Source organism: Salvia miltiorrhiza, chromosome 6 (assembly GCF_028751815.1).
Source record: "Salvia miltiorrhiza cultivar Shanhuang (shh) chromosome 6, IMPLAD_Smil_shh, whole genome shotgun sequence".
NCBI lineage: Eukaryota > Viridiplantae > Streptophyta > Magnoliopsida > Lamiales > Lamiaceae > Salvia > Salvia miltiorrhiza.
This window is the reverse complement of record NC_080392.1, coordinates 12,330,150-12,392,928: the sequence shown is the minus strand read 5'-3', so window position 1 is coordinate 12,392,928 and position 62,779 is coordinate 12,330,150. Positions and strand designations below refer to the sequence as shown.

At 34.7% G+C, this 62,779-nt stretch overlaps 6 protein-coding genes across 10 annotated transcripts in view; 1 reads left to right on the top strand and 5 right to left on the bottom strand.

Moving 5' to 3' along the window:
* Positions 1 to 3,415: 3,415 nt before the first annotated feature.
* On the bottom strand, positions 3,416 to 6,138 carry LOC130990502 (protein ALP1-like). The gene is made up of 2 exons (XM_057914730.1): positions 5,120 to 6,138; positions 3,416 to 3,428 (listed from the first exon to the last, which is right to left on the bottom strand). Exons 1-2 carry the CDS (start codon positions 6,136 to 6,138, stop codon positions 3,416 to 3,418), a joined length of 1,032 nt encoding a protein of 343 aa, XP_057770713.1.
* A 728-nt stretch (positions 6,139 to 6,866) lies between these two features.
* Positions 6,867 to 12,420, top strand: LOC130988726 (ninja-family protein AFP3-like). Its single transcript, XM_057912659.1, has 2 exons — positions 6,867 to 7,657; positions 11,951 to 12,420. The coding sequence occupies exons 1-2, from the start codon at positions 7,177 to 7,179 to the stop codon at positions 12,262 to 12,264; spliced, it is 795 nt and encodes a 264-aa protein (XP_057768642.1). The 5' UTR covers positions 6,867 to 7,176; the 3' UTR covers positions 12,265 to 12,420.
* Positions 12,421 to 26,887: 14,467 nt separating this feature from the next.
* Positions 26,888 to 30,781, bottom strand: LOC130988725 (LRR receptor-like serine/threonine-protein kinase RPK2). The gene has a single exon (XM_057912658.1). The coding sequence runs from the start codon at positions 30,509 to 30,511 to the stop codon at positions 27,113 to 27,115; it is 3,399 nt and encodes a 1,132-aa protein (XP_057768641.1). The 5' UTR covers positions 30,512 to 30,781; the 3' UTR covers positions 26,888 to 27,112.
* A 14,707-nt stretch (positions 30,782 to 45,488) lies between these two features.
* LOC130988724 (uncharacterized) lies at positions 45,489 to 48,283 on the bottom strand. 2 transcript variants are annotated; one of them, XM_057912656.1, is made up of 3 exons: positions 48,060 to 48,283; positions 46,680 to 47,304; positions 45,489 to 45,770 (listed from the first exon to the last, which is right to left on the bottom strand). In XM_057912656.1, exons 2-3 carry the CDS (start codon positions 47,225 to 47,227, stop codon positions 45,605 to 45,607), a joined length of 714 nt encoding a protein of 237 aa, XP_057768639.1. In that variant the 5' UTR covers positions 47,228 to 47,304; positions 48,060 to 48,283; the 3' UTR covers positions 45,489 to 45,604. The 2 variants fall into 2 exon arrangements, with proteins under 2 accessions (XP_057768639.1, XP_057768640.1); XM_057912657.1 differs by having other exon boundaries at positions 45,593 to 45,770; positions 46,751 to 47,304.
* Positions 48,284 to 51,175: 2,892 nt separating this feature from the next.
* On the bottom strand, positions 51,176 to 55,516 carry LOC130988723 (ureide permease 1-like). Of its 4 annotated transcripts, none has more exons than XM_057912651.1 (7): positions 55,260 to 55,496; positions 54,462 to 54,600; positions 53,671 to 53,845; positions 53,515 to 53,558; positions 52,803 to 52,903; positions 51,882 to 52,256; positions 51,176 to 51,505 (listed from the first exon to the last, which is right to left on the bottom strand). In XM_057912651.1, the coding sequence occupies exons 1-7, from the start codon at positions 55,494 to 55,496 to the stop codon at positions 51,338 to 51,340; spliced, it is 1,239 nt and encodes a 412-aa protein (XP_057768634.1). In that variant the 3' UTR covers positions 51,176 to 51,337. The 4 variants fall into 4 exon arrangements, with proteins under 4 accessions (XP_057768634.1, XP_057768636.1, XP_057768637.1 ...); XM_057912653.1 differs by having other exon boundaries at positions 51,217 to 51,505; positions 53,515 to 53,555; positions 55,260 to 55,516; XM_057912654.1 differs by having other exon boundaries at positions 51,217 to 51,505; positions 53,671 to 53,746.
* Positions 55,517 to 60,383: 4,867 nt separating this feature from the next.
* The window catches only part of LOC130990501 (histone deacetylase HDT1-like), a 10,239-nt gene continuing 7,843 nt past the window's right edge, over positions 60,384 to 62,779 (bottom strand). Inside the window, exon 6 of the mRNA XM_057914729.1 lies at positions 60,384 to 60,541. Coding sequence (XP_057770712.1) covers positions 60,384 to 60,541 — 158 coding nt within the window. The remainder of the gene's footprint in view (positions 60,542 to 62,779) is intronic.

Genomic DNA, 62,779 nt, shown 5'->3' with positions numbered 1-62,779 from the left:
AAAAAAAATAAGTAAATTGATACTTTTGGCACAAATGACAATATTAGTGCCAAAAGTACAAACAAAAAGCAAAAAAAAAAAAAGAATCCAAGTAAATTGGTACTTTTGGCACAAATGATAATATTAGTGCCAAAAGTACCAATAGAAATTAAATAAAAAAAATAAAAAAATCAAGTAAATTGGTACTTTTGGCACAAATGGTAATATTAGTGTCAAAAGTATCATTCAATCATTAAACCCTAAATGAGGAATTTAAACCCTAAATGGATAATGTAAACCCTAAATGAGGAATTTAAGTCCTAAATGGAGAATCTAAACCTTACGGGAAAGTATTCAAAATGGTCATATAACTGCACTTATCTATATAAAACAAGACATTGTATCAGCACAAATATATGACAATATTGACACTAATATGGTCACTAATACTATTCGTGCATGACACTCTTGACACTAATAGTGTCAAGTGTACCAATTTACTTGATTTTTTTTTTCTATTTGGCACTAATAATGCCAAGTGTACCTAACCTGCGCGCAAACTCGAATCTAGTTTACCCTAATTAAGGGCAAAACAATCATAAAACATAAAAAATGACCAAATTTTATACTTAAATCAGTTGTCAAAATTTGTGTTTCCTTCTTCAAAATGGTCAGGCGCAGATGTATTGTTTATATATATATATATATATATATATATATATATATATATATATATATATGGAAGAGTTCAATGGAGACCACTCCCTTAGATAAAGAATAAAGACCAAATCATGTGCGTCGATTTTACGTACTTAATCTAATGGTGATCATTCACCTGATTAAGATTATTAATTTTTGGTTATTTTATTTAATAAAGGTATGCATGTAATTATTGCGCTAAATATATCTAATAAAATCTTTTATTTATGAAATATTTGTTTGTTACGTGAATAACGCATTCACAGAATAAATGAACATACTAATGTTCGTCGATATGTTCGTATAAAAACAAATGAACATACTAATGTTCGTCGATGTGTTCGTATAAAATAAATTAACATACTAATTTTTGTCGATATTTTTGTATAAAAACAAATGAACATACTAATGTTCGTCGATATGTTCGTTGATTTGTTTGTATAAAAACAAATGAACATACTAATGTTCATCGATACGTTCCTCGAAATAGATTAGGTCCCAGAATGAGAAGAGAGGAATTTTCGGGATTTGTTAAATAAATGCTAATAACTTATTTTTAATTACATGAAAAATTAAATCTGGATGCAATCTGGATCGTTGATTGAGATTCAATGAATGACCTTGATTTGATCTTTACTCTCTATTTAGGGGAGTGATTGTCATGGAATGCAACCCTATATATATATATATATATGAAAAAAATTATCACTAATAATGAAGTCCATAAATAATTAAATTTAAGAAAATATTTTAGCGGCGGAAATTTATAACATACGAAGTTAGGTTATTTATGTAAAACCAGTGGTTTCAAACCACGAAAACGATGGACTACACTATGTTTCCTAAAATAACTCGTTACATAATTTGTCAACAAACTGGAGAAAGCAATAAGCTTGTCCGTAGCGCTGCATGTCTAGGCCACGTGGCCATTTATAATTAACCACTTTTATGTGGTCATCTATAATTAAACATTTTTACTCTTCTATTTTATTTTTATATATCTTTGATTGTTGGATATATACATTTTAAAAGAACTGTGTGACGGTGTACTCGAACTTAAAATCTTTTAATCTAAGTATTAACTATTTTATCAGAGAATCATAATTCTATATTTTTCAACTTTTCCTCTAAAATAAAAATCAGATATTCTTTTTCTTGAAGAAAAAAATATAGATTTTTCCCAACAAAATGAAAATTTTAAAAGGTAAAAAAAGGATGAAGTTAGGGTATTTTTGCTCCATCTTGATAAAGTTGGGGGTAGAGCTGAAAATCAAACAAATCTTTATCACTTTCGATAGAACTTTAAAATTTTGAAGCTATGTTTCAAAATGCAGCTCGACACCCTCTTTATTTTGGCAACTAAATTAAAGATGTTATATTTAGTTCTAAAATACTCGTATTTGATTTGTTTTAAATGATTAATAACATCTTCATTTTCATACGTAGTACTCAAACCTTCAATAGATTTAATAATTGGAAAGAAAATATCTTACCAATTAAATTATACTTCGTCGTCAAATACTCAAATTTGATTTGTTTGGACAAGATCAAAGTTAGCCGTAACCACATTACTCAAGCTTTCAATCGATTTAATGATTGGAGAGAAAACGTCTTACCAATTAAATTATTCTTCGTCGTCAAATACTCAAATTTGATTTGTTTGGACAAGATTAAAGTTAGCCATAACCACATTCAAATAGAGTTGGGAAATATACCGAAAATTTAATTGCTCAATATAGTTATATGCGTGCATATTCTTCATCTATTAACTGTGTAAACATATTATTGTAATATATATAGTTACATAAATAAAGTATTATTGTAATATACAAAAATATTATTATGATAGAAACATGATTTCATTCATAAAAAAATTATTGTAAATTAAAAAGTACTTATTTAGTTTGAAAATCAATTTTAATCATTCATCAATTAAGATTTACAAACTAAATTGATTTCTATTTATCAGAACAAGAATAGTTTTCAAGTTATAACCTCTTTAAGTGAGCGTTTTCTCTAATACATTGATTAATAGATTAATTAAATTGTTGTGTCCTCAACTTTAAGTATTTTTCATGAAATGATGACCTCAATTTTATCTTTTTATTAAAATCCTAACTTTAATATTTTTCATAAAACGTCCCAAACTTTCAATGTTTTCCATTTTTTCTATTCAACTATCATTTTCTATTCAAAACCCCTAAACTTTTAGTCTTTTACGGTGTGTTTATTTTTTAGCCCTCTACATATAGGGATAATATAATGAGGTATAAATTAATCACTTAAAGTTAGTATGTTATTTGTTTTGAATGATAAATATATTTATTCTTAATTATAAGGTGGTATAAAAGTATAACACTCTCCCGTAAATATAAAATTATACCTCACTCAAGGTTTTGCCTGAAATTTTATACTATTTGCTCGAATTTTTTATTACGTCAAAACAAACAAAATATAAGATGATAAATAGAGTTTATCTCTTGCTTAAACCTCAAAGAAAACACACTCTTAACGTTTTCCATAAAATCTTATGCTATAAAAAATAAAATTGACAGTAAAATGATGAGTCATGTCTATAGATTCTCACGTGGAACAATGTTGTTTTATTTGGTGACATGGAAAAAAAATATTCCATTTAAAAACTTGGTGATGTAACTTATCATTCCGTCGCCAAATTTTATATAACGAAACATTTGGAAAAACATTGAAAGTTTGAGCTTTTTAACATAAAAAAAACTTAAGGATATTTCCTAAAAACAATTGTGTTAGAAACGTGGTAAGCAAAAATCTAAAAAAGAGAACTAATTGACAACTATTAGTCACAAATTCATCTAATTGCCTCAGACGACCAAATCAATTAATTTGATGGGGTAACTAGATAATCTATATATTGACTGATAGCTATCAAATCATTATCTTTTTTAGAACGTGCCAAAAATGCGTAAGATATTATCACTCAATTACAATAATGATTGAAACATTGGTAATTTAGTCTATTTTAACATAAGTACTCCCTTGGTCCTAATATTAATAGTCCATTTCTTTTGGACACATGTGTTTAGGAGACTAAAATATGCGTGACCCACATGTTTAATATAATTATCAATCGCTATTAAATCCTCATTAGTTAGTCAAATAATTCCAATTGGTCTGCTATCAAAACTAAATTACCCGCCAATTCATGAAAGCAGATGATGACAATAGTCAATTCCCCACAAAAATTAAATAATTAATTCAATTTGATCTGATATTTATCGAATCAAATTTGAGGAGGCGTTCTCCGTCTCCACTGCTACAAGTCCGACGAACCTAATTTTCTGGCGAGGGTCCATGCTGGAAAAACTAAGGTTTCGCATAGAAGGTGGACGTGCGAGGATATATGTGGCAGGCACGCGAGGGATTTGCAGTGAAGGCGGGCGAGGGTGGAAGTGGGTGAAACTAGGGTTTCACTTAGAAGGTGCAAGTGGCGAGTAATAGTGGGGGGAGGAAGGCGGATAGGGGGGAGGTGGCGAGAAATAGTAGATGAGAGTGGGCAGGCGGTGAAAAACAATGGAGAAGAGGGGAGCGCGGTGAGGACAATGGAGGAGGGAGAGGAGAGGCGGCGATAAACAAAGAGAGAGAGATGGAGAAAGTTGAAATGAGAGAGGGTAGGATTTAGGTTTAAATGCTTAATTTAATTAATTTTAATTATAACCCAAAGGATACATGTCATTATATTTGGAACAATCTAATAAAAAAATACTTCCTCTGTTTCAACGAAGTTGAGCCGTATTTCTTTTCGGACCGTTCTAACGAAGGCGAGTCATTTCTTTTTGGAATAAATTAAAGCTACTTTATTCATTCACTCACTTTCTTTCATTTTGCTTTTTCATTTACTTTTTCATTAAATACTAACTCAAATCTCATGTCCAAAAGAAAAGGCTCGTCTTTACTGGGACAGAGAGGGTATATATCATCAAGATTAGGACAGATAAAGTATATGTTTATAAAAGTGAGTTTTTTTGTATAGACTAAGGGATCGCTTGGTTTGAAGGATTGTAAATGATTAGATTAAATTAATTTTATAGTAATATCTTGTTTGATTGGATGAATAATCTGATATTCAATTGTATGTCATAAGTAATCTCGGATTAATTCATCTCGCGTGAATTCAATTTTGGCAATTGAAATGCCCCTAAGAGCATCCACAATGCTTGTTGCTTAGAGGGGTGTCTTAGGAGTGGGCCCCACCTAAGACACACCCCTCTCCAATGCATTGTGTCTTAGGTGGGTTAAATCCTCATTTCCACAAAATTCATATTTCTACACTTTTATTTTTAAAATTCAAATTTCATTAAAATTAAAATTCTACATTACAATATTTTAAAGACATAATTTAAATACAATAATAATAAAAAAAATTACAAGAATTTTCTAGGGCTCAATCAGACCAAAACGAGACCAAATGTGCTCCTTCAAGTCCAAAGTGAGGCGAGCATGCATCTCCGCGTCTCGCATGGATGCTTGTCGTGCAACAAATGCACGAAAATCCGGCGGAGCACCGACATGAGGTTGAGATGCGGCGCTACTCGAAGCTTCGTCGGCGTCTTCTTCCCACTGCGTTGCTTGCTCGCCTTCGTCTTCGATGATCATGTTGTGCAAAATGATGCACGTGAACATGATGTCGCTCATCGCCTCCTTGCTCCAAAGACGTGCTGGGCCTTTGACGATTGCCCAACGAGCTTGAAGGACGCCGAAGGCTCGTTCAATATCCTTGCGAGCCGCTTCCTGCATCACTTTGAACCTCTTCCCTTTCGGATCCGTCGGATGTGTAAGACTCTTCACGAATACAGGCCAATTGGGATAGATGCCGTCAGTCAAGTAGTACCAACTTGTGTAGTAGGTGTTGTTGACTTGATATGTGACCGGCACCCCCATTCCTTGCAGCCGATCGTTGAACAACGTCGAGTTGTTGAGCACGTTGATGTCGTTGTTCGAACCAGGAGTCCCAAAAAAAGCATGCCAGATCCATAGATCTTGCGAGGCGACGACTTCGAGGATGATGGTCGGTTCCCCCTGATCGCCGCGAGTGTATGCGCCTTGCCATGCCGTTGGACAATTCTTCCACGCCCAATGCATGCAATCAAGGCTCCCTAGCATTCCCGGGAAGCCGTGCTTCGCTTCGTGCATTGCTAGAAGCTGTTGGCAGTCAGCGGAAGTCGGCCTCCTCAAGTACTCCGCACCGAAGAGTTGAATAATAGCTTGACTGAATCTGCGCAAGCACTCCAACGCGGTGGACTCAACAATCCGGAGATACTCGTCGTATTGGTCCGCTGCCCCACCGTTAGCTAGCATACGAACAGCGACAGTGCATTTTTGCAATGGCGTGAAGCCAGGCCTCCCTAGTGCATCCGTGCGTTGTTGGAAGTATGGATCGGCTGCGACGGCATTAACGATGTGCAAAAACAACGCACGACGCATTCGAAAACGACGGTGGAAGATGGTGTCGGGGTAGGACCGGATTTTCATCAAAGTAATCCGCGTGCAAACGTACAGCGCCGGCTTCACGGTCCCGACGAATGAAAGCCTTCTTCCGCGCACCTCGTCGGCGACGACGAGGTTGCTCTTCTGGATCACCAATATCTTGAACAATTTGGTTAAATTGTTGTATAGGATTGGAAAATTCTTCAGCACGTCGCTTGTCCTCGTGGCTTGATGAGGAGGAAGACATTTTTTTTAGAAATTTTTTTGATGTGGAGATGATTTTTTGATGTGGAGATGTGAAATGAATGAAGAAGAGTGGTGATATATATAGATAAAAGGGAAAAAAAAATGAAAAAGAGGAATTCGGCCGTTTGATTCCAACGGTCATTTTATTAAAAAAAAATATTAGAAACGGTCAAAAAATTCAAAAACAATCGAATTAATTTCTTTTTTTTTTAATAGGCGCATCCGCCGGACGCGCCATACACTTCCGCCTCTCGCCCCGGGTCTTTGCCTCGCCACCCCTTCGAACCAGGACGGGTCTCCAGTGCGGCGGCGTCTTCTTCACCCCGGTTCGACCCGTGCTTCGCCCTCCGCGCTGTGGATGGCCTAAGCGAATGTAGACATTTTAAACTTTTAATTTTATAATATAATTAAAATTTTAAAATAATTGCGATGGAAAGAAACAAGTTAAGTAGAGTGAGGTGACAGCATAGAAGTTTCGAAGTTATATAAAGTACTTGTCCAGTGGCTTTTCCCCTTTAAACTCGTTTTCACTTTCTCTCCTCTTTTGCCGGCCGTTAATCTTCTGTCTGAAAACCCCTAAAATTCTCATAATCCGCGTTCTAGTTTTTTGCTACCAAACACGGCATTGATGTTTCTTCTGGGACGAGCAGCCTCCAAGATTTGTAGCAGCAGTCCAAAGTTTATGACCAATTTCTTCAAATTCTTCACTTCGGATTTCCCGGGAAAAGAATTGTGAAAAAAAGATACCATTTTTATCACTAAAAATTCCAACATTTTTCTTCTTTTGAGATGGAGGGAGACGAAGACAACACGCGTCGATTTCTAGGGGCGGACGGAACTTCAAAAGATCCGATGCACAAGTCGGCGAAGCGGACTGAGAGAGAAAGAGAGGAGAAGGAGGAATTGGAGCTGAGCTTGGGGCTTTCCACCAACGGCAGATTCGGTGTCGACCTCGCGAGCAAGAAGATGAGACGCTCCTCTTCCGTCTCCAACATAGTGTTGTTGAATATTGATTGTGCAGGAGATGACCAGGCGCGTGGGGCGGACGCGCCGCTGGCGAGGACGTGCTCCTTGCCGCCGGCGTTCGACTCCGGGGGGAGGACGAGGACGAGGATGGAGAAGTTGAAGAGCGTCGATGGTGGGGACGGAGTGCATGCAGATGCTGGTTTGAACGCCGACATGGCTCGTGATGGAATTCGAAACCTCCGTTTAAAAGAATGGCCAAAACCTCCGATTGAATCGAGGGGCGATCACAGCCATATTGTTAAGGGTATATACACTCTCCTTCCCCTCTCATATCAGTCTTGTTTCTCGCAGATCACCGCGTGTGTGTGTGCGTGTTTGCCGGTGAAACGTGTTTATATTTGTGTTGTGGGAAATGAATGTTTTATATGCCTTGCTGCTGCTGCAAAGAGGCGTTAGTGTGTGACTGTGTGTTGTGGTTGGAAATTATTTGCTGCACACACAAACCCAGGGAGGGAGGGAGGGAGGGAGGGAGAGATAATGTTTTGTACATTGCTGTGGGCTGCATATGATCTTGCATGTCCATCTTATGCAATAATGAAATTTATCATACCCATGGCCACATAAAAATGGAGTATTTACAATATTAGGATGTTTCATTTATATCTGTTAATATGATCATCTTCTCATTTCATGCATTATTCTGTCTGTCTTCTTGGTTCGTTTGATTTGTGTGAGCACCAGAAATAAATCCTCTAGCACCATTTCAGATTGAATTTTACAACTATAGATTGATTTCTTGTAGTTTGCAGGGTTGAAATAGACTGCATAATGTTTTCTCGAGTTATCATGAGAACTCTGAGAAAACTATGGACTGCACATACAAAGTAAATGCACTTTTAACATATAAAGTAACTGCACTACGATTGGGTGTGTTTGGTATCCATGCTTAGAAATGGTTTCATTAATAAAACCAAGATAAGTAATATAGAAAAGATGAGATTAGTTATCTATCTAGCCTAAGATAGATAATATGAGGGTGGAGGAGGTATTACTTATCAAGGTGATATAGTAGAATAAGGCCGGGCCCTTTAATTATCACGGGCCGACTTGTTAAATAATATGGGCTACCAAACGCCCATACAACCAATAGTATTCAACAATCTTGGCTTATATAGTGTACCAAACACATAAACATATAATGTTACCATAGTGCAGTTACTTTATATGTTAAATGGATTTACTTTGTACATTTAATGTCTCACAGTCCTCACTATAAGAAGGTTTTTATTTGAACCCTTTCCTATATGTATATATTTATAACGTGTGCATGCATTGTTTATGAAGTCTTAGTATACATGGTATGAAACCTGTATCTTAATTGGCTGTCTTGATTCGTTTTCTTAGTTTCTGTTTATAGTTGAATGAATGTTCCTGATGAGCTGAGATTGTGTTGCTTTTGTTATAGTAGTAATTAATTGATTCTCTTGTCAGCATTTGTTGTCGTCTTATGGTGCGTCACTTTTCTTTAGTAGCAATTAGTCAATTCTCCTGCCGGTATTGGTTGTCATCTTAAAGTGTGCGCCGTTTATCTGTTTTGCTTGTCGTATTAGATTGTGCAATGTGTCCTCCCATTAGAATGTGGACGTCATTGAGAACTTTCTTTTGATAAAATAATAGCATTGTCAAGGTGATGAATAGTCCAAATTGGAAGTATAATTATTTATTTTTCCATTTTCTTTGCGTATTAATTATAATCTAGATTCGAATTTCTCCCACTTTTTATGTGTCCTTTGTTCCAAAAGTGACTTGGGAAGTAAAGGGTAAGGAATTCAAATTTAAGAGAGTGTTTGCTTCTTTACTAACTTACGGTTCGATAACTGCCGGATAAATTATAGGATTGCGATAGTTCAATAAAATAATCTCTTGTTACTTTCTATGATGTGAAGATGATAAAAAACTCTTGATTATAATCAAAACATTAATTGTAATAAGTACAAAAATTCCCTAGTCAAAATCACCATCTTCTTGGCAACTCACCAACATTTGTTTCTTCTATCTCCACCCACCGGCGTCTTCCTCACAAACCTCAACTCTCCGTCTCATTGCCTCCGTCTATCAGCATCATGCATCCTAGCTTCCGCTTTGCTATGATTGATGTAGAATAGAGCCAAAACGAAATCCCAAAACTCCTAATTTACAAAACCTAAGTCACTTTTCCCTTTTCCCATTTCTAATGACCATTGCTGCGGTTCGACCTCTACCTCACACAACTTTACAATTGACCGCCGTGCCTCAGATCTGAACAATTTTTGACCAACTTTTTCATCATCATTTCGCTTGCATTTCGGCGCCGAACATTTGCAACAACTCTTTGCAGGACGCCTCCTCAACTTGTTGTAGTGCACAGTCCCAATACGACATTGTCGTCTTCCTCAGTGATCATGCCTTAGGTCTGGTGGAGCAGAGGTCGCGACGAGCTCTTTGGGTTTAGGTTTTTCCTTATTAGGGTAATCCCCACCGTAGTAAACAAAAGATGATAAGTATTTTGTATCATATTATCTATTGCATCAAATATTCAATCATTTATATTGCCAATCCTAATTAATAATTCCCCTGAGGAGATTTTGTAGATTTTGTTGAAAAGAGTAATCTTTACTCCTTGAGCTGGAATAATAGATTTAAATTTGCTCTTCCTTTCTAAATAACCTAACTATTACGAAGTATGGTTTCCGGCATGTGGTTAGAATTTAGAGAAAGGTGCATCTAGATGTCAAAACTCTTTCATGAAGTCGGAGTTTGCACTGAAAGTAGTACCTTCTGTCCCTTTTGTCTCTTCTAACCCCTTAAACTTTTGAAATTGTATTTCTTTTGGCCTCTTCTGTGAAAGCTGCCATATGAGCTTGTTAATGCATGGTACTTTCCCCCATATTTACATAAACTCCCCCCCGCTCTCTGAAACCAAAAATCCTCTTCAGTTTATTGAAAGAAAAAACACTCCAACCATGTTATCATTATAAACCAAAGAGACAAAAGGATAAGAGTATACTCATGATTCATCTATACTATACCTATCAAGGTCTTCACAAGGATCCCTATCTGTAATTTGTTTTGTACACAATTAATTGCACGAATAATTGTTTATCATTGTTTGAATGGAAAAACATAAATGCATATGGTAGGTGGCATGTAACATAATGTGACATAATTATATATATATATATATATATATATATATATATATATTTAAAGGCAAACATCGACATCACCAATACGTTATTGAATTGAAAAGTTCATGTTTTGAATTGGTTACTAGAAATATTAATTGAAAATATCTAAAGCTTGGTTGGAGAGGGATGAAAAAAGCTGGAGCTAGAATGTGAAGGGAGAGTTAGACTTGGTAAAGATGCAGCAGGCATGGGGATATTTGCAGCACGGACAAAATCCCATGAGCTGCGCAACAAGATGAAAAGTAAACAAGAAATTTCAATGTTCTTGGCTAGCTCAGCGGGAATAGACGGAGAACTTCATCCTGCTGAGGTATATTTAATTCCATGTCTGTTATATGAACGGAGTGTATCTCCTTCAAGAAACTTGAAGAAGATTTTAGGGTTTGATAGGAAGATTAGATTTCTAAAGTTGGGGATGGAACCAAATGTTCACAAACTCAAAAGTTATGCCATTAGCTCCAGCTTCACAGAAGAGGTCAGATGAGCCGAATTTCAAAAGCTTAGGAGGTTGATAGGACATAAGGCACCTTTTCTGTGCCTACTTTGACCCCACGAAATAGTTCATGAGTCTAGATATACCTTTTCCCTAGAATTTATGCACATAGGTTTAATAATTCGCTAGTTCATTATATCATTTGACTATATTTATGATTTTTTGAGCGATATCTGATTGGAGGAGTGAATACATTGAATAATGAAACCGTTCAGGGTCGTAGAATCCCATTTTCCTTATAATTTATGAAAATATGTCTGTTGACAATTCACAGGTTCATTAGATTGTGGAAATATCTTTATGCCTTTTTGTGAGTGACATGAGTTAGCTTGGGGGTATACATTTAGCAATAAAACACGATCGAAATGAATGATGAGCTGAATGCAGACCATTATAGTTGGTGCAGCATTGTCATGTTTCTCTCATAAGGTTTGTCAAGTCATGGTGTTACAAAATAGCTGTCTTTGATGAACTTATTTTGTGATGCATGACCAGCAGACCTGGGGTATGTATTAAATAGAAAAAAACATGAATCATGAGCTGAATAGCGTCTGTGCAGACTATCATAGTTGGTGCACCATTTGTCGTGTTTCTCTCATAAGCCGTGTAAAGTGATGGTGTTTCAAAATAGTTATGTCTTTAAGGCTCTGAATATGAACTTATCTTGTGATGCTTGACCAGCAGACCTAGAGAAATTGTTTAATATCTCATCCATTCTCATCCTCCTTTTGATAATACCCTTCACATTATGGATATGATTTAAACCTACACAAAATACTTTCCTAACTCGGGCATATCTAGGCAATACCGAAAACCTGGCTTGATAAAATATCTTATTGCAATGTTATCTTGGTTCTCACATTCTGGTCTTTGACAGGAGCAACTCAAACTACTATGACGGGGAGTAGTTGCTCTGGGGGAGGACCAACTGTTTTGGTTGCTAACACCGACGAAGCACAGCAGCAGAATGCTCTGGTCGACATGCCCTACGTCTCCACAAAAGGTTTCGGGCCTAACCATAACAAGATCGAGGGTTTCCTATACAGATACAAGAGGGGAGAGGAAGTCAAGATTGTGTGTGTTTGCCATGGTATGTTTCTCTCACCGGCAGAATTTGTGAAGCACGGCGGTGGGGGTGACGTCGCTTACCCTTTGAAACACATAGTTGTTAACCCCTTCCCTCTCTATTAATTACTATAGTTTGATAAGTCTCTACTCACCAACCTTAATAGAATGGTTTGCAAGCAAACCTTACCTGTAATACTATGACTACTTTTCTGTGTTTTCAATGTTACTTGATGTAAGATAACTTGCATGACATTATAAATGTAGTTAAAAGTTCATCTACTCTTTTTTACATATATTTTCATGGTCACCAATGGGAGTTTCGATGGCATGGTTTTTGAAGTCGATTATTGTGTTGAGTATGATTGTTTTGGTTGGGTAATGTTATCTTTTTCTTTCTAACTAGTTACTTCGTCTTCGAACCAAGTGTTTTATTTGGAGATAAATTTTGTTTTCGAATAAGTGTCATTTTAAAATTACATCGTAAAATGAGGAATATATACGAATTAAGCAACTTCAACGATTGTATCTATAAATACAAGTCTTAGGATTAGTTTGTTAGAGGTGATTAGGTGTATAATGTAATTATGACATTTTATATTATGTTTGAAAATAAAGGTCTTTGCTCATAGAGTTGTAGGTCTTGGGCGGGACTGGTCTTTAGCAAGAGATGGGTCTGATTCGACCCGACCTTGCACGTGGTAGGAGAGGAGTGGCTGAGGGCGCAGGTGCATAATTGAGGGCGAGCTGACGGGTGGTTGCCGGAGCAGCAGCACGAGCGCGCCAGCTAGAAAGAGAGGCGGCACAGGCGTGGGAAGGGGTGCGCCGGCTGGAAAGAGAGGCGGCATGAGCGGGTTTGGCCCGCGCCGACGAGAAGGTAAGGCGACACAATGACGGCGACAGCGGCGTGAATGGTGGAGGTAGGGAACTTGTACTTATTTTATCAAGTAATTATTGATATGAAGAAAAGTAATGTTTCAAAATATAAATAATTTTAAGTAATCATTGTTGTGATGAAAAATAATATTCATTTCGTCCACAAAAAATAGTTCATTTTTGACATTTTGGGATGTCCACAAAAATTAGTCAATTTTCATTTTTGGAAACTATTTATCACATGATGGACTCTATTATCCACTCACAATACAATTAATATCATTATAAACATTACTTTTCAAGTGGACCCTTTCTAAACTCACAATACAATAACTGTTTTTATTAAAATTTCTATCGTCCCCCTTATTATGACTATTTTTTGTGGACAGAAGGAGTAATGAAGAAATGTAATGTTTGTAAAATGTTACTTTTTTCACAACAATTATTATTTTTATTCCCGATAAATTGTATGTTTACTTACTCTGATCCGACCCGTGCTCTACTCCCTACCCGACTTGCACCATGCCCCTATCCGACCCGCGCCCTGCACTTACTCAAATCTGTCTCATACATGAGACCGAGTGTACAAGAGTTTTTGCGGTGCTCATAATAAGTTATACAAATCTTTTGAATACTGCACACCATCACTTATGCGATACAAAATGAATGATAAATTTTACTCTCTTCGTTCACTAAACGTACATCAATTTTTTTTATTTTTTTTTTCATTTTTAGTGTATATAAAAAGTTTAACATTTTCCTTTTTAGGATATGATTCCACCATTTACCCATATACGTCACTCTTACAGACTCTTTTATAAAAAAGTTATTTATGTATCAATTTAATTCAATCTCAGCCATGATGAAATTTTTATAGATTAAAAGTAGATTCATCATCAACAATCATATTAAAATCCATATCCAGCTAAAATGCTATATTTAGCAAATAAAGGTGTATGCATGTTGGAATCAATTTGTCAAGTTTGTGATTGAATATAGATTTGAGTTGTTCCCTTTACATATATCCAAATAGTAAACATCTTGTATATTAATATAAAAAAATAGAGTTGGATTCCCATGATTCAAAATTAATTTTATAAGTTTGGCCTCATCTAAAATCGAGTATAATTGACATATCGGTATGCGGGTTCGTAACGGCTTAAAGTATAAAGGAAAGGGTATTGGGTGAAAGAGTCAACAAAGACGACAGTCGTTTCCCGGGGAAACGGCATATGCATGAGCATGATTCATCGACATGAGCTTAGTTTTGGTCGTATCAGGTCATTATCATTAAATTTATGATTGCCTTACTTTTATATTGTCTCGTCCACAAAAAAATTCGTCATACCGTGAATAATATAAACTTTAATAAAATTATTAATGAAGTAAAGATACTATTTTAAATATGTGTGGAATTATATATATGAATCCTATTGTTATAAATAAAATTAATATTTTTATGAATGAATTTTAAAAAAAATGACAAATTATTCGTTGATGAATAATTATGAGTCGTTTCTTTTAATTGAATCAATATTCATGAGTATGAAATTTTCGTGGTATTGTTTATTTTTTATTATCATGAATACATTCTCTCATTTTTTTGACAAAATTAAATATCTTTATTTACCCCATTCATTCATAAAATATTTTTCTAACGTGAGATAGACATGAATTTTAAGAAAAACTAGTTGTATTTTTGATGAGGGGAGAATAGGTTCCACAAATTAGAAAAGTTAGTGATGGTTGATGGGGTTATTTTTAAAAATGGTGAGTCCATTATTGACAATATATGTAAGCATATGATAATTGTAAGGGTAATAGTTAGTGGCATTATTTTTACGAATATGTGAGAAAAATATTTTATAGAGAGACGACAATATAAAAATAAGATGTTTCATGGACGGAGGATGTAATTTTTGTTTTGCCAAATTAAATCTCGTAGGAAACCAACTTTACGCACAATTATTTTTAATTTGATTTCAATATTTGGTCTTACTCTCGATAAATAATGAGTTTTGGTGTTTGATTTATGAATTGTGTGACGAGACAGAAATTATTGATTATTTTGAGGGTCTTTTTGTTATTCAAGCACGTTTAAGTTAGATTATTTGCTAGATCTTATACTTTATAGAAGAGAAAAAAAATGCATATGCTTTTGAACAATACATCCACTCTAAATAAAATTCAATTAGCGTTCACAAATATGTAATTATAATTTACTAATTTTAATACAGATTTATTAATTCCAATAGAGTTTAATTAAATTGGTTGCTCTGTGAATATGGATACATGGATGCTTCTTGATAGAATGTTTGCATGATTAATAAGATGGATGATTGAGTATTTTTATCTTCTTCTTCTTATTCTTCTTCTTCTTTTTTCTTTTATTTTACCATAAGTGTTTTTATCCTTAAGAGTAGTATTTCTCCAATCTCACACTTTCAATTGAATAAGAATAAAAAAAAATAACTCAAATGATAGAAATAATCAATGACTTAGAATATCTCAAAGTTTCAATCCATCAAAGTAAACAAGTGATTAATGACTCTTATTATCTTTATCTATCAAGATTAATCCTTTAAAACAAGAGTCAACTTGTGAGATTAGCCATATTGAGCAATAAAACTCAATATTTGGTCTCCCATCTAAAAAACATAAATTTTGGCAAATTTTTTACGTTTTAAGACTGTTTTGCCCTTAATTAGGGCGAACCGAATTTGAGTTTGCGCGCTGGTTGAGCTTCGGCTTCAGGTTGGGGTGCGTAGGTTATGATAGTACAGTTGGTACAAATGACTAAATTTGTGTCAATTGTGCCATTCATTAAGTACACTTGGTACAAAATGACAATATTAGTGCCAAAAGTACCAATAAGGAAAAAAAAAACAAGTAAAATGGTACTTTTGGCACAAATGACAATATATGTGCCAAAAATACAAACAGAAAGCAAAAAAGAAGAAGAAAAAACTAAGTAAATTGGTACTTTTGACACGAATGACAATATTAGTGCCAAAAGTACTAACTGAAAAAAGAAAAAGAAAAAAAGACCCAAGTAAATTGATACTTTTGGCACAAATGGTAATATTAGTGCCAAAAGTATCTTTCGCTGATTAAACCCTAAATGGAGAATCTAAACCCTATGGGGAAGCATTCAAAATGACCATATGACTGCAGTATATCAGTACAAGTTTATGATACTATTTGCACTAATATGATCACGTGCAACACAAATATAAAAGGTAGTTTGGACAGAATACATAAAATATGATCAGATATTATGTTTTTTAAATCAATGACCGAAATTTATGTTTACTTATTTAAAATGGCCATATGACTGCATATTTTCTTAGAAGTAAACGTCCCATAGAAATTTAATATAAGACAAAGTTGGTGCTAGATTAGTTTTGAATAAATTGTTACCTAAAAAAAAAAGTTTTGAATAAATTGTGTAGTTTGCATTTCTAATTAGCATTGATAATGATTATCATGTAATCTGAACAGTATAGAATCATATTCAATAACAAACATCTTAAAGCTAAATTGATGTGAAGAAAAGGAAAAATAAATATTTCCTCTTTCTCAATTATATGGGTTTGTTTTTTCTTTTCTTTTTTCTGACGTGGCAAATATAAAAACTGATTTTCATGTAAAGCATATTTTTCTAACTCATTTATTAACATATTTATATTTATATTTATATTTCTTGGTATGGGGCCGACGGTCGACGGCGGGCCGATGGTCCGACCGGAGATCCGCTCGCCTTCATGCATGTCCTTCCCATGCCGTGGTCTTCTTGTTTGCTCTTTTTTCATAAACAGACACTCTTTTTTCTATCTGGCATTTTTTCCTTTGGGTTTTTCCCGGATAGGTTTTAATGAGACCTGACCCTCAATTTGCTGTTTGTGCTCTCGATAGGCTATGCTTTAGGTTTTCGTTCTTTTTTCTTTCTTTAATAAAATTTCATTTCAGTCAGTCACTGTCAAAGAATAAATATGGACATGTTAAGAAGTTGATTTGTTAACTTTTTTTTAATAATTTTTTAATCTTTATACAAATTCTAATTAACTTATATAATTGGAACAAATTAAGGGAATCTATATATAATAAAAGAAGAGTTTTTTTCGCTCCAATTTTTCTCTCTCTTCAATTCTTCCCACCAAATTTTTTCTCTCTATTTTTTTTTCTATTTTAATTCTTTTCAAAAAATCGTTATTTTGATTCATGAAAAAAATAATTAATATAAAGGTCAAATTAAAGAGTACGAAAAGATGTGTAACTCGATTTAGATATTATATAAAATGAATTTCAAATGAATAAGTTATGATCATTTAAAGTGTCGAAATTAATTTTTATTCTCTCTCATTTATTCAGTCTTTTTTTTTGTTGTCGTTTGTTGGTGAAAAAATTAGTAGATGTCATTTTTTCCTTTCAAAAAAAATTACTACATGATTTCTTAATTATAATTTTTTAAACTTAAATATTTTTAAATTATAATAATTTTAATGCAATTAAGAAGAAAGAAATTTGTATTAATTTTGATATGAATTTGTATACATAAATACATATATATATCCTAAAATTAGAATTTAAAATATTGTATAAATTTATATAATTATGTGTATTATTTATTTATTTATATAAACATATTTGTTTTTATATTTTCTTTTTTATATTATTCGTATTGTTTCTAATTTTTTAATTAATTTTGGACTGTTTAAACATGAACTTTTAATAATGATATAATTTGGACTTTTAAGAGCCCAAAATTGTTATACTCCCTCCGTCCCGTGAAGCTTGAACAATATTTTTTTGGGGTTGTCCCGTGAAGTTTGAGCACTTTCCTTATATAACAAAAGGTTTTCCCTTTATTCATATTTTCACTTTTTCACATACCACACTTAACACTCAAAATACTAACTCCTTAAAACTCGTACCGAAAAGAAATTGCTCAAGTTTCACGGGACGGAGCGAGTATTAAATGACCGCTAATAATTTTGTTTTATTGATAGTTTAGTGTTATTTGTTCAAGATAAAATTGACTTAAATTATTTATTTTTTATTCTATAGTGTATTTTATTGTTAGTATTATTATACAATACTCACTAAAATTTAATATTATACTCATTACGTTGATAATATTGTTATTATATACTATTTTAAATCAAATACTATAATTTAAATTAACATATTTTTTTGTTATCAATTCTAACTAATAAATAATACTCCCTCCGTCCGCCAAAAGTGGACCACTTTGGCTCGGCACGGGATTTAATAAAATTGGTGATAATTTTGATGTAGTGGAGAAAGGGTCCCACCACTTTATGAGATGTGTGGTTGAGATTGAATTTGAGGTGGTTTTTTTGTAAATAAAGAGTGTTTGTAAGGATGAATGATTAAAGTGGATGGTGGGACCATTTCTATAAAAGGAAAGTGGTATACTCTTTGCGGACGCCCAATATAGTAAAAATGGTCCACTTTTGGCGGACGGAGGGAGTAATATTTTTATATTTTTATATAATTAAAATTTCAAAAATAAATAAATATATTGTGGCACGTGCATCGCACGGGAGGATTTACTAATACTATCTTAAAGCTAAATTATTATTTTGAAGAAATAGAAATACGATTAGTTAGTGCATTTCATTACTCAATTAATTGTCATCCGTGAAATGATATGAATTAAAAAAAATATCATTTCATTCCTTGTGAATACCAATCATATGAATTCATTTCTCATCTTGGTTCTATTATTAAGTTCATTCATTATTGAAGGCCCAGATCCAAAACTACACCATAATAGATAAGAATGAGCAAGGGAGATAATCCCCAACAATTCACAAGTTGGGCTATTTTGGCTATTAAAGTGGTAGTAGGTGAGTTGGGCACAAAATATTATAAGATAGTTTGGTGCATAAGTCCAAGTAGGTAGTCAAGTACAGAGCAAATAAGTGCCGAAAGCATAAGAGAGAGATACCCAATAACTCACAAGTTGGGCTATTTTAGCCATTAAAATGGTAGTAGGTGAGTTGGGCTCAAACATCATGAGACAGTTTGGTACATAAGCCCAAGTAGGTAGTCAAGTACAAAGCAGATCAGTGTTGAAAGCAAAACGAGAGAGATTCTCCAATAACTCACAAGTTGGGCTATTTTAGCCATTAAAATGGTAGTGGGTGAGTTGGATTCAAAACATCATAAAACAAGTTTGGTGCATAAGCTCAAGTAGGTAGTCAAGTACAAAGTTGATAAGTGTTGAAAGCATGCGAGAGAGAGACTCCCCACCAACTCACAACTTGGGCTAGTTTGGCCATTAAAGTGGTAGTAGGTGAGTTGGGCTCAAAACATTATGAAACAGTTTGGTTCATAAACCCATTAAAGTGATAGTAAGTGAGTTCGGCTCAAAACATCATGAGACATTTTGGTGCATAAGCTCAGGTAGATAATCAAGTACAGACCTGATAAGTGCTGAAAGCACACAAGAGAAAGACCCCCAACAACTCACAAGTTGGTCTATTTTGGCCATTAAAGTGGTAGTAGGTGAGTTAAGCTCAAAATGTAATGAGACAATTTGGTGCATAAGCCCATTAAAGTAATAGTAGGTGAGTTAGACTCAAAACATCATGAGACAGTTTGATAGATAAGTCCATTAAAGCGATAGTAGGTTAGTTGGGCTCAAAACATCATGAGACAGTTTGTTTTATAAGCCCATTAAAGTGACAGTAGGTTAGTTGGGCTCAAAACATCATAAGATAGTTTGGTGCATAAGCCATTAAAGTAATAGTAGGTGATTTAGGCTAGGGTCGTTTTTGACGAAAAATGGGCCCAGGCGAAACAATATAAATGTGCCCTCTATCTACCATTTGCTAATATATTTCTCCACTAAGATGTTTTCACCTTGTTACAATAAGAATGGGCCTTTATCCACTTTATTACATGGTCGTTTCTCCACTAAGATTTTCTAAATTTTCTATATCCATCAATTGCTAAAGAATTTTTATTATTTTCTTTTAAATATTTACAGAAAAATAATACAATTTATCCACATGTTTACTATATACCAACCACTTTCAAATTGGCATTTATCCACATGTTTACTATACACTAACCACTTTGGGCCCGATTCAACATTGATAGGCCACATTTTTGGGTCAAAATATGGTCTGAAATAGCCCGATTGAGTTCAAACGTGATTCACGAATGCCTAAATTTAAAATAATTTGCCTATTTTTGTAAGTCACAAAAATATTGGTCTAATTTTGTAAACCGCCATAATATAGTTGCCTTAAATAATTTTATACTCTCTTTAATTGCTAAAATACATGATGATTTTATTAATTTTTTCTTCAGAGGCGATCCGAGACATCAAATTAATTAGTTCGTAGTTAATATGTTGTTTTGTCACAACAATTATTATGGATTTTTTTCAATCTATTGACACTATTTTTTATTTTTTATGGTGATAATTGATAATTCAATTGTTTTAGTTCATAATTTTGGCTCTTATATACACCCATCTTTTACAGAGAGGACGACATGAAATTATCAATATAAATAAAAGTTCATCCTTGGATACAAGAGATATCAAGAGTTTACAACAAAATGAATTTACATATTTGATCCTAGATATTAAGAGTTCACAGCAAAATAAAGATACAAGATACAAGATACATATCAAGGATAAATAATAGGTTGTCCCCGAACGACAACATGATCTTTCTTTCCTTATATAAGCTTTGAAAATGACCTTTTCGTGTTCACGAAAGTCAAATTCTTTTGCACCATGAATCGAGCGTCAATTATGGATAGTTGATAGCTTGATCTCGTGAATGTCTACTCAATGGAACTTTTGTTCCATAATAATTCTTATTTTTTCCTATCATCATTAGCTTATCGACCTCTAAACCCTACTCATTAAATTTGGCGACCTTCTTATAAAGTTCCATAACAGTGAAAAAGAAATATACTGACTTCATTTCGCTCCAAAAACGGTGCTTTCTCCATTCATGATTCCAAAATTTAATGCTCCCTTCATCCCATTATTTTTAGTCTCTTTTCCTTATTGGGTGTCCCATTAATATTGCACTGTTTCTATTTTTTTAATAATTTTACACTATAAACAATATGACCCCATACACATTTACACTACAATCTTTATCTCCTAAATACCTGTGCCCAAAAGAAATAGGCCAACAATAATGAAAAGAAATTGGTCAACAATAATGGGACAATTGAAGTATATTTTTTTAAAGATTTGGCCAATAGAGTTTCATTCTATTTTGAAGCTTGGCTTGAAATCTCTTAAATGCATGTGTTAAATTCAGTAGGCATTTCTTTCTTTTTTTCTTTACTCTGTGGCCACCAGCCATGAATAAAAAAACATAAAATATTGACACCTCTACTCGGCCCCCAATTAAGTGTGAGTTTCATATCATACATCAAAGGCCTAATCATAAGACATCTAAGAGAAAAGAAAAAAAAAAAAGGTGAGAGAAGTGACAATTATGTGAATTCATGTCGCTTAAGAAACAACAACTAACATGTTTTCCTTGAACACAGTTCTTCTAAAAAGTGTTCCAACATTCACCTTGTAGGGCCTTTAATTTACGCTTTTTGGTAGCAGTTTCGCAGCTCAACAGTTCTTCTAACAAGTGTTCCAACGTTCACCTTGAAGGGCCTTTTGCGCTTTTTGGTAGCAGTTTCCCAGCTCATTTCTTGAGAACAATGTATAATGTTTTTAGCATCGTCGATGTCTCTTCATTAATTATCATAGTTTTTTTTCCAAGTATATAGTCCAGGGTTGTTTTTGACGAAAAATGGGCCAAGGGCGAAACAATATAAATGGGCCCTCTATTTACCATTTGTTAATATATTTCTCCACTAAGATGTTTCCATCTAGTTACAATAAGAATGAGCGTTTTATCTAGCTTGTTACATGGTCGTTTCTCAACTATGATTTTCTAATATCTGTATCTATCATTTGCTAAAGAATTTTTATTATTTTCTTTTAAATATTTACAGAAAAACAATATAACTTATCCACATGTTTACTATATACTAACCACTTTCAAATTGGTATTTATCCACATGTTTGTTATATACTAACCACTTTGGGCCACTTTGGGCCCAATTCAATATTTATAGCCCATATTTTTGGGTCAAAATATGGTCTAAAATAGCGTTGATTAAGTTCAAACGTGATTCACAAATGCTGAAATTTAAAATAATTTGTCTATTTTTGTAAGTCAGAAAAATATTGGTATATTTTTGTAAACCGTTCTAAGATAGTGGCCTTAAATAATTTTATACTATCTTTGATTGGTAAAATACGTGATGGTTTTATTAATTTTTCTTCAGAGGTGATCCAGAGACATCAAATTAATTAGTTCTTAGTTCTTCATATGTTGTTTTGTCACACAATTTTTCTGGATTTCTTTTCAATCCATTGATACTAGTCCATCCGTTCCACTATAAGTGACTCAAAATTTTTCGGCACGGGAAGTAAAGAGAATGTGTAAATTGGTTAAAAGTGGTGGGACCTACACTTTTTAAAGAGTTAAATTTTTTTATTTATGGAACCGACCACTTTTACTGGGACGGCCCAAAATGGAATACAGGCCACTTTTAGTGGAACAGAGGGAGTATTTTTTATGTTTTATGGTGATAATTGATAATTCAATTATTTTAAATCATAATGTTGGCTCTTATATATACCCATATTTTACAGAGAGGACGATATAAAATTATCTATAAAAATAAATAGTTCATGCTTTGATACAAAAGATATCAACAGTCTACAACAAAATGAATATACATAGTTCATCCTAGATATCAAGAATTCATAGCAAAATAAAGATACAAGATACATATCAAGGATAAATAATAGGTTGTCTCTGAAGGACAACAAAGTCTTTCTTTCCTTTGATAGGCTTTGAAAATGACATTTTCGTGTTTACGAAAGTCAAATTCTTTTGCACCATGAATCGAGCGTCAACTAAGTATAGTTGATAGCTTGATCTCGTGATTGTCTACTTCATGGAACTTTTGTTCCATAGTCTGTTTAATTTTTCCTATCATCACTGGCTTATCGACCTCTAAACCAAATCCTTAAATTCGGAGACCTTTTTGTAAAGTTCCATAACAGTGAAGAAGAACTATACTGACTTCATTTCGGTCCAAAATCAATGCTTTCTCCATTCTCGATTCCAAAATTTAGGACTCCATCCGTCCCATTATTAGTGGCCTGTTTTCATTATTGGGTGTCCCATTAATATTGGACTGTTTCAAAAAAAAATTAATGATTTTACAGTACAAACAATATGGTACCACACATCTTTACACACTTTAAACTACAATCTTTGTCTCCTAAATACCCGTGCCCAAAAGAAATAGGCAACAATAATGAAAATAAATAGGTCAACAATAATGAGAAACAAGGTGGATAAAGGGCCCATTCTTATTGTAACGAGGTGGAAATATTTTAGTGGAGAAATATATTAGCAAATGGTAGATAGAGGGCTCATTTATATTGTTTCGCCATATGCCTATTTTTCGTCAAAAACGATTCTGACTATATACTTGGAAAAAAAAATATGACATTTGCATTTTCAGGATGAATCTGGTGAGAGCAATGAAGAGACACCGGCAAATATAAAAACATTATACATTGTTCTCATGAAATGAGCTGCGAAACTACTACCATAAAAAAGCAAAAGGCCCAACAAAGTGAAAGTTGGAACATTTTTTAGAAGAACTGTGTTCAAGGGAAGCAGGTTAGTTGTTGTTTCTTAGGCAACATGAATTCACATAATTGTCACTTCTCTCACTTTTTTTTTTATTTTTTCTCATAGGCGTCCTATGATTTAGCCTATGATGTATGATATGAAACTCACACTTGACTGGGGGCCGACTAGAGGTGTTAATATTTGAAATTTTCTTATCTATGGCTGGTGATCACATATGAACTAAGAACTAATTAATTTGATGTATCTGGATCGTCTCTGACGAAAAATTAATAAAATCATCACGTATTTTACAAATCAAAGAGAGTACAAAATTATTTAAGGCCATTATCTTAGAATGGTTTACAAAAATAGACCAATATTTTTCTGACTTACAAAAATAGGTAAATTATTTTAAATTTTAGCATTCGTGAATCACGTTTGAACTTAATCAAGCTATTTTAGACCATATTTTGACCCAAAAATATGGCCTATAAATGTTGAATCGAGCCCAAAGTGGTTAGTATATAGTAAACATGTGGATAAGTTATATTATGTTCTGTAAATATTTAAAAGAAAATAATAAAAAATCTTTATCAAATGATGGATATAGATATTAGAAAATCTTAGTTGAGAAACGACCATGTAACAAGGTCGATAAAGGGCCTATTCTTATTGTAATGAGGTGGAAACATATTAGTGGAGGAATATATTAATAAATGGTAGATAGATGGCCCATTTATATTGTTTTGCCCTGGGCCCATTTTTCGTCAAAAGAGACCATGACTATATAATCGGGAGAAAAAAAATATGATACTTGCATTTCCAGGATGAATCTGGTGAGAGCAATGAACATACACCGGCGATGCTAAAAACATTATACATTGTTCTCAATAAATGAGTTGCGAAACTGCTACAAAAGAGCGCAAAATGTCCTACAAGGTAAAAGTTGGAACACTTTTTAGAAGAACTATGTTCAAGGGAAGTAGGTTAGTTGTTGTTTCTTAGGCAACATGAATTCACATAATTGTCATTTCTCTCATTTTTTCTATTTTTTTTCTCCTAGGCGTGTTATGATTAGGCCTATGATGTATGATATGAAACTCACACTTGATTGGGGGCCGAGTAGAGGTGTCAATATTTTACGTTTTTTTATTCATGTCTGGTGACCAGAGAGGAAAAGAAAGAAGAAAGAAATGCCTATTGAATTGAAGACAAAGGCATTTAATAGATTTCAAGTCAAGTTTCAAAATAGAACGAAACACTATTGACCAAATCTTGAAAAAAAATACATTACATTCGTGCCATTAATATCGACCTATTTCTTTTCATTATTGTTGCCTATTTTTTTTGGGCACGGGTATTTAAGAGACAAAGATTGTAGTGTAAAAAGTGTGTAAAGGTGTGTGAGACTATATTGTTTGTAGTGTAAAATCATTAAAAAAAATAGGTTAAATATTCGATTTTGTCCCATCGTATTAGAGTTTTAACAAAAATGTCACAACCGAAGGATAAGTGCATACAAGTACCTATCGTTTCAAGGTTTAGTCATTTTTGTCCAAGAAAAAAATTCCGGCACCGGAATGCTGATGTGGAATGCCGAAATTCCACGTCACAATTCTTACGTGGCAAACTTTGTTGATGTGTCATTTATTTTTTTATTTTGTCCCATCGTATTACAATTTTAACAAAAATGTCCCAATGTATTATAGTTTTAACAAAAATGTCCTATCGTATTCAATTTCCTCATCTCAATTTAGAAAATCTGATATTTTTCTTGTTTATCATTTAGTGACAAACATACAACTTGAGATGCAATTGTTTCAAAATTTTCCAGCAAAACATTTCAAGTGTCTAAACATAATTACATCAAAATGGCTAAAATTAAGTCTGACAATACTCCCTTCTTCCTTTATATCGAAATACTCTAATTGATGCCAAAACACAAAACAAAATAAGAGTTTAAGGTGGTGTGGAGTTTTCAACTTGACTCTCTTGCATTACCCGTGTGCTCCTTTCTCTATCCTTCATTTAAATTTCTCTAATGAAGCCTTTATTATGTTGGTACTCACTTACATATACATGCTTTTTGGATCCTAGGTACACGTTGTGTACATTTTGTTAGTGGATATGATGCGGCCGCAGCAACTGTAAGACCTCCAAATAACATGAAGGACAGAGAAGGGAGCACACAGGGAATGCAGGAGAGTCGAGTTGAAAACCTCACACCACCTTAAACTCTTATTTTGTTTTGTGTTTTTGCATCAATTAGACTATTTCAATATAAAGGAAGAATGGAGTATTGTCAGACTCAATTTTAGCCATTTTGGTGTAATTATGTTTAGACACTTGAAATGTTTTGATGGAAAATTTCAAAATAATTGCATCTCAAGTTGTATGTTTGTCACTAAATGATAAACAAGAAAAATAACAGGTTTTCTAAATTGAGATGAGGAAATTGAATACGATGGGACATTTTTGTTAAAACTATAATACTATATATGGGACAAAACAAAAAAATTAAATAAAAAAATAAATGTCACGTCAACAAAGTTTGCCACGTAAGAATTGTGACGTGGAATTCCGGCTCCGGTGTCGGAATTTTTTTTTTGGGACAAAAATGACTAAACTATGAAACGATGGGTACTTGTATGCACTTATCCTTAGGTTGGGACATTTTTGTTAAAACGCTAATACGATAGGACAAAATCGAATATTTACCTAAAAAAATAAAAAATAGTCCAATATTAATGGGACACCCCAATAAAGATAACAATAATATATATAAGATGATGTAATTTTTTTAGGCCCCATTTTTTTTAATGCCCATAATAATAACAGTATACACAAAATAAAGATAATAATAATATATATAAGATGATAGGAAAAAAGTTTGGACCCGCAAAAGTGATGGGCCCTGGGCCATCGCCCATATTGGCCTGCCCTCATATACGGCCCTAGGTTAGCCTCAAAACATCACGAGATAATTTGATACATAAGCCCATTAAAATGGTAATAGGTGAATTGGACTCAAAACATCTGTAAACAGTTTGGTGCAAAAGTTCGTATAGATAGCCAAGTATAGAATAGATAACTGCTAAAAGCATATGAGAGAGAGACATGCTGGTTGCATGGCCGGTTGATAAGATGAGAGTGAGTGAAGGGAAGCATGTGGCTTGATATTATTTGAGCAAGAGATGAGAAATAAAAATACAAGTATACAGCATATCTTTAACAAATATCTGCATTCTTCTACAATGTTGAGATCCTAATCTAGGACATGGTAGGGAAAAATGGGACAAGGAAGCTATACTTCAATTTACAAGTAGCTACAATTACACCCCCACATCCCTAAACCACCTCTCTAACCCTATAAACTGCTGCTAGCACGACGGCGGCTGCAGCTGTTTCAGCCGCCGTACCACCTGCTTCATGGTCGGCCGAGTCGACAGCGAGTCCACCGTACACACCACCGCCAAGTGCAACACCTCCACCAAGTCGTCGTGCGGCCCCGCGTCCCACAATCCAGCCGTGAAGAACTCCTTGGCACGCCCCTGCCGCAGCAGCATACACGCCCAAGCAACAATGTTGAAACCGTTCCCATACGACGAAAATGACGGATCTAGGGCTTTCTTGTCCGAGATCAGCTCGAGCAGCACCACCCCGTAGCTGTACACGTCCGCCTTGTCCGAGACGCGGCAGGTCATTGCATATTCTGGGGCCACATACCCGAATGTCCCGGCCACGCCAGTGGTGGCGTGCGTCTCCGAGGTTCCAAGAAGCCTGGCCAGCCCGAAATCCGAAAGATAAGCGTTGTACTCGTCGTCCAACAGTATGTTGCTAGGCTTGACGTCGCGATGGAGAACACGGGGCACGCACTGGTCGTGCAGGTATGCGAGCGCCCGTGCGATGTCGAGAGCGATCTTGTGCAGTATCCTCCAATCAACAGCTCTGGTCGATCTCTCCTGTATGAACTTCTCCAGATTGCCACCGGGTAGATAGTTGTATATCAGAAACATCTCCGTTTCACTGGCATGGTATCCGATCAGGGTCACGAGGTTCGGATGGTGGAGCCTGCCTAGGGTCTTGATCTCTGCATCGAACTGCTGAACTCCTTGGAAACGGCCAACTGCGAGGCGTTTGATGGCCACCAAGTGACCGGGCGCGATTTCCGCTTTGAATGTCGCCCCAAAACCTCCGTTGCCAATGCAGTTGCTCGCGTTGAAGCTGCCCGTGGCACGCACCACGTTCTCAAAGGTCAGCGGAACTCCAATATCATTGAAGACGATCACTTCCTTCCTAGCAGTTCCGCTAACTCTGGACCTCGGTTTCCACTTCCTGGTGTAGAAGAAGAGAACAACGAGGGCAAGAAAGACCGAAAACACTGCTGCTGCTGATGTTATAGAAGCAATCTCAACCGAGTTTAGACTGCCTCCTTGTTGCCTTGTAGTTGATGGTGGCGAAGAAGCCGCCGTGTCTGCTGAGTTCCCCATTATTCCTTGCTGCTCTGCAGATGGTGACGACAAAGAGGACACGGGGCAATGCACAAAAGGATTCCCAAGAAAGCTATTGCATTGATTCATGTTACTGTTGAGAGGCAGTGGCCCAGACAGATTGTTGAACGACACATTAAACGCTGAGATAGAGGATATGTTTCCGAGTTCAGAGGGGAGCTGCCCCGATAGCTTATTATTGTCGAGGAGGAGAACAGTCAAGTTCCTCAAATTCGCAAGATTTCTTGGAATTTCACCAGATAGAGAATTTGAGGACAACTCAAGAACCTCTAGAGAGTAAAGCTGCCCCAAACTCACAGGAATTGAACCATTCAGATTATTTCCAGCCAAAGAAAGACGTTTAATACCCTTTAGCTGACCAAGGCTGCTTGGAATCGAACCTTGCAAGGGATTCCAGCTTAAATTAAGAAGAACAAGTGAACCCAAGTTGCCAATGCTGGTTGGTAGAGTCCCAGAAAACCGATTCTTGGAAGCATCTAGCACTATGAGGGACTTGCACGCTGTGGCCATCTCGGCTGGGAGTTGACCGGATAACTCATTGTCACTTACGTTGACTATGACACCTCTAACTTGATCACACTTCTCCAACAAAGCTCCGGGAAAAGTCCCGGAGAGCCTGTTTCTGCCTGCAAGAAATGCATAAACAGTTTGCCTTCCTAATATCTCGGATGCAATAGGCATTGGTGGCAGGGGGCCACTGAGGTTGTTCGAGCCAAAGTTATGCAATACCAAGAAACTATCTCCATCTCCAGAAAGTTGCAAAGAGGATTCGAGCTGGGCTCTATATCTAAAATACGATATGTATGCAGAAGGAGGATCATAAGTTCCTATAGAATCTTCATATGAGGATTTCACAGGAGCACAAGATTCGTAACTGAATCTGGGTATTGAACCCGACAAATAATTCCCACTGACATCGAACACATTCATACAAGGTACAGGAACTTTGTTGCTGATCCCCCCACCAAGCCGGTTTGAGCTCAAATCAAGAAACTGCAGCTTCTTGCAGTTGCTAAAGCTGACGGGCATTTTCCCCGAGTAATAGTTGGCAGCCAAATTCAACATCTCCAAGTTGCTGCAGGAACCCCAACTATCGGGGAAGTCCCCTTCCAACATTGCTCTAGGCACCCACACCATCCTCAAGCTTGAGAGACGAGTAATCTCATTTGGAAGTGTGCCATCATAGAAATTGTACTCATCAACGGGCAATTCCAATTTCTCCATACCCAAACTCGAAGCATTTGGAAGAGGATTCCATGAGTTTGCCAATACAAGGACTGAAAGACTTGTACAGTTACCAATCTCAGGCGGAATATGGCCGCCAAAATTGTTCCTTGAAACGTCGATCACTTGAAGCTGACGTAACTGACCAAGCTCACTAGGAAGAACCTCCTCCAACAGATTCGAGTACAGCAGAAGGGTCTTCAACCCACTGCATTTTGCGATTTCTCTTGGAATACCACCACTCAAGAAATTCCCAGAGAGCTCCAAATGCTGGAGCTTCACACAATTATCACCAATCTCGACTGGAATAGATCCTCTGAGCAGATTAAACGACAAGTGAAGCCCACTCAAATCCCTAAGCCCGCCCACAAACCCAGGAATCGACCCATTCAACTGATTGCCAGCTAAATTCAGAACTCGAAGGCCCATACAATTTGACAAAGAAGTTGGCATCCCTCCAGAGATTTTATTGAATCCCAAGTTAAGAACTTTCAAATTCCTCAACCCACTAAATCGAGAGGGTAAAGTGCCCGAGATCAAATTCCCTTCAAGATCAAGTACCTCGAGCTTCCCCATACCCCAAATTTCAGCAGGAATTTCACCACTCAATTCATTGAAAGGAAGCGATAAAATCTTGAGCTCACTAAGCTTAGCAACAGCAGCAGACAGTTTACCCAAAATTTTACGATTCCCATCCAAACAATTCCTCCTAATCCCAAACCCATACAGCGGAAACTGAGCAATTCTAGCACAAGATAAGGAATTACCTCCGCCGGTGATATTCAGCGCCACAACTCGCGAACCCGGGCCGCACGAAACCCCTGCCCACGAGCAGGGATTCAGGTTTGTCGAACCCCAGCTGCTCAGCACTCTGTACGGGTCCGAAATTGAGGCCTTGAGCTCCAAAAGCGCAGATTTATCCGAATCGGAGCCCCGAACCACTCCATTTTGAGCTGAAAACAAAACCAATAGCAAAATCAAGAGCTTCAACGGCTTGTGGTTGTGGAGATGGTGCCATTTCACGATGAAGAAATAACGACCCATTACTGAAGGGTCCTCGAAAAGCTCCGGCCGGACCCTTCCCTCGTCTCCCTCTCCTTCTCTCTTGGAAACACCTCAAAGCCTTAACCCTAGCCCTAATTTGGGGCTGCTATTTTTTAAATTGGAGTCGTGACACAGAGTCTACCAACAGTAAAGAGGAGAGAGGGACAGAAAGAGAGGAACAGTGAGTTGTTTCTTCAATTCTTTGTTTTTTTGTTTGAGAAAACGCGTTGCTCTTCATTTTTCTTTTTCTTTTTTATAGATTAATTTTCTGTTTTCTTTTCTTAGATTTTACCATTTAAAAAAAAATTCCGGTCTTAAGCTGGACTACAGTATGACTCATTGAGTCATTGGCCATTGCTCTCTCTTCACGAGTCTTTCCGTTTCTTTCAATGGTGACTATTTATTCACACAACTATTTTCCTCTTTCTTACTCCCTCCGTCCCGGTAATCTTGTCCCATTTCTTTTGGGCACGGAGATTAAGGAGTGTTGAGTTAGTGTTGTAAATTGTAAGGTCCCACATGCTTAAGAAAATGAAAGTATAGCTTAACCCCCTTCCCAAACATGGCTCTCTCTCTCTCGGCACTCTCTCCCCCAAACATGAAACATGAATTCTGTAAATTAAAGGCAACAACAAATCATCTACAGATTTCAACAAAAAAATTAACTGGAAGAACAGAAAATGCAGATTTCAACAAGAAATTTCAACAAAATCTTCATCCTCCTCAACAAATTTCAATAATTCCTTCTGCAAATTCCTACTGCCGCCGCTCTTGAAATCTGGGGAGCCGCCGGAACAGTGAACGTAATCAAGCAAAAGAACAACAAGAATAAAAATCAAATCTTTAGCCCAACCCCCTAAACGAACAAACAGAAATTCAGCCACAATCCTCCACAAATCCTCCACAAATCCTCCACAAATCAGTGGGGCTGAGCTGCGGACATCACAATTATCCACAAATCCTCCACAAATTCAGCCACAATTATCCACAATTAGGCGAGCCCTAATTTCTGGGGAAAAAGAAGAAGAAAAAAAACAAGAGGAGAGGGGAGACGAGAGGCCGGCGAAGGCGAGATGGATGGAGGTGGGAGGGCGGCGGAGGCCAGAGGGATGGAGATGGGAAGGCGGCGAAGGCGAGAAGGTGGAAGTGGGAGAGCGGCGGAGGCCAGTGGAAAGGCGGCGAGAGGCGAGAGGGCGGAGGTGGGAGGGCGGCGGAGGCCAGTGGGAAGACGGCGGAGGCGGCGAGAGGCGAGAGGGCGGAGGTGGGAGGGCGGCGAGAGGACAGAGGGATGGAGGTGGAAGGGCGTCGGAGGGCAGAGAAGAGGGGGAGGCAAGAGAGTGTGGAGAGAGAGAGAGAGATAAATTAGGGTTTAGGGGGGATTAATTAAGATAGTGTTTAATTAGAATTTAATTAGTTCCTAAAATTTTCCTAAAAAGAAAATGGGACAAGATTATTGGGACAACCCAAAAAGGAAAGTGGGACGGAGGGAGTATTTAGTTTTATTTTTATTTGTAGGGTTAATAGCCGAAAATACACGAACTATCACCGAATTTGTATATTGCACACGACCTTCAAAATTAACTCTAGAATACACACCTTTTAATTTAATTGTAATTTGTACACGACGAAAGTTCCAACCACTCGTAAGTTTGACCGGCGATGACGTGGACAATATTTAACATTATATGTCATACCCGTGGCTTTTTTTACACGCTGGCAAGCCACGTGGGCAAAACGACGTTGTTTTGATAAGGAGAAAAAATAAAAAAAATTAAAAACAACTCGTGGCCTTTCTTGTGCCTCCTCCACCGGCGGCTTCTTCTTCAGCGATTCTCCGGCCCAGGAGAAAGGCGGCGCTGACGAACACAACTTTTTGAACTCTCCACAAATGATTAGAAAAATGTCGAATCCGGCGATGGTGAGCAGATCTGGGGATTTTCCCAAAAATCCCCACAAAATCTTCACCACAAAGTTTAGATATCTCAAAAAATGGAAACGAGGAGACTTACTGGCGGTCGTGGCCTAGACGGCGGCGTTCGTGAACGGTGGTGGTGGAACACGGCGGTTGGAGACCCAGTGGCGTAGGTCGGCGTCCGGCGATGGTGAGCAGATCTGGGGATTTTCCCGACGGAGGTCCTCGTTGGGCTTGTCATAAGATCTGAGGGAATTGAGTTGGGGGCATCGCGCCTAAGCCCTAGATCTACATGTTGCGACCTGAGGGAATTGAGTTGGGGGCATCGCGCCTAAGCCCTAGATCTACATGTTGCGACCTGAGGGAATTGAGTTGGGGGCATCACGCCTAAGCCCTAGATCTACATGTTGCGACCGCCGCCGTTCCTCCTGGGCAACGATGAAAAGTACTGCCGCCAGTTCCCTCTGTCCACCGGCGACCGCACCGAGCCACGGCCGCTGCCCTCGCTCCGCGGCTCCTCTCGTCTCCCTCACAGGCGCACACGCATGGCCAGTCGCCGACCGAACTTCTCCTCCTTCGATTATCTGGTGAAAAGCATCTCCTCCGACCACCGCTCACTAGGGCTGTAAACGAGCCAAGCTACTCGTGAGCTATTCGACGTTCGACTCGATAAAAACTCGTTCGATAATTTAATGAACAGCTCGTTTAGCTAAACAAGCCAAGCTTGAGCATGACGATGCTCGGCTCGTTAGCTCGTGAACAAGCTCGTAAAGTTATTTATCTTAAAAACATAAGATTATTCATTAAATGTCTTACTATATTTTATACTATGTGTAGTAATATTTGGATTAAGTATCTAATTAAAATCATTTATTTACAAGAAAATAGTAACTATATTATATTTTTGTGAATAAAATAACTTATATATTTGAAAATTAACTTATGTATTAGGAAAATAACTAAAATTTTAAATAAAAATTTAAATTTAAAAAGCTCGATTAGGCTCGGCACTGTATTCGACTCGATTAAAGCTCGATCGATAATTAATCAAACAACTCGATTAGCTAAACGAGCCAAGCTTGAACAAGACACTATTCGCTCGGCTCGATTACACCCCTACCGCTCACCCAACGGCCACAGCCCCTAGGTCGCGCCTGAAGAAACCCTAGGCACCAGTCGCTGCCGACACCTCCCTCTTTGAAGTAGACGACCTCTGTTTCGGCCCTTCTTCCGGCGAAGATCTGAAAATTTTGAATGTTTTTTTTCTGGAGAAACCCTATGCACCAGTCGCACGCATCTTTTTTTTCTCTTTTTTATTTTTTATTTTTAATTTAAAGTAGCTTGACAAAACAACTTCGTTTTACTACATCGCTGGTGTGTCCATGTCTGCAATGTCTGGGAGCCACGTCAACACCGATCAAGGTGGTGGTCAACGCGTGTGCAATTTAAAATTTAATTAAAAAATGATGTATTCTGGAGCTAATTTTAAAGGTGATGTGCAATATGCAAATCCGGTGATAGTTCGTGTATTTTCCGAATATTAATCCTTATTTTTGTTACTCATGCATATTTAATTATCAGAATTTTGATCGATTGTAAAGAGCTATAAACAATTTTTTTTATTACGATTATAAATCTAGTTGAATAAGCAAACAATTTGAAATTACAATAAACAAAAACTTGATAAAAGCTCGATACATGAGTTGCTATGTAGTTAGTATAAGTTCGTGAGCCAATTCAATGTATGCTCGAAAACCGATCATTTCAATGTCTTACTACAAGTTTAAAAATTAAATAAACGTAAGGAGATCTATATGAATAATATGATATAATTAAATATGCAGGTTTCACAAAATTTATTTTATAAAATTATATTTTATCATATACTCCCTCCATCCACTAACCAGGGGGCTTAGCCCACTGGCCACCGGGTCCTCACTTAAGTGAAGTGACCCGGGTTCGATCCCTCTTGGGAGCGAATTGGAAATTGGAGATATAAAGGTGGATTTGGTGAATGGAGAGATAAGGAAGGTGGTTCTTGACACGTTTTTCTTTTTGAGTCGTCCCACAAATTTTGACACATTTCCAAATAAGATACTCCCTCCGTCCCAATAAAAGTGGATTGTTATGTTTTAATTGAGTGTGACCCACCAAAATTAGTGAGTAATTTTTAGAAAGTGACCTACAATTGTTGACCAAATTAGTGAGTAATTTTGATATTTTTAGAAAGTGGCCTACAATTGTTGACCAAATTAGTGAGTAATTGTTGACTTAATTAAAGTAAACTTTTGCCATTTTTAGAAAGTAGCCACTTTTAATGGGACACCCAAAAAGGAAATGTGGCCACTTTTATTGGGACGGAGGGAGTAATAATTATTACCTTCTCTCTCCTATTTTATCACCTTTATTACATTTTCTCTCCTACTTTATCACTTTTATTACCTTCTCTCTCCTACTTTATCACTTTTATACTTTAGAGCATCCGCATCACTTACACGATGGCGGCCTACTCAAGTAGAGCTTGCATCGTGTAAGGCGATGCAGCCCTCCCTTACACGAGACCTACACGTTCTAATGTGTAGCCCGCTCGATCCTTTAATTTAAGCGCGTGTTTCACATGTGCCATTAAAAAAAAATCGAATTTGAATATGCAGCTTTGACTGCCTCGATTTCCGTGCAATTTTTGACCGTTTTTTTTCTTTTTAAATGTAATTTTTAGGTTTTTTATTTTAATGGAATTTTAATTATTAGTAAAATGTGTTATTTAAATTTGAGCAATTAAATTTAAGTGAAAAGAATAAATCAAAACTAAAAAAATCATGTAGGCTATCATGTAATCCCAATGCAGCCTCTTTACACAATGTGATCCCTCCTCATCAAGTAAGCTATTATGTAGGCTATCATGTAACCCCAATGTGGATGCTCTTATTAACTACACACTTAAAACATTAATCTACAACTCCTTAATTCTCGTGCCGAAACCAAACGTGTCAAGATTCGTGGGACGGAGGGAGTATTTTTTAGGAGGAAAGTGTTTGATTTACATCAATTAAGTACGAGTCTATTAGAATGGGACGGAGGAAAACAAACCTATTTTAATGGGACTTCTCAAAAAGGAAAACGAGTCTATTAGAATGGGACGGAGGAAGTATGTCATAATTCTTACTGATATTTCATACTAAGTAAGTATTAAACATATATTCAACTTTTAATTTATATTTACTAAATATTTAAAATTCGATTAAACACGTTTATGTTTGTGAGTGAATCTTAAATAAATGTGTCAAAATGCTTGGATTCGATCGAATTGAGTCTCAAAATACGAGCTCGTTCAAATTAATTTGCAGATAAAAATTTTGATTTCAGAATGAGTATGGAAAAGAACAAGAAAAATTGAACTTATATTTATTTTTGTTTTTATGGAGAAGTTTCCTTTCTTTTGAGACATGATTTTGATTCTAAAAAAAAAGAAAGAAAAAAAGACGCAGTCTTATTTTATTTTAATTTTCCGAAAACTTATTTTGTTCATTAAGGGAGCAAGTGTACGAATGTTTCCTCCACTATACATTTTTCTATGAGTTAGGTGTTATTCGTAGATTTATATATGCTTATATATGTTTATATATATATATCTGTATTCAATTATATGTATAATTAAGGCGGTGAGAAGTGTTAAAAAAGAATTAGATTAAAAGAAATTAATATATATATATATATATATATTTAAATATTTGAAATTAATATTTCATATTTTACCCCTATGTGTATTTTGAATTGTAAGATATTGAAAGATCTCTACCACATGTCGCATTCTTAATATGCCACATAAACACAATATGTGGTCCAGATTTGAATCAATATACTACATTGAGAAGGAGAATCTATTTGATCTACTTCCATCAATCAAGAAACGCAAATATTTTCGTGCGACTAGTCCCATACCTGACATCACGTAGAAAAATACAAAAATGATGTCGTGACACAATGAATACAATGTATTCACTTGCTAGAGATTTTGGGTTTCATTTTTAGTAGTGGGTTATGGGGTATGCCAAAAAGGAAAATTAGGAAGTTATTTGGGGGACGGATAATATTTATTAACCTTTTATATTTTTATATTCGAGTTTTTGTTCAAATGAATAATCACTAATTGTAACAATTTATGTTTATAAATCTAAACGAGTTTGAGTAATTTCATGGGTATTATACGAATTTGAAATGTAGTAAAATCACTAAATAAGATTTGAGAAGAGTTTGAGTATATACATTCTAGATGAGTTCAATTTGTTGAGCTCTAACTAGCTAACTAGTTTTCTCATTTCGATCAATCGTCGTGTTTGACTGTAATCAACAATTTTAAATGATTGAATCGTAGCCTCATCGTTTTATTTCACCGTCGTGCTCTCCACAGTTAACAACCCAGGTAATTACTAAATCCTAGAAAGTTAATAAATTGTTTTTAAAATTTCTACTAATAAATTATACTATAAATTGACTCTATATTGGAACTCGACAAAATATAACATATATACTCCCTCCGTCCCGGCCAAGACGCTACATTTGCTCTTCGGCACGGGATTTAAGGAGTTGTAGATTAATGTTTTAAGTGTGTAGTAATAAAGTGATAAAGTATGAGAGAGAAAGTAATATAAAGTAAGAAAGAGAAGGTAATAAAGTGATAAAGTAGGAGAGAGAAGGTAATAAAGTGATAAAGTAGGAGAGAGAATGTAATAAAAAAATACTTAATTAGTGTTAATTAAGTGTTTAAATTCCTTATTTTTGCCAAATATAGAAATGTAGCATCTTTGTTGGGACGGCCCAAAAAGGAATATGTAACATCTTGGGCGGGACGGAGGGAGTATTAAATATAGACGCATTCTCCTAATATAAAGACCGTTTACCTTTGTTTTGGCAAAAACTTTTCTCATTTTACATGGATATTTTATTTAAATTAGTCTTCACTTTCTAGATTTAGAGGAATAGTTTGTGATTATCGTTTTAAATATATGTTTAGTTTAATTTGTATTTTTTTTTTTTTGCAGAAGTCAGAAAGAATTGAAGAAAAACACTCTTTAACCTATTTTCTATTATAATTTTATCCATTCATTTTTTTCAATAAATTATCGAAATATTATTACTTCGAAATAAAGTATGCGGCTTACTTATTAAAGTGATTCGACCCGTCAAACTTCACAAATTACACACTAGTTAAAACCAAATATTGATATACTATGGGCATTCACTCTCAAATTATCATTCTAAACATTCACTACCATGATTAAATACATATATATCTCTTTATTAAATCACAAATTTGTCTAACTTCGTGACAAATTAGACCCAATTAATAAATTGTTTAATAAATTTTCAATCTTATGATTTGTAATAAATCTCCTAAGTTCTTAAGTTGAGATTTAGATATTAATGTTTACATTTAAAACTAATTACAGGCTTTTCAAATTCAGTGTTTCGATTGTCCTCCCGCGTTGTTAATTTTTCCATCAAATTTCAATCAACTCCAACAATCAATGATCCCTAACTCCGTCTCGCCAACTGTTATCTCAATTGCTTGATTGTCGGACATACTGAAAACAAAATTGACAATACAGAAGAATAATAATACTTCATCCGTCCCTGAAATAAGTTCTTCTTTTTCCTTTATAGGACGTCCCCCAAATAAGTTCTTATTTTTTTCTTTCTATTTTTGGACAACTACCCCACCATTAATAATACTTTATTTATTCTTACTTTTCACTTTTTTACCACTCCCAATACTAATTATAACACATTTTCACTTTTTCACCACTCCTAATACTAATTATAACACATTTTTCTCCATTATCAATACATTTTACCACTTTTCCTTAAAACCCGTACCGTCCCCAAAGATGAACTTATCTCAGGGACGGGGGGAGTATAGATTATAGGCTTCAAAAGACCTCAATCAATTTTAAATTTACACGCAGAATAAATGTCAAAATCTCAAACTCCAAATCTAAGAAAATTCAGAATAGACAAATTTACTAGCTACAAATCAAATGATAGAGACATTATTGAAATATTCTAAAAGATTGATTAAATTTGTAGCAGTGTTCGAAAGAATGAGATTTAATTAGCAATATACTCTCATAAAAAAAAAAAAAAGCAAACTATCCTATGAATTCAAATTCAAAATAAAAATAAAAAATCATCTAGTGTAAATTCATATTATCATGCAGTATATTATGATTGGATTTACTCATTTTGAACTTGTTTGCACTACTTAATGATACAATTTTTACTATCCATATGTAATATTTCATTTGTTCACAAAAATGGTAGTATTTCCTTTTTTGGATACTACCCTTGTATTTTAAAGCTACTTACACTTAATATTTATAAAAAAAATTCAACCATTTAACACATTAATTTTAATGGATTCCTTTTTACACAATTTTTGATGGATCTCTTTCTCCATTTTATACACATATTCTAATCATTTATTAAAATTGGTGTCGCACAAATTACACTATAATTTTGTGAATAGTGAGAATACAATATTTCATGTTGCACGTAAAGTTTACTACATTTACATTTTTCCCACTATACACCATTCAACAATCACTTATATTGAATGAAGAAGTGCATCTCAAATGATAAGAGGTGACGCTTCAGTTTTAATTAATAAATTGAGGGTTCGAGTCATCTAACATGTAATGAGTTGCAACTAAAAACACAATCACTTGTATTAATTAGTCGATGAGTTGTATCATATCTTAATTCCTGTTGACTAACAGCAATAAATATCCTTCGATGGGGACATCCTATAATGACAGGACAAGTAATATTTGGCTCTATTTTTTCAAAGAGTTATCATACAAGCCATGGATTTAATTAATTGATTAGCTGTCTAATCTGTTTATTTATTAAGTTGTGGGTTTTTTATATTTGTATATTGTGGTAGATGAGTGATAGGTGGGGCTGAGGCATGGATGCCAATAACATGGTCAATAAGTAAATGGGCCCGAAGTGCTGTGGCCCAAATGTAGTCATGGAATTGATTTTGATGGGCTTCTATTATTATTATTATTATTATTATTATTATTATTATTATTATTATTATTATTATTATTATTATTATTATTATTATTATTATTATTATTCGGAGTTGACACACATCTACCGCCGTGGTGCTGGGGCAATGGGTCTGGACCGTCTGGTCCATTGGATGGGCGTCATATTTATTATACTATTTGTTTTAAGAGAGATGCAATTAGTTTGCCAATAAGGCATAGCTTAAGTAGTAAAGTTGAGCTTCTAAAAAATTCTCCGTTTTAGATTCAATTTCATACAGAAGTTTCGTCTGCATGCGAATTGTTTATTTGATTATATAATATAATTTTTTAAAAAATGACGTGACTTGCTTATTTAATTATATAATGTAATTATAAAAAAAATATGGGATTAGATTCTTCGTCTATACGCGGATTATTTATTTTATTATATAAAAGATACATATTATAATTCTAAAAGAAAAAAAGATGCGATCCGAATGAGTAGGATATTCTATAAGTTTGAGTGTCACATCTAACTTTTTAATGTTGTTTATTTATTTTTTGGTGCATTTCTAAATTAAAGCATTCGCTACCGTACTACTCCCTCCGTCCCGACCAAGACGCTATATTTGCTTTTTGGCACGGGATTTAAGGAGTTGTAGATTAATATTTTAGGTGTGTAATAATAAAGTGATAAAATAGGAGAGGGAAATTAATAAAGTGATAAAGTAAGAAAGAGAAGGTAATAAAATGATAAAGTATGAGAGATAATGTAATAAAGAAATACTTAATTAGTGTTAATTAAGTGTTTAAAATTTCTTATTTTTGCCAAATATAGAAATGTAGCATCTTCATTGGGACGGCCCAAAAAGAAATATGTAGCATCTTGGGCGGGACGGAGGGAGTATTTCATAGTGGTACAATATCAACATTTCTGTTAATTCAAATTATCTCAAATTTTCTCAATTACTATCTTATATTTAATTATTCATGAACTTCATTATTATAAAACTATTTTTGTATTACACCTTATTTTTTTTGTTAAAATAACATTCGTCATACTTCAAACTCCAAAACGCTAAATCATAATTCACTTGTTAGAGATGAGCTCCAATTATAAAATTGATATAGATTGATAAATTTGGGATAATTTTTTTTAAAATTTAAAGTTTAAGATATAATCAATAAAATAAAGAAGGTTGGTAATATAGTTAACCAAAAAAATAAGGTAGGTATATTTAGAGGTGTTCATCCGGAATCGTTACCGTCGAATTGGTCCGGAACCGAATCTGCGGTCAACGATTCTGGAATCGCAATCATGTTCAAGGGCGAATTTATCAATACTGAACACCTTTAGGTACACCTAATTTGAGATGTAAAAAACACAATCACGAAGGCCTAATCAAAGCGGCAAAGTCAAAGCACCAAAGTATCTCTCTTGCAAGAGGATATTGGTTCAAGTTCCACCGACATCGTGTGGGTTATATTTTCATTTGTTTAGTTATTTGATCTACTAGTTTGGTTATAGTTTAACTCATTGTAATATGTTAGGTCCGGAGGGTCTCGAATAGGTGTATGTGGGGATACACCTATAGGCTATTTTTGAAAAAGAAACTTGAAACACAAACTGACTCAACCTTTTTAGTTAAAAGAGTTTTATCAAAATAAGGTTGACGATTGATACTAAATACTCTTCAGTAGAGAGTTATCAGTTAAGTCAAAGACTTTAACTGATACACGTAAAGCTTCAGTTGAGTTTGTTAAACAGAGAGATGTTATGAATCTTACTGACTATCCAGAGATAGATCAATTAGACTAATAACACACGCAGCGGAAAACTTTTTGTTTTGAAATAGCATGTGAGATTAATCACGTTGTCAGCAGTTAGGTTTCTCTTTGCAGTTAATCAGTTTTCAGTTTAAGAGAGTTAGAACACAAGTAAGAAGTTAAATACTGAAAGCTGTAAATAACACAGAGATTTTTACGTGGTTTGGAAAACACTTCCTACATCCACGGTCAGTTGATCAGACCGACAACTTCACTGGGCATGTGCTTACGGGTGCACAGCAAACCTGGGCGTGTGCTTACGGGTGCACAACAAACCTGGACAACTGAAGATCCTATCTTCAGTACCACCACACCTGGTTGGATTTCTCACTCTTAGCGCACACTGGGCACTAAGATCTCTTCGGAGACAGAGCACTGGTCTGAACTCCTTACAACCCAAACTCTCGATTCGGTTGATTGAAAAGAGGTTCGAAAACTTGCCAACTTGATTACAAAGAACAAGTTCTCTGTAATCAGTTATACCTTGGCTTTGGATATACAATGTTTGCCTAAGTTCTAAGAGAATATATGTAATCAGCAGTGACTGATTTTTGGCTTTGTGATTCTCTTCTTCGATTCAAACTTTGGAATGGCTTTGAATGCTGAGTGAAGAATTCGGCAGCGTTTCAGCTTATGTAGTTGAATCGGTGAAGATTGAAGTGATCATCGAGCTCTATTTATAGGAGACGTCTTGAATAGATCCGTTGGTTGAAATGGTTTTCAAGAATTCTTTCGTTAGAGAGTAATTTGAACTTGGGCTGAGGCTTCAATCTTCGAGATTCCTTTGTTTGGTGAGAACGGCTACTTTGAGGAGTAGAAGATAGGACATCTCTGAAAAGGTAATCACCAAAATGAATGGCCTCTGCAGAGAAATGACGATCCTAAGATCTCTGCATTTAATGCGGCTGTACTTCTGGAGTGCGTGGCTTCCTTTAAACTTTAGAGGTTCAGTCCGAGGAAGAATGTTTAACTGATACTTGACTTTAGTATCAGTCCGCTGAATCCATGTGGCTCGCATTAAATAATCAGTTTTAATTGATTCTTGGACTGGTTAGTCAAATATCAGTATTTGACTTTGCCTTAATCGTCACATCAGTCGGCATCTTCAGTCTTCAGTCCTTCGGCTTCAGTCTTCAGTCTTCAGAACAACAACTAAACTAGAAAAAGAACTCTAACACTTGAGTTCGAACAGTTCTAGTCTATTACAAGTGAAACCTTTTGATTTTGGTATCATCAAAACTAAGGGGGGTGTATTCGTTGTGAATTTCCACAGACTTTAAAAAGTCCATGGAATTTAAATTCCATGGAATTCACATAGATTCCAGATGACTTTCAAAGATTTCGTGGTTGGATTTTCACTGATTTTCGAAGACTTTACGGGATAATTTTGGAATTGAATTCCATGAAACCAGCGCCCGCGGAGAACCAGCGCCAGCTAGAAGAGACCCAGCGCCCGCGGAGTCCCAGCACCCGCTGGAAACCCAGCGACCGCTGGAAAACCATTCAAACATAGAGTTCACACATTCAACATCTAATTTCTCTTATGCTGAGTTCCAGCGAGCGCTTAGTTTTGTGCTGGGCCTGCTTCTAATTTTCTCTTATGTGTCATGATATGGCTGCTTCTATGTGGCTGGAGGACATGTGTTTCGTCCATGATTGATTTTCTTGAGGATTGTGTTTCTCAGCATAGAATCTATGTGGAAAATGAACAGATCAAATCCGAAGAAAACTTTGATGGTGAAGCTGTGCAGTCTGGTACCAAATCATTTTTGGATTATGCTAGAGATAGATTTAATAATTTAGCATCACCTTTGAGAAATTGCATGCTGACAGTTATCACTCATTTACCATGAAGTTTTGTTGATGAGGGGAACTACGAAAACGTGGTGCAACTTTTTTCTCTTCTTGACTCTCTAGAAAAGTTGTTGTTCGAGAACAATGGCATGACGTCTAAGCATTTGGAGACTATCTTTGAGCAACAAATAATGATTGGTTCTGATTCCTTTCTTGATGCATCATCCTTAGAGTGTGTCAGAAGCCAGTGTCTGTTCGTTCTAAGATCTCTTCTGACTTCTCTCAGTAGATTTGGCTTTCCAAAAGCATTTGGTAAAAGTTCAATTAAAGAGTTCTGCTTCCAGAAAGCTTCTCTGATATTTTGCACTGTATCATCGGCATTCAAGCTACACTCAGTTGATATGGAGCCATTCCAACGCCTCTATGATTTCTCCTTCCAAAACCTTCAATCTGCTGCTGCTGTTGTGGCGTTCGTCTGATTTTGTGAGAACTTGATGTAAGGATGTGAGATGGTTGTATGCAATATCTAGGGTTTCTCGACTCGAAGAATCGATGGAGATGCTGGAAGAAGATAGAAGTATTTGTACTGTTTGCTTGAGGGAAGTCACGGCAGCAAAAGCCATTGTTTTTTTTTTAACGGTGTGTTTGTGTGTTCGGTGGTATAGCAGAACAGAAGTGATGGAGATTTTTGAGATGGAGGAAGATATGAAGAGCATAGCTGATTTGGATACTCAATCTCAACGATTGCTGAGTTCCAGTGCTCGCTGGCTTCTTGGCCGCGGGCGCTGGAACTCAGCGCTCGCTTAAAACTTCATGGATTTCAATTCTCGTGGTTCTTGGCCGGATTTCGTCGTGTGTATTTTTTGGATGAAATCCATGAAAGTCATTCCGGATTTTAAGTCAATGGAATAACGAATACACCTAGATTTGTATGGATTTTAAAAAGTCTTGAACAAATACACCCAGATTTATATGGACTTTTAAAAGTCTTGAACGATTTCTGCAGACTTTTAAAAGTCTTGAACGAATACACCCAGACTTTTAAAATCCATAGAAATCCATCAAATTCCACAACTAATACACCCCCCTAAGATTAGGATATTTCATTAAGTTCCCAACAATTTTCCCTTTTTGATGATGCCAAAACCACACAGCAGTTCTAAGACAAGAAAAGACAGAGCAAGAACAACAAGTTGCTAAACCGGGTGAATACTATTCCCCCTTAACAAGATAACCTATAAACTTGTATTCTCGAAGGAAAAACACAACAGTTTAAACGAACTGAACGAGGACAAAATTGAAGTAAATTATCTTTAAATTTGACTGAGGCTACAATCTTTGAAGTTCCTAATTTGGTGAAGAACGACGTCTCCGGTACAGCAAGTAAGGTGCTTCCGAAAAGCTTGCACCAAAAAGGGATGCCTCTGTAGAGAAAGGATGATCTTCAATATCTCTGCATTTAATGCGGCTGTACTTGAAAGTACATGGCTTCCTTTTAATGCTGAAACTTCAGTCCGAGGAAGAATGTCAACTGATACTTGACATTGAGTATTAGTCCGCTAATTCCACGTGGCCAGCATTGATACTTCAGTCATAACTGATTCATCAGTGAAACTCTCGTTCAGTCAATACATCAGTTTTTAACTTTGCCTTTTCACGGCTATCTTCAGTTGGGGTCTTCAGTCTTCAGACTTCAGTCCAGTCTAACTAGAAAACTTGAACTCTAACACTTGAGTGCGACAAGTTCTAGTCTATTACAAAAAGTTCTAAGAGTTTTGGTATCATCAAAACTAGGAATATGATATTTCATTAAGTTCCCAATACTTTTAATTTTTATTGTCTAACATAACAAACAATTTTTTTAAGTTCATGAGAATCCGCAACCACTATATTCGGTGCACACTGGATAAACTTACATTTTCATGCAACATGCTACAAACCATATTGGGCGGGTACACTTGAAAAACAAAGTGTGGCAGACTCAGACCTATAGAGGCATTAGTAAGATTTGAACCTTCAAATCACACTTAAAAAACCGACTTATACCTATATAGCCATCAGTGAGATTCAAGTATGAAATATTTGATCTAAAAAATACCCATATTACCAATAGATCGTCCCAGGGGGCTAAAACAAACATTTCTACCTTGCTAACTAGCCCCATTCTTAGTTTAGTTTATACATACATACATAAATATATATATATATATATATATATATATATAAATGTATACACTGACAAACATCACTTGATATATTTTTATCATAAGTTTCTCACAAAATGAAATAAGAGAGGATATATTAATAGTTAATATCTGCTACTATTATAAGCCAGATCACCCGCCGTACGCAAAATAAATAATTCAAAACATGTATCTAACCTTATAGTTTGCGTTTAGAGATAGGCAAATGAGAATTAATGTTTACTGCATTGGAGAGTAGCGTTGCAAACAATCATTTTTTCATATCTTCAACTCTAAACTAAAATTGAGAATGAATTGAAACACTATCCAATTAATATGTGAGCTAACAACAGCGTGGCCTAGCGCATGAGAAGCAAGAAAACCATCTATTAGGCTTGTGTGCCTGCGCTTGTGGCTCTTCTTGTGTTTGTGGTTGTGGTGCTCTGTTGTCACCCTTCTCCACACCAACCCTAACCGACTCTTCCTTCTTTCCGCTGTCGCTCACCAACCTGCACACATTCTCAACTACATTAACACACAATGCACATATATTTGTTCAGTGTAACGCAATTAAATTCTATTTAAGTGATTAATAAATTCCAATTGAGGTGGATGCATGCATTGTACATGTTGATGTGCATAAGTTTTTGCCATGTTGGGTTTAAATATAGTTTAGTGAGAATACATAAAACTACAAATCTTTGTGAAAGTGTGTACCAAAACTACAAAAATGATACAATATATCCATTTTATTTTTAATGTATTATTTTAAGTGTACACCCATATTCATATTGATAAAAGTTGGTTGGTTGTGTTAGACATTAAATTCCCCCATCTGATATAGAGAAATTTTCTCTCTATCTCTCTTCCCATTCTTCATGCCCTGCTAAGCGGAAACTCTCTCTGCCTCTCTTCATGTCCTAGCTAAGAATTATTCATGCAACATTCTATTTTAATTTACACCTTTCCACCCGAAATTTACAACATTCCACCTACAATTTTGAACTTTTCAATTGTACTCCCTCCACCCCACTTATAATGGCACACTTTCTTTTTTAAATTTATCTCATTTATGATGACACTTTCTAAAAATAATATGTAGTGCCTGCCCACTCTACACACATCAAATAAGTGGTTCCTACCCACTTTACACTCTTAATACCTTATTCTTAAGTTTCGTGCATGTTTCTTTTATGCCATTACAAGGGGGTGGATGGAGTATTTCTTAACTTTCTGATTGACCGGAATGTTTATAATTTCGAAAGGAAAAATTAAAGTTTAAATCATTTTTCAAAAAGCTTCTTTGGAGTTCGGACCACAAACTATATTTAACTCTGTTTATACCAAAATTTCATACACACACACACACACACACACACACACACACATATATATATATATATATTGTGATCTCTTACACTGGAAATGCAAACGACTTGTTGCTGGTGGCACTGACGTCAGAAATCCGAGGATTAAGCGAGGGGCTAACCGGAGGTTTGAAGGTAGCTGGAGGAGGGCACTCGCTAACATACGGGCTTCCGCCTTCTTTCTTTTCAGCTCGCGACGATGACTCGCCGGACTGCACGCTAGATTCTTCTTGCTCCATAACCGGAGGAAGGCTGTTCACCTCACTAGACTTGCCCCGTCGGTTGTTGTTGCTCCATTCGTCGAGGCGCGGCAGCTCGCCAGATTTGAGCTGTAGATTGTTGCTCGGATCGAAATCACCAGATTTGCCGTACATGATGGCGTAGTCGTTGGAAAAGCTGTTGTTTCCCATCTGAATGCTAAATAAGGAGTCGTTGGAGGTGAGGCTCCACTCTGTTCCTGATTTGTTTGAGAATACAGATGAAGGAATGCGCTTTGGATCGTAGCCCGCCATGGATGATGGTACTTGAGATTGTGGTTTTGCAGGAGAGCTTGAACTCGCTTCATCTCTCTCATTCTTCACAACTTCTGCACCTTCCATTTGCTCATCTACTTAATTAATGTTACTTATTCTTTAATTTGCTCACTTCTATAAATATACCAACACCAACACTGTTGCTGCACATTTTAAAAACGAAAAATGAGTGCTTAAACTAATGAATTTTGATGGGACATTAATTTATGATTTATAAACTTTGTATTTACGCCAAACCAACTTTCATCATATTTTAGTTTTGTATATAAAATAAAAATCATTTCTTCAAATACATGAACTTTCAAATGTTTAGATATTTCACACGTTTGTCAATTTTCCTCATATGGATGCTAAGGTGGACACTATGGCTTAAGCGAACGATGTATTTGGATGTCTACAAGATATTTGAAAGTTTTCAAATGAAACTATCATTTTGCAATCTTATTTGAAACATTAACTTGTGAATTGAAGAAGATATGACTTATTACCTTAAGCATGTTGACATCGCTAAAATGAAATGATGCATAATGCATTGGATTACACTTGCAAAGAAATTGACCCATCATGTTGCACAATGTAATCTCTTGTTCTTCAAGGGTAGAAACGACAAGTAATGATTTTTAATCGGTGTCTATGTGCGTTTTTCTAGTACTGTTATTTACCAGTAATACAATAACGCAAATTATATCACAAATCAATCACCAAGATGTTAAAATGCTCGACGAAACAGAAACAAACAAATAGCATATATGATATGAATGTCAGTCTTTATTTATTAAGCCAAGTAATTGAAGAAAGTTTCTAATTGAAACATCACCAAATTCTCAAACAAATTGTATTCTTTTACAGCGTCAGTTGCATGCAATAGCAATGAAAACGTTGAAATTAAGGAACATACCTAAATCAAGAAACTGCAAAACCACAAAAAATATTGAAGAAAAGCCACAAGGGAAATAACTGTATCAAGAAATCTTAAAATTTCCACAATGATTTAGAAAATGTGATGAAGTTATCTAGGTCAAGGATAGATCAGATAAATTGATTTTTTAGGGTTTATTAATTCTTGCAAGAAGAAAAAAACATTTGTCCAGATTAAGGAGGGTAAAGCGCCCACTTCGGACATTCTGAGAAACTTTCAGTTATAGCTAGCCAGCTGCATGGAAAATATACAGATGTAACAAGTTGCATTTAGTGACAGGGAAAATTTCATTCATTCATTTTATTTTTTAGAAATTCTGTTTATCATTCTCTTTGATTAGTCTGTGGTAGACAACTTAATTTATATATCCTCTTTAATTAGACACATTTTTTTTTTAATATTTTTTAGTTGTGTTTTAGGTACGAAATTAATAACTTATAGTCTTTTTCTTTAATTTTTTATATTCTACATATCAACATTGGAACTAGAAATTTAGTTTATTCCAAAAAAAACTTCTTCTTATAACATTCCACATAATTAACAATACCTTTTTGTCTAGGTTGAAATTTTCATATGTGTTTTTTATTACACTAACCTATCAAATTCTAGACCAGATTAATTATATTTTAAGATTAATTTTTCACACGAGGCAACACCGTATTGTAGCCAAAATCCTATAGTAATAGGTAATTTTATCCATAAGAATAAAAATATGAAAAAGTAGTTTTTAGTGTTAACATGACTTTAATACCCTTATTAAAAATAAAATCCTAAACTAAAAGCAATAAAAACAAAAACCTAAATTTGGGGATGAAACCCATTTACTTGCTTTCCACCACCCTTTTCACCAACATTCCTGACGATTTTCCAGTGATGATATTTCTGGCAACTCTTGAATCTTTAGGGATTTTTGGATTAGTTTTTGGTAATTTTTCGGCAAGAATATATTAACGGGGAAAATTTGTGTGTTATTATGATTATTGAGTTAGAATTTGCTATTTTGTTCTTGCTTGTAAGAAAAAAATACATGCATACAAAGAAATATCATTACACGAAAATTCAGAAGAATACATGAAAATTTCAAAGCTTACACGAGTTTTTAAGATTTTTTGTGTAAGCATGCATTTGTGTGTAACAGTGTAATTAATTTGAACTGTTACACACCTTATCGATAAATTTCGTGTAACAGTGCAATTTGAACTGTAACCATTCAAATTGCATCGTCACATATAAAAGCTTACATGAAAATTATCAAAAATTCGTGGAAGCTTTGAAATTTTCGTGTAATGATGGACTTTACAGAGAAGAATGCTCCCAGCTCTTGCATGTGTGGTGGAACATGGTCAATAGGAAACGACCCATATTCTTACGCTCACAAATTTCACCAAATTAATCGAACAATCTTCATCATTTTTTTTTCTTTCAAGATTGCAAAATCAAATTAATCGAACAAAAAAGACTCTCTTCATCATTTTTTTCTTTTTTTCTTATTTCATGAGACTTGGAGTTTAGACCAGCCCCATCGGTTACTTTGTCACCAAAGTCACCAACAAAATAAGAAAAAAAATGAAGAATGATAAAATAAATCAGAAATCCCTTATTTGTGTGACATGAGACGGCTAGCCGCCTCAAAGGCATGAGGAAGTCATTGCCATATGGTACCCTCTCATTGGGTGCCATTTGATTATATATATATATATATATATATATATAGGGTTGAGTTCAACAGAGAATTATCTTTTTCGAGAGAACGAACAAATCTATATATTTTACGAACAAATCAACATAAGTAATGAACAGACGTATTTAGTAAAAATATAGAAAAACTCGCCACCAGCAGGATTCGAACCCGGGGCAAATTGTTGTTCATGCGGTACATTGATCTGTTCATTAAAATTATAGATCTGTTCGTTTTTATTTTATGAATTCTCTATTCTCCACAATATTTAGCTTCTCTGTTGAACCCTTCTCTCTCTCTCTCTCTCTCTATATATATATATATATATATATATATATATATATAGGGGGCTGCTCCAATGAGACCCCCTAATTTTAGTGAGATCTAGGGCACGATCTGGTGCGTTTATTTTATCAATCCTATGGCTGATATTGTATCTGGAGGGTGATTTTTTTTCGCAGGGTTCGAATCCTGGAAGGAACATAATATTTTAAATTTTGTTATTCATCAGTATATAATGCATTGTTCATCAGTATATACGGCCCATGTTCATCAGTATATATGTCTTATTCATTACGAATTTTTTAAATTTTATTTTTCATCAGTATATACATCTTGTTCATTAGATATACGTTTTGTTCATTAGTATTATATGTCTTATTCATTGTACTCATGTTACATGAAAAATAGGGGGTCTCACTGGAGCGCGCCCCTATATACATATATATATATATATATATATGTATGTATATATATAATGTTTAAAGCCACATTCATAAAAGTATGTATTTTGTAGTAACTTTTCACTTTTTCAAATAAAAAATAAGAATGGACCGCTCAAATGCTGACATGCACATGAATAAACTGATATTACATAGTTGGCATGGTTGACTTGCTCTTTTTGATACGTTTGAACAATTGGCACATTTGACATGGTTGCATTGTTGGCGCAGTTGACACAGATGCACTGTAAGCACAATGTCTTTTGGGCATGGTTGCACTGTAGGCACGATTGCTTTGTAGACACTACAGACACGATTTAACTATGTGTACGTACGAATATTTTGTAGACACAATTAGCCATGTATATAGTTTATTGACAACATACAACTTTGCCAACAATTAATCATACTACTAAGCTAGTGTGTTCAGTGTTCACCCATGCCAACCGTGTACTTAAGAAAGAATAATTCGCATATAAACAAAAAATAATATTCAAAATGTGTCAAATGTACCAATTGTGTTGACCATGTAATCAAGCTTAACTCAGATTAGTTATCAGGAAAAATTTCTAAGTTTGTAGTAAATTAAACTGTAAAATTCAAAGCCAATCATACCTATTGTTCCAACTATGTAATGAAGCTCAACCGGAACTATAATTCGAGGATATTTTTAGCACAAGTCAGCCCAAGGATCCCATGAATTTCACATTTTTTTAAAGCAAGTGTCACTCTCAATTGTCGGTCCATCTTTATTTTTTCATTTCAAAAAGTACAAAATGATCAGAAAGTATATTATTTTATGATAATTGATATAAAATATATTTTGTTATCTAAAATTGCTACTATTACCCATTGTCTCAATGGCTATAGGACGTCCTTCGATGCCCTGAAGATGCAATAAGAACCGTTACAGCCACAATGAACATAAGCAACATGCTCACTAGCAAAGCATAAGTCCGAGGCGATGATCTCCAATATTCTCCGAACAATACTACGCCCCAAAATGTACTCACAAGTGGAAGAGCCTGCACATTTTCACCAACATAACTAATTCAAAGAATTGTACAAAAAACGGAGTAATACTTTTTTTAGTTGGGTCGGGGATGGTAGATTTGGGATTCGTACCGTTGTCACTCGCCTTTATAAAGGAGAGGATTACCACTCAATTACAATGCCCAAGTAGAAAAATCGTACTTTTAGGCGTGTACTATGAGTGTTTTTACTTTGAGTAATATAATGAATAAATAAATACAATCTAAATTAATCTAGCATTTACTTTGAGGGATTGATTAATTTTGAACTTATTTAACCATCTTATTCTTCAAATACGTTTTTATCAATCTTATCCTATGATATCGCTCAAAGTAAAGGCTCCCATTCGCAATGAGTAATACAATTAACCTGAACGCAATCTGCCGCAGCATATCCAGCAGCTTGGCCTCCCACAAACTGCAGGCCGTTGCCTAACCCACAGAGCAGACCGGCCAAAAATGCGAGGCCTCTTCCATCCCCATCTTTGAGGTATGACGCTATGGATGATCTTGGCAATTTTAGTATAGGACGGTAGAGAAGGATGATATTTATGACTGATACAACGACGAAGAATGAGAGTGAGAAGTAGAAGAAGGCGGTGTAGACTACTAGATGCGGCACACCCCCTCTCATCACGTGCCACTGATCGTTTGTGGCCAAGTTGAATGCCGGAGAGAAGAGAGCATAGCATGCACCGGCAAAGAATGTTATGCTCAACCCTATCCAGATGCTCTTTCCGAATACCTATTGCACTCAAATATAAATAGTTAATTGGTTAACTTGTTACATTAGGACATTCTTAGAAACTCTTCATATCTATAGTTAAGAAAGGTTTAAATGAGAACATTAGGACATCAAGTGTGTGTGTGTGTGTGTGTGAGAGAGAGAGAGAGAGAGAGGGAGAGAGAGGGGGAGAGAGAGAGAGAGGTTCAATGAAGAATTGCAAATGTTGAAAGAAATGAGAAACAATCTCAACCATTAAAATAGCTCAATCAAAGGGTCAATAATTAAGAATAAATCTCGTGTCCAAATTTTGATGAACATATTAATAATTGTGATGAACATGTCAATAATTTTTTATAAACAGACGTATTTGTTGAAAAGAAGTATTTGTTGAAAATCTCGCACTCCAGGATTAAAACCCCAAACGTTCAATAAAATTATTGGTATGTTTGTAAAAAATTATTGATATGTTTAACGTTTCTAACTTTCGCAAAAAAATTAATTTCTCCATAGAAACTAAACCAATATAGACACACACACACACACACTACACAACAAGTGACCAACCTTAATCGCTCTGTTGTGCTCTAGCTCGATCAAATGTTGTGCTGATCCGGTTGCTGCTTTACCCTCTTCGCTACTTCCATGTTCCATGTCTTTTAATCTATCTATTGTATAGCAGTATATTAAGTTTTTTAAGAAGAGATATTTTTCGTTTAAATCACAATATTTGACCCTATTTACAATTTTGATCTGATTTGTTAAAACCATACAAATAAGTACCCAACTTAATCACCAATTTTTGAAATTATAACTTGCCCAAATATTCCGATTACTCATCAAATTTTTAGTAATATTGAGCCTAAAAATCAAAGGTTACATATATATGATTTGATGGATCTGAAAAATATTAATATGACATTTGAGTCAACATTCAACACTTGTTTTTTTTTGTGAAAAACATTCAACACTTGTTGATACGACGGATTTCACCTAAATTAGACGTCAAAATTGAGTACCGAATGTCGATGCGTATATTAAAATATGTATCTCCTCAAACTTATAAACCTCTCAACCTTTGGATTCTCGAGTCAAAGGCTCAAAAATCAAGAATTTGAAATTTTAAACTGCTATGGAAGTTTGGGCGAGTTTTAATTGCGAAAAATTGGAGGGTTGGATACTTGTTTGCAACAGGCCAAAATTGCAAATATTAATAACAATAAGCCCTTGAAAATTAAAGAGAAGAGAAATGAGAGAGTGAGATGATTAATATACGTACCTTTGTCCTGATGTGTATCTGGGGCATCTACCACAACTTCCCTGCTAAACATAATCATCATCATAAACCGATGATTTCCCTTGAGAAATGATTCCCTATTGCATAATCCATTGGCGCAACTGCACAAGCTAGCAACGAAAGGTTGTACGAAAATACCGTGCACCGTCCGTGTGCTTATCTGATAGTTGTTGGAGTTTTGCTGCATTGTCAGCATCATTGGAGGAATGGACGGCTGATCCCAAGCACACTGCAATTAGGAAACATCCTACTCCAGGAAAAAGTATTTCTGCTCTATTCATCTTATCATCCAGAAAATAGTTCATGCTTGTGCCTGCACTCACATTTTCATCTTATATATATAAATTGAAAAATGATGAATTAAAAAAAAATGAAAATTTCACCCTCAGGTAATTTGATGAGATTATGGTGAGATCTTAAATTGATTTGTACGTATTGATTTAATGTATGCTATTATTGATATTTACCATTTTTTACCTGAGTTCGAATCATGGAGGAAGCAAAAATTTTACTAGTTTTTTTAATAATGTTATTCAACACTATATACTGCCTAATTTATTATTATCACTTATCACAAAAAAATAACAATCTCACTATATAAATTCGCTTATATTGCAATAAGAGATACTCCACCCGTCCATGAAAAATGGGGCATAATTACTATTTTGCGTCTACAAAAAATGGAGCACTTTCCCTTTTAGTACATATATATGCCCACATCTCTTTTTTATCGATCTTTTAACCTTACAAATACCTCTTATTTGCAAAAAAAAAATCACCTTTAATTCAATCTCAAGCACTCATATGGTGAGACTCTTTTTCCACTAGTCACATTTTTATTAAAACTTGTGTGCAAAAAATATGCCCTATTTTTATGGGCGGATGAAGTAAATTCATATTGTTATTAAAGTAATTTGGTGTTTACTTACCTAAGACAACTGCTAAGCTTGATGTGATGACCTCAGTGACTGATAGTCCTACAAAGGGCCAAGCATACTGCGTCGCCAAGTTGCCTAGCCCAAGGAATACTCCTCCCGCCATTGCCATCAATACACACCCCCAGTTCTCCTGTAACCAATTATTCACACAAAATATTACTCAACTTTCAAGTACCACCGATTAATTTATTCGGCCATACATTTGCATTAGATAAGAATTGAATATTAATTGATATTTATTTAACTAATTAGCTTACAATTATTCAAACATAACCTATTCAACCAATTAAAATAATCAATATATAGCGAAGTTTTTTTTTTTTTTTTGAGACGGAATCCTTATAATATATAGTACTTCAATTCTTCCCGTACTATATCCCTTAGCCAAGAAGGGTAATTCTCCGTCCACCTCATCGGGTGTTGAACATGGCGCGCAAACTGCGCGAGGCTATGAGCGGCTCTATTTGCTGAACGAAACATATGATAAACTCCAATCATAAACTATCTCTAAACCGCCGCCAAAATGTCACGAATATCGTTGGCAGGAAAGCCTTAGCCTCCTCCGGTCCTGCCATGACGCGAGCTGCGAGCATGGAGTCTGTGTAAATGATGATGGGGCCAGCTTGCACTCCATATATGCTAAGAAATATAGGTAGTCTAGCTAAAAAAATAATTCAAACGGAATCTTCTAAATTCAGACAGCAGCGCAACAGCCATCTATATTTGGGTCATATATATCATCCATGTGAAAAACCTCTAAAAGTAAGAAGAGATGTGAGAAATATATACCTGAGAAAGTTGAGTGAAGAAATTAGGCGTGTTAGGGCTGGCATGGCCAATCTGACCAAGTGTGAAAGCAATAACGACAGCGGTCAAGAAATTAGTGAAGGAATAATCGAGATAAGTGTGCTGGGGAAGGCGGCCGCGCCGCTCCAACTGCGCCAGAAGCGCCGGCCATGTGCCCAGAAACACCAGCGCAACCACCATGCATCCTATCGCTCCACTCTTACTCTCAACCAAGTACATTTTTTCTAATCAACAAACGACTTACAAAAATTAAGATAAGATTTAATTTATATAAGGGAAACTTGGGGTTATGACACGCTTCTTTGCTTTCATTTATTACATCTCTCATATCCTTTCTACCAATACTAGTGCGCAACCCGTCGAAATTCGACGGGAAATTATTTTAACTTATTATATAAATTATTTTTAAATTTATTTAATTTAAGATAATATAGTTGAAATTATATTAATTTGAATCATATTCCTCAATTAAATATTAACCTTTTGTTAGAATAATAAATATTCTTTTTATGTAGATTTTTATGTAATAATATTTTAAAAAATGTATCGATATTGAAAATTTTATTTCATCTGAACATCATCTCGTCTGAATCTTGTAGGATCATATCATAATCTAAATTTCGGAAGACGACAACTAACGTTTGAACATCAGACTTTTGAGTATCATCTCGTCTAGACCTTAAAATACAAAAAATGAACTTTTATGCATCAAGTTTTTTTAACATCACTATCTGGAGCTTTAAAAATCATAGTTGACTTGTGAGATTGTATGATTTAAGCTTCTAACATCATAACTAACTTGTAACATCATTTTGTATGAAACTTGAAAAAATCTTGACAAACTTTTATGCATTATTAGTTCTAAATATTATAATTGGGTTCCAAGAATTATCTCGTTTGGAGTTTAAAAAAATAAATTTAACTTGTGAGTATCATCTCATTTGAACTTTGAATGACCACAATTAAGTTACAAGAATTATCTTGTGTGTAGCTTTAAAGATCATTATCATCTTTAGCTTGTAAGATTATAACTAACTTCTAAATATCATCTTGTATGCAGGTTGAAAAATCTTGACAATTTTTTGTGCATTATTTCATGTGGAGCTTGAAATATCATAATTGAGTTTCGAGCATCATTTTGTTTGAAATTTGAAAGAATAAAATGGACTCGTGAACATTAATTATCTTCAAATCTTGAGTTTCGAGCATCATTCCGTCTGAAAATTGAAAGAATAAAATTGACTCGTGAACATTATCTCGTTTGAAGTTTGAAAGATCATAACTAAGTTTTGAAAATCATCTCGTGTGTAGTTTAAGAAAGTTGACACGAGATTCAAATTGTATTAATTTATTTAGTAATTTAATTGATAGATTTTCATAAAAAATCTATGTTGAATCCAAATTTTATTTTTAAAATTTTATACAAAATATATTATTTTATAATCAAATTAAATTGAAGAAATAATTTACTTAATCAAACCAATTTATATTTTCAAATTAAATTAATTGGACCATGTATTTAATTAAATAAATTTGGTCAAATTAAATTGACAAAACAATTCAAATTGTATTAGTCTCAATCATTCCGCCAATTAAATGTAGATTTTTAATTTGGAGAACAAGTGAAATCTTATAAAAATACTCAATGTGAAATGAGGTGATTTATATGAATTCTTCACTCGATTGAGATTATTATAAATTTGATACATGATTAAAGATTTCTAATATATTTTAACATTATATCCTTTATTGTTCTTTATCTAAATTCTTCATTTATGCATTACTAATTTCATGATTTATCTATTATTATTATTATTATTATTATTATTATTATTATTATTATTATTATTATTATTATTATTATTATTATTATTATTATTATTATTATTATTATTATTATTATTATTATTATTATTATTATTATTATTATTATTATTATTATTATTATTATTATTATTGTAGTAATTGACGAACAGAAACAAATAAAGTTTGCAGAAATGAAAATATATTTTTCTTCCCTATATAAATAAAATGTATGGATTTATTTTATAAAAAATAAAAATAAAATTTTAATTATTTTGATAGACATAAAATAAGATTTTGTTTTAAAGTAATCAGTTTATAGAATTTGTGCCTTATTATGCAAACATGTAAATCAATGACCGGACCCGTTTATAATTTACATATACGTGCATGTCTCAATTCAAACTTAATTTAAAATTAATTTTATTGAAAATTAAGAATATAAATATTATATATATATATATATATATATATTCATACAATATAATATATTGCAACATATACATATAATATGTACGCTATTGAGAAATATAAAATTAATAACAAATATACATCTAATCACTAACATTCAATTAAAATAATTTATCGTATATAAATTATAATTTTTTTCTTATCAGACATGTAAATCTAATTTTTATCTAGAAAAAATAAATAATAAAGTTTATTAATTTAGATTATATGTAATGTTAATATTATTATATATATACATTTATTATTAATTATATTTATTATGATTAATGAATCTTTATATAGAATGTAATAGTTAATTAATTAATAAATGGTGAAGATTATATAAGGTAAATTTTGAAATGGTGAGATTTTAGATATGCCACATAAGTTAAGGCTTAATCCTATTATATAATAGATACACACTAGCTACAACTATCCCATTTGTGAGTGTGTAATTGTAAAACAAATATATTAAATAACTGAAAGTAAAATAGACGCATCACAAATTAATTACTTATAACACTCATTGCGTGAAAAATTGAATCATCATTTTGGGATATATAGTAAAAGTTGAATAAGAGGCCAGAATTTTGGGATGGATGGATAGTTCATAAGTTTAAAAAAATTGTTGGTGTGGTACAAATTTACGACCTAAATAACTAATTATGTTATATATGCATCCGAAATAATAAAATACCTATATTTTTTATAATAATGGTTACAAATATTAAACATTGAGCTGGATGTAACATTTGGTGCATAAAATGTTCATCTTAATTAGTTTAAAGGATGAAAATGGATTCTTAGACAAACGACGATGGTGCCTAAAAAAAAGGATAAATGACATTTAGTGAGCGGTGATGTAAAGTACTGTCAAAAACAGCTAGAATTTTTACTTATTAACATGTGACAAATGATGCATCACTTTCGAATTTGTATCTAATTTTTCGAAATATCTCATCCTCAGGAAATATCAATATTATTAAAACAACATCTACAAGAGCTAATCACAAAAAAAAAGCATTAACTAGAAATGCCACTTATCCAACAACAAGTGGAAATACAACATATATAATCAAAATATATATCCATTTAAGACATCTCTTTCACAAAATAAAAATAGTTGCTAAAAGTTTAATTGGGATGGTGGGGTGGTATTTATTAAGGTTAAAGGTCTTATATTTAAATTTTACGGATGTTTTTATAAGTTTGAGTTAATTTGTTACATCATAATTGTTCAATTGTAGTAATTTATTGGGAAAATTGCACCTAAATACACAAACTTTGCCAAAAATCCATATTTGACGCGAAGTTGGAATTTTACATTTTAATACACCAACTTTCGTTGTTGTCCAAATTTGACACGACTTAATTCTTAAAAATTCAAAAACCAACCCCTTTTTGTAAATAATTATACAAAGACCCACTTATGTTATAATTTGGGACATTTAAACCAAAACAAGATATTTCCTTATGATGTTTTCTTTTCAACCATTTTAGGCGCGGATCAAATATTAAAAGAAAACATCATAAGGAAATATCTTGTTTTGGTTTAAATGTCCCAAATTACAACATAAGTGGGTCTTTGTATAATTATTTACAAAAATAGGTTGTTTTGAATTTTTAAGAATTAAGTCGTGTCAAATTTGGACAATAACGAAAGTTGGTGTATTAATGTAAAATCCTAACTTCGTGTCAAATATGGATTTTTGGCAAAGTTTGTGTATTTTTACGCAATTATCCCTAATTTATTATTTTGGTTTTTGAAATGTGATTGCAAATGATTACGTAAAAACGAGATTGATCGAAAATAATACTGAAAATAACAATTGCGGATAGTAAGAAAAGGAAACCCTTGACCAGTCATCAAATTCACATTAATTAATTTCCACCCAAGTATATGTTGCGTTAATCAAATGAAACATAATAATTTAGTTTATCTAAAAATAGAAAATATATATATATATATATATAGATATATAATGGTGCATATAGCCAAAAGTTAGAGTAAGGTTGTGCAGTCGGTTGAGAGGTGGGACAGAAATTGGATTGTATTAGTAAGGTATCTGCTTAGGATTTCGAACAGTAACAGATGGCAACGCTCTGACACTAACTTATCGATTCATCAAACTTCTTATTTCTCTAAATATAATCTTTATGCTGACCTATTTAATTGAATTGACGTGACTATCTATATTGTGGTCGTACTCAAACACCGAATCAAAAGTTTGTCCAATTTACGTCGTGTAAAAATAGTCTTAATAGGAATTAAAACTAATTTTAGTGAAGACACGTATAGTTATATTATGAGCGAAGAAAATGTCTCATCGTAAAAATAATATTAATAATGATAACTTAAAAATAATATTAATAATGATAATTTTTTGTATTATGAATGAAAAAAAAAAACTTCAATATATGATAGAATAAATAAATAAATTAAAATATAGAGAATATATAGAGTAGTGTACATAAATAGAATATATATATATATATATATATATATATATATATATAGGGTGTGGTTCTAGAGAGAACTACATTATTTGTGAGAACGGGAGAACCATCAAATCTAATGCATCCACTGTAAAAATTAATGCATTTGCTGTTAAAATTAATGCACTAAATTTTTTTTAAAAAAATACTCCCTTCAGGATTCGAACCCAGGATCTGCATTCATCCAACAAGATGATGCATTCACCGTAGATCTTGATGATCGAATGGCTGAAAATTGTTCTCCGGTCTTCTTTTATTTATGGTTCTTTCTTGAACCTCTCCCTATATATATATATATATATATGATTATTTGCACAGTAATCTGCCTTGATTGCAATAAGCTCTTCCTGCTCCATTTCATCCGTATATCGGGTGAAGTGCTGCCAAACCACATAAGGTTTTTTTTCCGATTCTTGTTTCTTTTGATGCAACATCCTCGTCATCGGGTGGAGGAGTAATAGCTTCACCTTGTGCTTCTACCGGCACATTAGTTGCTGTTCTCGACATCTTATCACCTACAAGTAACAAGAATAACCAATTAATTTACAGCAGCAGTTCAGTTCGGTTAAGAAGCAACAACAGCAGCATAATATTTATGAAGTAAAAACATTTCAAAATTTAAAAGAAGCAACACCATAATGTTATATCATAAATGAAGCTCAAAATGGGGAAATTCTACTGACCAAATAAAGCAACAACGAAGCAAACGAAGCAAAGCAATTATATGAAGCAACTTCAATAATTTTCTTCAATAAGAAGCAATGGCTGCACGAATTGAGCATGAATCGAGACTTAACATTGAGCATGCGAATCGAGATTTATCGGAGGAGGACGTGGCGAGGCGGCGAGGGCCGAGGGGTGGTTGCAGGTCGGCGTCTGGCCAGGGGAACACCGCGCTGGGCGCACTGCGCGCGGAGTGGCTGTAGTCGCGCGGTGAGGCGTTTGGACTCTGGGTGCGCAGGGGGGAGACCGGGAGTCAGGCGTCACCGCGTCTGCGCGTCAGGCGCAGGCTCGCAGCGGTACTGGGCGTGGTCGGTCCGGTAGGCGGGGCGGCGGGTTTAAGTGGAGTGGATGGGTGCGGCGGGGAGGGGGGGTTAGGGTTAGGTTAGAACTTGGGTTTTATTTGATTCAAAATTCAAATTGAGGAGTTAGTAATAGTATTCTTAGGGTTAGATAAGTTAGATTAATATTATATTATTATTATAAATATTAATTATTAAATATTAAATTTTTAATAGCACGGGTCGGTTCTGGGTTCGCCGGGTTTCGACCGGGTTCGACCCGGACCGACCCGGAAAACTTTCGGTCCTCAAAATAAGACCCAACCCGGACCAAACACCTATAGTGGGCCGGTTCGGTCCGAACCGAACCCGCCCGTCCGGGTTGGGTTTGCACACCCCTACTCATAACCAATTGAATCACATATGCATATCACAATGACTAGAGTGAACAATAAATCATCATTTCAGCCACCATTATTTTCCTCACACACTAATTGCTGGATTGAATCCCAACAAATTATTCACAATTTAAAACTAAATTCAACAATAAGAAGATGGATTCTAAATCACCAATTTAACTCTAGCTCCTTCGGCTATACAGTTCGGCAAAAGCTCATTCTTTGTACGTTTAAATTCCCTAATCGCTACCTCTACATCCTCTGCGCTTATTGGAAAATCATTCAGAATGTGTTCTTGGGCCACATTTGGGTCTGATTCAACATTTATAGGCCACATTTTTAGGTCAAATTATGGTCTAAAATAGCTCGATTGGGTTCAAACGTGGTTCACGAATGTCGAAAGTCAGAATACGTGATGATTTTATTAATTTTTCTTAAGAGGCGATCCAGAGACATCAAATTAAATAGTTCTAAGTTCATATGTTGTTTTGTTACAACAATTTTTATGGATTTTTTTCAATCCATTGACACTAATTTTTATTTTTTATGGTGATAATTGATAATTCAATTATTTTAGTTCATAATTTTGGCTCTTATATACACACATATTTTACAGAGAGGACGATATAAAATTATCAATAAAAATAAATAGTTCATCCTTGAATACAAAAGATATCAAGAGTCTACAACAAAATGAATATACATAGTTCATCCTAGATATCAAGAGTTCACAACAAAATAAAGATACAAGATACATATCAAGGATAAATAGTAGGTTGTCCCAGAAGGACAACAAGATCTTTCTTTCCTTTGATAGGCTTTGAAAATGACCTTTTCGCGATTACGAAAGCCAAATTCTTTTGCACCATGAATCGAGCGTCAACTATGTATAGTTGATAGCTTGATCTCGTGATTGTCTACTCCTTGGAACTTTTGTTCCGTAGGCTTTCTTATTTTTCCTATCATCACTGGCTTATCGACCTCTAAACCCCACTCCTTAAATTAGGGGACCTTTTTATAAAGTTCCATAATTGTGAAAAAGAAATATACTGACTTCATTTCGCTTCAATATTGGTGCTTTCTCCATTCATGATTCCAAAATTTAATACTTCATCCGTCCCATTATTGTTGGCTTGTTTTCATTATTGGGGTATCCCATTATATTGGCCTGTTTCTATTTTTGTAATGATTTTATACTACAAACAATATGGGCCCACACACTTTTACACTATAATCTTTGTCTCATAAATACTCGTGCCCAAAAGAAATAGGCCAACAATAATGGGACACATGGAGTATATTTTTCAAGATTTGGCCAATAGCATTTCATTCTATTTTGCAGCTTGGCTCGAAA

Excerpts from the sequence above, each read along its gene's own strand:
- LOC130990502 (XM_057914730.1), bottom strand. The coding sequence starts at position 6,138 with ATGCGTCGTGCGTTGTTTTTGCACATCGTTAATGCCGTCGCAGCCGAT.
- LOC130988726 (XM_057912659.1), top strand. The coding sequence starts at position 7,177 with ATGGAGGGAGACGAAGACAACACGCGTCGATTTCTAGGGGCGGACGGA. Across the intron at positions 7,658-11,950 it reads TCACAGCCATATTGTTAAGG|GAGCAACTCAAACTACTATG; the intron begins GTATATACACTC and ends GGTCTTTGACAG.
- LOC130988725 (XM_057912658.1), bottom strand. The coding sequence starts at position 30,511 with ATGGGTCGTTATTTCTTCATCGTGAAATGGCACCATCTCCACAACCAC.
- LOC130988724 (XM_057912656.1), bottom strand. The coding sequence starts at position 47,227 with ATGGAAGGTGCAGAAGTTGTGAAGAATGAGAGAGATGAAGCGAGTTCA. Across the intron at positions 45,771-46,679 it reads AAGTCGTTTGCATTTCCAGT|GTTGGTGAGCGACAGCGGAA; the intron begins GTAAGAGATCAC and ends GAATGTGTGCAG.
- LOC130988723 (XM_057912651.1), bottom strand. The coding sequence starts at position 55,496 with ATGTACTTGGTTGAGAGTAAGAGTGGAGCGATAGGATGCATGGTGGTT. Across the intron at positions 53,559-53,670 it reads AAGCACACGGACGGTGCACG|CAGGGAAGTTGTGGTAGATG; the intron begins GTATTTTCGTAC and ends GATTATGTTTAG. Across the intron at positions 51,506-51,881 it reads CTGCGGCAGATTGCGTTCAG|GCTCTTCCACTTGTGAGTAC; the intron begins GTTAATTGTATT and ends GAAAATGTGCAG.